We start from the raw sequence: 72,089 nt of genomic DNA, 5'->3' as shown, positions 1-72,089 counted from the left end.
TGGTCCATAAGTCCAGTACATGCCACCCCTGTGTTTGCATCAGTTATGCCCTGAGCTCGCTTTGAAAGTCTGCAGTGTTTCTTGCATTTCACAAACAATTCTCAAGCCCCCAAGTTATGACCCTATCCATGACTGCCTCAAAAAAACTGAGGCCCCTAATCTCCCTACTCAAAGAGTCCTTTTCAAATTTATACATGTCCGATAAAGACCTGTCTGTTGACGAGTCCCTAATGAGTTTCAAGGGCCGTCTTTTCTTCCGGCAGTTTATCCCCTCCAAAAATTGCCAAGTTTGATATAAAATTATACAACATATGCAAGAGCACTACTGGCTACACCTGCGATTTCTTCAATTATGAAGGCAGGGACCACCAACTTAATCCCCCAAATTGCCCAGAGAAAATAGGCACAAGTGGAAAAATTATTTTGGGAAAGAGGCATGGACACATTGGGGAACGGAGGGACTGGACATTTGAGAGGAGGGCACGGAGGTAGTCATCTACCTCGGCTCCGGGCAATGGCAACTGATCTTGCCAAAGAGGGGGATGTAATGCTTGACAGACCTGGAACCCTGGGGGCCGACCCCTGGTGGGGTGGCTGTTTCAGGAGTCCACCGAGCTACCTTCCTTACCCTTGAGGCCTTCACAGCCGGGCCATAGCTGTGGTTTTGCCATGCACTCCACTTGGAAAATTTTTTGCATCCAGGTGGACAGCACATGAGTGCCAACATGGCCCCCCAGCAGCGGCTCATGTTGGCATCTCCTGGCTCTGCCCCACAGAAGAGCCTTCCTTGGGACGAAACCTGGAGGTTATTGCATTTGCTGAAACAGGACATGGCACTGGAGAGGTCCAGCTTTAGGGGGACGAAAGGATGCCAGGTAGGGAGAGCAAGATGACATTAAGAGAGGGCGTGTCGGAAGCCAGACCGCACTCGAGCGCATGCCTCCTCTCCGCGATACCTGCAGGACCTTTGCGACGTACCCTGAAGCCTAACCTCTGGTACCGCTCCCATATTAGGGTAGCAGATCGTGTCTTCTGGTAGGCGCGGGCTACTCTCGGATACCTCAGCCTCGCCTTCTCAGTAACGGTCCTTTTGCAGTTTCACCTATAAAAATATTGTTACGACTTTTACTTTTTTAGATAGTCAAGTTTGATCGTCTTCTCGGCACTTACTGGGAATTTTTTATTCATGAGAAATAATTGCAAACCCTGATTCCCATTACCTGCACCTGTCGGTGAAGGGTAGACACACACTGGTCTATTTAGTGTAGCGTGCTTGTAGCATCGGGCATCTAAGGACATCACAGACCTGTTACTGATCAACCTCGCGTGGCTGAAAGTGGATTGTCCCTCTAAGAAGCTGGACATGGACCGCTTGGGTTTTGTAGCAAGTTAGCATGGGGGAGCCTTGTTTGTTATCGCTCCAGTAACTAAGAATGGCCATGCACCACCACCCACAGAATCGAGAAAGAGCTGTCAATCTGTCAATCCTTTCCGTGTCCGGGCCGAGTTAGGTTTCCTATGTTGAGTAAAATTAAGCTGCAGGCTCCACTCCTGGTGGTGCACTACCGTCAATTTCTTTAAGCTTCAGCTTTGCAACCACACTTCTCCAGAATCTGCTCGGTGGGTCATGGGAATAACGCTGCTGGTTCACCAGGCATCATTTATGGTCAGAACTACGACGACATCTGATTGTCTTCGAACCTTCGAATGTTGTTGTTTAATGAAAACATTCTTGGCAAATGCTTTCGCTCTGGTTCGTCTTGCGTCAGTTCAAGAATCTCACCTCTAGCAGCACAATATGAATGCCCCTGGCCATTTCTCACAACCATGACCCCACTTCCAAAAACCAACAAAATGGAAGAGGGGTCCTATTCCATTATTCCTATTTGAAGCATTCAGGCGACCAGCCTGCTTTAAACACTCACATTTTTGCAAAGTAAATGCTACAGGCCCACTAAGATACTCAGTGCAGAGAAATCGAGGAGTGTCAAGAGGCAGGGGTAAGCTCGCTTCGCAGTGGACTGCCAGCTCAAGCCCAAAATCCAAGTACAATTTTTTTAACTGCAACAACTTAAATTACGCTATTGGAGCTGGAACTCTATTTTTATTATAAAATTAAGAAACATAACAGTAATCTCCAAGAAAATATGGCTTTCTCATAGCCCAGAACATAACAAAAACCAAAATTTACAAAACACACATTTTACAGTCCATACAATTCTTTCCAGAAACGTGCTTCTTTGCTGGATGAGGAGAAAGCTCTTTTTTCTGCTTTTCTTGTCCACTCTTGCCTTTGATCTCTTTGCCTTTTGGTCTTGTTCCTGCTTTTTAACCCTTAGCTGCATGTGGACCTCAGAGATGCCCGAGATGCCAGCCACACATTCCCCGAAAAAAATATGTTCGTGTGTACCTGCTCTGTGTGTGTACCTGTGCTGTGTGTGTGTCTGTGTGTACCTGCGCTGTGTGTGTCCTTGCGCTGTGTGTGTACCTGCACTTTGTGCATGTCTGTGTCCTTGCACTGTGTGTGTTCTTGTGCTGTGTGTGTCTGAATGTATCTGTGCTGTGCATATGGCTGTGTGTACCTGCGCTGTGTGTGTGCCTGCACTGTGTGCGTGTCTGTATGTCCGTGTGCTGTGTGTGTCTAAATGTAACTGTGCAGTGTGCTGTGTGTGTTTTTACCTTCACTGTGTATGTACCTTCGCTGTGTGTCTGTGTGTACCTGTGCTGTGTCTAAGTGTGTGTGTACCTGCATTGTGTGTGCATCTCTGTGTGCCTGCGCTGTGTCTGTATACCTATACTGTGTGTGTCTGTGTTTACCTGCACTGTGTACTTGTGTTGTGTGTGTACCTGCACTGTGTGTGTATCAACACTGTGTGTTTGTGTACCTGCACTGTGTGTGTTCTTGCACTCTGTGTGCCTCAGTAACTGCGCTGCGTGTGTGTGGCTGTGTGTACCTGTGCTGTGTGTGTGTGTACCCATGCAGCATCTATGCCTGTGTGTACCTGGGCTTTGTCTGTGTCTGTGTGTAGCTATGCGGTGGGTGTGTCTGCGTAGTTGAGCTCTGTGTGTACCTACACTGTGTGTGTGTATCTGCACTGGGTATGTAACAGCATGGTGTATGTGTCTTTTTGTACCTGTGCGTGCCTGTCCTATGTGTGTGTACCTGTACTGTGTGTGTCTGTGTGTACCTTAACTGTGTGTGTACCTGCGCTGTGTGTTTTTCTGTGTACCTTAGCTGTGTGTGTACCTGCGCTATGTGTGTACCTGAACTGTATGTGTGTCTGTGTGTACCTGTGCTGCGTGTCTCTCTGTTTGTAACTGCGCTGTGTATCTGTCTGTGTACCTGCACTATGTGTGTTTAACTGCACTGTGCGAGTGTTTGTATGCACCTGTGCTGTGTATGTCTGTGTGTACCTACGCTGTGTGTGTATGTCCCTGCACTGTGTGTGTACCTGGGCTGTGTGTGTGTCTGTGTTTACCTACGCTGTGTGTGTGTTGTATGCCCCTGCACTGTGTATCTCCCTGTGCTGTGAGTGTACCTGCACTGTGTGTGTATCTGTATGTCCCTGCACTGTGTGTGTACCTGTACTGTGTGTGTGTGTCTTTGTGTACCTGCGCTGTGTGTTTGTGTGTACCTGCATGGTGTATGTGTCTGTGTGTACCTGAGCTGTGTGTGTACCTGTGCTGTGTGTCTCTGTGTTTGTAACTTCGCTGTGTATCTGTCTGTGTGTACCTGCACCGTGTGTGTTTAACTGTGCTGTGTGTGTGTGTGTCTGTATGTCCCTGTGGTGGTGTGCGTACCTGCACTTTGTGTGTGTATCCGTATACCTGCACTGTGTATCTCCTTGTGCTGTGTGTGTACCTGCACGGTGTGTGTATGTGTGTATGTGCACTGTGTTTGTTTGTATGTACCTATGCTGTGTGTGTCCCTGCGCTCTGTGTACCTGTGCTATGCATATACTTATGCTGTGTGTATGTCTGTGTACCTGCACTTTGTGCATGTCTGTGTGTCTGTCTATGTGTACCTGTGCTTTGTATGTGTACCTGTGCTGTTTGTGTATTTGTGCTGTGCGTGCATCTGTGTTGTGTGTGTGTACCTGTGCTGTGTGTGGGTGTACCTGGTTTGTGTGAGTGTTTGTGTGTACCTGTGCTGTGTATGTTTGTAGGAAGACAGGAAGAAGACAGCAGAGCTGTCCTTATCAGGACAATTACTCGGCTTGCAGGCAGGGCCCCTTCACCTCCCTGTTATCTTCCTGGAGTGGCGCTCACTGTGCTGCATAGCATGGTATACCACTATTGCATTTAGTGTGAACATCACCCTGTACCCATGCTGAGCATGGTGCTCTTGTGCCACATAGACGTGACATAAGCAGCCAGACGTTTTCTCTGTGGGCTTTTGGTTTTTCCTTGCAGGTGCATGGATCCCGTTGATGGCTTGTCCAACCAGCTTAGGTCTCTGGCTATTGAGGTTGCTGAGGTTAAGCAACAATGCTTAGGGGGTATGGGTTTAGCTAAAGAACCTAAACTGGACCTGCCAGATCGTTTTTTTGGTAAAAGGCAGAAGTTTTTTGCATTCAGAGAATCCTGCAAATTGTACTTTGAACTGCACCCTTTTTCCTCATGTGATGAGTCGCAGAAGGTAGGGATGGTGATCTCCAGGTTACAGGGAAACCCTTAGGCTTGGGTTTTTTCATTACCTCCCACCTCTGAGGTTTTGTGGATAAAATTTTTGGAGCTTTAGGGCTGATCTATGATGACCCCGATAGCGTATCTCTGGCAGAGGGTAAGATTAGAGGCTTAAGTCAGGGGAAATCACCCATTGAGGACTTCTGTGCTGAGTTTCGCCGTTGGTCTAATGATCTACAGAGGAATGACTCTGCATTGCGGAATAAATTTTGCTTTGTGCTTAGCGACAAGATAAATAACCTCATGGTTTCACATCCCGCACCTAGAACTCTTGACAAGGCCATGTCTCAAGACATATGGATTTATTGGCGGGTTAGAGAGTGGGCAAGTGAGCTATCCCTTGCCTCGTCCATAGAACCCATAGAGCTTGATGAACCTATGCATTTAGGCTCTTTATCTGGTGGATGCTGAGGTGGATGCTTCAGAGGTCAGGATTGGGGCTATTGTATCTCAAAGCACTGGCGAATTGAAGAATATTCACCCTTGAGCATTTTGTTCACTAAAGTTTTCCTTTATTAAACAAAATTATGACATTGGGGACAGAGTCATTGGCCATGACATTGGCCTTTGAGGAGTGGTGGCAACTTCTGGAAGGGGCTCAACATACAGTGACAGTTATCACTGACCACAAGAATCTGATATATTTAGAATCAGCGAATAGACTTAACCCTAGACAAGCATGGTGGTCATTGTTTTTTGCTCATTTTGATTTTGTGGTCACAAACTGGCCTGGTAGTCTTAATATCAGGGTTGATGCTTTCTCCAGATGTTTAATTCACGTAGTCCCTAATGTTCTTCTACCTTTGAGGTTTCAGGTACTTTCTGAAAAGCATACTTCTGTTTTGGCAGGTCATCCAGGCATCAACAATACTTGTAAGTTGATAAGTAGAGTTTTTTGGTGGCCGTCTTTGGGATGTGATGTTTTTTGTTTTGTTCCACATCTGAGGTATGTGCTAGAGCCAAATCGCCTTGTCATCTCCCTGCCGGGAAGTTGTTGCCTCTACCGGTACTAGAGAGACTCTGGACTAATCTGTCCATGGATTTCATTACTGACTTACCATCCTCAGAGGGAAACCTGGTTATCTGGGTGGTGGTTGAACGCTTCAGCAAGATGTGTCATTTTGTTGCTTTATCTGGTCTACCTAATGCTAAGAAACTGGTTAGGCTCTTCATAGCTCATGTGGTTAGGTTACACAGGGTACCATCTAATGTTGTCTCTTATCAAGGGGTGCAGCTTGTATCTGGGTTCTGGCGTTTTGTGTGTCGCTAGTTAGGTATACAGCTGTCTTTTTCTTCTGCTTACCATCCTGAGACAAATGGTCAGACGGATAGGTGTAACGAGAGTCTTGAACAGTATCCGTGATGCTTTGTGTCTGATAATCAAAAATGCTTGTCAGTGTATTTACCCCTTGCAGAATTTGCTCTGAACAACAGATTGTTAGAGTCTATGGGCACATCTCTTTTTTGCAATTAATTTGGTTCATTTGCTAAATTCATGTCGAAGGTACCCCAAGAGCATAAAGTCTCGTCCAGCCTCGAGCCAGTTTGAGAGAAAGTGCAGAGAAATCTTAAAAAATTGGTATGAAGCTATAGGAGGGTGGCGGATAACAGTCGGTCAGAGGGGGTTAGTTTTCAGGTGGGTGATTTGGTCTGGTTGTCTACAAGGAACATCAAGCTGTAACAACCATCTTTTAAGCTGGGTCCATGTTTTATTGGTCCTTTTAAGATCACTGAGAGCATTAACCCAGTGTCCTTTAGATTGGAGATTCCTAGATCACTAAAGATCACCGATGTGTTCCACAAATCTTTACTTAAAGAAGTGGCGAGTTTGGTACTTGGGTCATTACCTCCTTCGCCAGTGTTGGTAGATGGGAATCTGCGGTTTAAAATCAGTCCCATCATTGACTCTTGTTGAGTCAGGAACTCGCTTCAGTATCTGGTGCATTGGCAAGCGTACATTCATGAGAAGAGGACGTGGGTTCCAGAGGCTGAAGTCAACGCAGTCCACTTAGTTAAAAGATTTAATAAATGGAATCCTGGTAAACCATGCCCTAAGGGTCCAGAGGCCCCTCAGAGGGGAGGTACTGTTTCAGCTTGTTGGTCACAACAGTATCGTGGCATGGTGGCCGCGACACAGGAGCAGGCCTGTCGCCTTGTTATGCAATACAAGGGTTGATTGCACAATGTGCAAAGATTGCTAATTGCTGTCTCTCGATGATGTATGCTGATTATTAGTCATTCTTGAGAGAAGGTTGGGGGTGTGGTTCTCTAGTTGCTCTTTCAATCTACAGGTTTGGAGGGCTTTTGTATTCATACCCCTCCCTTAACTCCTTGCTGCTTATTTAATACTCTAGAGGAGAGGTTGGAGTTTGGTGTTCCTCTAGCATGGGTGAATTGCTTCTTTTTCAGATAAGTGCTACTAAATCCTTTCAGTTTCTTTTTGGTTACTTTTATTGTTTTGCATTGTGGTGTCAATTAATCTCTCCACGGGTTCCTATAGGGATAGTTAGGGCCCAGGAAGAAGACAGCAGGACTGTCCTTATCAGGACAATTACTCTGCTTGCAGGCAGGGACCCTTCACCTCCCTCTTAGGTAAGGGACAATGTGTCTATGTGTACCTGTGCTTTGTGTGTATACCTGCACTGTGTGTGTTCCTGTGAGTACCTGCGCTGTGTGCGTGTCTCTGTGTACCTGTACTATGTGTACCTGCGCTGTGTGTTTGTCTGTGTGTACCTGCACTGAGTGTACCTGTACTGCGTCTACCTGCGCTGTTTGTGTCTGTACACCTATGCTGTGTGTGTCTGTGTAGCTGCGCTGTGTGTGTCTGTACCTGTGTCTGTGCTGTATGTGTGTGTACCTGTCCTGTGTCTGTGTACCTGCGCTGTATATGTGTCTGCACTTTTTGTGTACCTGCTATGTGTGTGTCTGTGTACCTGCGCTGTGTGTGTACGTGCACTCTGTGTGTGTCTGTGTACCTGTACTGTGTGTGTCCTTGTGTATCTGCTATGTGTTTGTGCCTGTGCTATGTATGTGTAAATGCGCTGTGTGTGTACCTGCACTGTGTGTGTGTCTCCACGGTGTGTGTACCTGCTGTGTTTGTGTACCTGCACTGTGTGTGTCTGTGTGTACCTGAGCTATGTGTGTCTGTGTACCTGCGCTGTATGTAAGTCTGTGTGTACCTGCATTGTGTGTGTTTATCAGTGCTGTGTGTGTGTCTGTGTGTACCTGCACTGTGTATGTGTCTGTGTGTACCTGTGCTGTGTGTGTCTGTGTGTACCTGTACTATGTGTGTGTCTGTGTGTACCTGCACTGTGCGAGTGTTTGTGTGTACCTGCACTGTGTGTCTCTCAGGGATCTTCTAGCCTTGACTTGCCTCTGCACATTCTCCTCATCCTGCTACAACCCCAAATACTCCTCTAAGTACTCTTACATATAAATAGGGACCGCTCTGTGTCCCTACTTAATTGTAGTGACCCTTTTGTGGTCTCACTTAGTTAGAATAATCCCTCTGTTACTTTACTTAGTAATAGTTACCACTCTGTGATGCAACTTTACTTACAGTAACTTCTCAGTGACCCTATTTGGTAATAGTGTTACCTCTGTGGTTCCACTTGGTGATGTTGTTTTGTTTATGGCCATACTTTGGAAAAGTAATATACCTACTTTGGAAAAGTAATCTCCTTATGACCCCACTTTGTAATAGTAATGCCTTTGTGGCCCCAATTTGCAATAGTATCCACTCTGTGCCTGCGCTTGCTACCTGTGTCCCATCTGTAGTCTCATTTTGTGATAGTTACTTCATTCTGGCCCAACTTTGTAGTAACATCATTCCCGTTGCCCCACTTTGTAGTAGTATCCTCTCAATGGCCCAATGTATAATAGTTGCCCTTCTAGGTAATAGTGACTCCTCTGTGGTCCCATCTAAGTAATAATCACCTATTTGTGGCCCCATCTACGTAATAGTGCCCACTAACTTCCAGACATAATATTTATTTTTAGTGTCTAATTTTTTTTCAGCTTGTTTCATCACTTATCAATGTTTTAACATAATGTATGCAACTTATACATTACATGATTATTAGAGATGAGCGAACGTACTCGTCCGAGCTTGATGCTCGGGCGAATATTAGGGTGTTCGGGATGCTCGTTACTCTTAACGAGTACCACGCGGTGTTCGGGTTACTTTCACTTTCATCTCTGAGACGTTAGCGCGCTTTTCTGGCCCATAGAAAGACAGGGAAGGCATTACAATTTCCCCCTGCAACGTTCAAGCCCTATACCACCCCCCTGCAGTGAGTGGCTGGCGAAATTAGGTGTCACCCGAGTATTGAAATCTGCCCCTCCCGCGGCTCGCTACGGATGCATTCTGACATTAGTTCAGGGAAAGTGCTATCGTGTTGGAGCTGCTATAGGGAGAGTGTTAGGAGTTATTATAGGCTTCAAGAACCCCAACGGTCCTTCTAAAGGCCATAAATCTTCTCTATATGCGCTCAATGGGGCCGGCGGCAGCAGCGCCGACCCCATTGAGAACATATAGAAGACAAATCCTTCTTTTCTGCCACAGCTGTAACAGCTGTGACAGAGAAGAACGATGTTTGCCCATTGAATTCAATGGAGCGGCAATACAGCCGGCGTGCGCGGGGTGAATTGTCGGGAAGGGGTTAAATATATAACCCCCTTCCCTGCAATTCATCCAGAAATGTGTAAAAATAAAAATATATACCGGCGTATAAGGCGACGGGGCGTATAAGACGACCCACCAACTGTCACCTTATACGCCGGTAATACAGTGGAGCAAAGAATAAAAAGCATTACTCACTTCTTCAGATGATCTGCGGCGCTCCTGCAGGCTGTCACTCCCTCCTGGTGTTTGCAGGCTCTTGCTCCCTCCTGGTTCCCGGCAGACTATTGCTTTCTCTACGAAAGGCTTGAAATCCCCGCCTCCAGAACCACAGCCAATCACAGCCATTCAATGACATCATTGTCATTGGCTGTGATTGGCTGAAGGCACATGTGTTTCTGGAGGCAGGGATTTAAAGCCGGTATATATTCTTATTTTTACACATTTCTGGATGAATTGCAGGGGAGGGGTTATATATTTAACCTCTTCCCGACAATTCACCCCGCGCACGCCGGCAGCCCATTGCTTTCAATGGAGCGGCTGTATTGCCGCTCCATTGAATTCAATGGGCAAACATCGTTCTTCTCTGCTACAGCTGTTACAGCTATGGCAGGGGAGAACGATCTTTACACTGACAGTGCGGGGGGGGGGGGGGCCCACTCTTGCCGCTATTGTGGCTTAATAGTGGGACCTGGGAACTTGAGATGCAGCCCACCATGTAGCCCCTCGCCTGCCCTATCCGTCACTGTGTCGTTCCCATGACTTTGTAGAATTGCCCAGATTTTCACACATGAAAACCTTAGCGAGCATCGGCGAAATACAAAAATGCTCCGGTCGCCCATTGACTTCAATGGGGTTCGTTACTCGAAACGAACCCTCGAGCATCGCGGGAATTTCGTTCCGAGTAACGAGCACCTGAGCATTTTGGTGCTCGCTCATCTCTAATGATTATCCATACCTCATATATGACTGCATGTAATTCACAAATGATAATAGCGACCGCATGAAACTCCATATAGATTTCCTTTCTGCTGATATCATGTCAATTATTATTTTAGGATAAGTGCAAGAAAAAACTAATTCTGTTATAGTTTTTATTATACATAGTTTTGTTTTTTTTTATAATGCAGCTACAGATGCAAAAATAGCATAGCATGCTATTTATTCAAGGTGAATGAGAATAGTCATTATCAGCCATGATGTATTATTCTATCAACATAAGGAACTGGCCATCAGGTTAAAAATCTGTATCTTTAGAAATAATATTAGAAACATACTAAAGGTTATTACTAGAGATGAGCAAGCATGCTTGTCTGAGCTTGATGCTCATTCGAGCATTAGCATATTCGAAAGTACTCGTTACCCGACTGAGCACCATGCAGCGCTCCAAAGAAATTTCACCCCCTCCTTCCCACGTCTTCAATGGAGCCGCGACTGCTTCCGGCGGCTCCATTGAAGACAATGGTCTGCCGGCACCCCTGAATTGTTTTTCATGGAAGGGCTTTACATATAAGCCCTTCCCTGAAAAACAATAATTTTAGAGCAAAAAAATTAAAATAAAACTTACCTCTCCATCACTGCTGTGTCCCCTGCGGGGATGCAGAACACATGTGCCGCATGTGGCAGATGTTTCCTTCATCCCTGCTAGTAAAAAAATTCCCTGTTGCTGCACCTGCCACATCTGTGATAGATGCAGCAGAGGAATTCTTCAATTCTCTACCGCAGCTGTCACACATGACAGCTGTGGTAGAGGATCCTGCTGCCGGCACCCCGTCATTGGTTTTCTGGGCAGGGCTTTAAACATAAGCCCTTCCCTGAAAAAACAGTAAAAAGAAGTGCAGAAAACAAACAAAAAAAATACATACTTACTTCCCTTCAGCTGCCGGGGCTCAGCCGCGTCTTCTCTGCACTGTCCCTGGCTCTGTACTGCTGATCTATCAGCAGGGGAGGATTTTAAATCCCTGCCTGCTGAAAGAGCTGATTGTGATTGGCTGAGGTGCTTAGCCAATCACAGGCAGCTCTCACCGAATGAATGACAGACATTCGTATGTATATTTTTTTAAAATGCAAAAAGTTAAAACTAATTTAAGTTGTTTTTTCTTATGGACATTATGGGGGAAGCTTTTTTTGACCTTATCTGATGCAATGAATTTCTATAAATTTTCTGATTGTATAATTGCATTTTATCCTACTTAAAGAGAAAATCTATGGCCAATAGAAACTCACTCAGCAATAGCACCTAATAATTGAATTTTTTTTTAAACCCGCATCTATGGCAATCAATTCCTCACCTCTTTAAGTTGAAGCAATTCTTTTAAGTTACTTATGTAATTTGGATTCATTGTTCTATTAGTTGTTTTCAGTTCTGATTTGGTCATTATATTCCACAGCTTAGGAAAGGAAGGGTCATGTCTTTTGGTTTACCAATGAAGTGGAAAAAACTGAGCAAACTAAACATCAGAGAAATAAGGATAATGAAGCTGAGAGTATGATTATTAGCCGGAAATATAGAAATAGTCCGATTACACTGTGCAACAAATTTTTAAAACATTTTCTTAACAGAAAGTAATTGATATTTTTTTGTAAAATTAAAACATCATGATTACACTGGTAAAATTGAATATTAGCAGCACGTCTCATTTTCAAGTTACAAACCATTTTTTCTATTTAAGATGATAACAGTTTGGACGTGCCGTAATATTACTATTAGACTGTTTTTGATGAAAAATAATGCTTGGATCTTGACTTCCTTCTGTAAGAAACATTTCTTTCCCTCTGAAAGAGCCAGCAAAAGTCACCTAGCATATTCGGATTGTACTTCCCTTGTAACGATCTTCAATGACTGAGATGTCTTGTGAATGAAATACGCAGTGAATAAAACCCATTGATTTCAATGGGTTCGTTCACATGATTGTTTTTTTTGTATGATGTACAATTGTGTGAGTAGTATAACGCCTTCATGTTTCGTCAAAATGCCCCCTTTTAGGAAAGTGACAGATACCATGCCCCCTGTCCTTTTTTGACCCTTGTTATAGCTGTTCCCCTTCCAGAGACTTAATCCCAGTTCCATTAGACAATGTTATTATGTCACCCCCTTCAGTCCCTCCCAAATCAGCATATGATAGCCCTGGAAATCCCAGTGCTGTGATGTGTCAATCATAATACATTCTGTGGAACAGAGCATATTATGATTATGGGTGGCTTTATCTACAGCCTTTATAAGAGTGACATGAAGTTATCTATCTACGTGTCCGCTCACGTCCTACCCACCCCCCGAATTGCGTGCCCCAGCTCGGTGGTGGTATCTGCGGCGGTGTATGCTTCCTCCACTAAACCACCCTCCTCCTCCTCCTACGCAACCTCTGTCTCGCAATCAAGATGTGTCAGCAGCAGCACGTCGCCAGCAGTCGGTGTCACGTGGCGTGGCAGCACAGTGGTGGGCAAGCGTCAGCAGGCCGTGCTGAAACTACTCAGCTTAGGAGAGAAGAGGCACACGGCCCACGAACTGCTGCAGGGTCTGACAGAGCAGACCGACCGCTGGCTTGCGCCGCTGAGCCTCCAACCGGGCATGGCCGTGTGTGACAACGGCCGTAAGCTGGTGGCGGCTCTGCAGCTCGGCAGCCTCACGCACGTGCCATGCCTGGCCCATGTGTTTAATTTGGTGGTTCAGCGCTTTCTGAAAAGCTACCCCCACTTGTCATATCTGCTCAGAAAGGTGCGCCGGATCTGCGCACATTTCCGCAAATCACACACGCACGCTGCCACCCTGCGGACCCTGCAACATCGGTTTAATCTGCCAGTGCACCGACTGCTGTGCGACGTGCCCACACAGTGGAACTCTACGCTCCACATGTTGGCCAGACTCTATGAGCAGCGTAGAGCTATAGTGAAATACCAACTCCAACATGGGCGGCGCAGTGGGAGTCAGCCTCCTCAATTCTTTTCAGAAGAGTGGGCCTGGTTGGCAGACATCTGCCAGGTCCTTGGAAAATTTGAGGAGTCTACCCAGGTGGTGAGCGGCGATGCTGCAATCATTAGCGTCACCATTCCTCTGCTATGTATCTTGAGAAGTTCCCTGCAAAGCATAAAGGCAGACGCTTTGCGCTCGGAAACAGAGCCGGGGGAAGACAGTATGTCGCTGGATAGTCAGAGCACCCTCCTGTCTATATCTCAGCGCGTTCAGGAGGAGGAGGAGGAGCATGAGGAGGATGAGGAGGAGGGGGAAGAGACAGCTTGGCCCACTGCTGACGGTACCCATGCTGCTTGCCTGTCATCCTTTCAGCGTGTATGGCCTGAGGAGGAGGAAGAGGAGGAGGAGGAGGAGGAGGAGGAGGAGGAGGAGGAGGATCCTGAAAGTGATCTTCCTAGTGAAGACAGCCATGTGTTGCGTACAGGTACCCTGGCACACATGGCTGACTTCATGTTAGGATGCCTTTCTCGTGACCCTCGCGTTAAACGCATTCTGGCCACTACGGATTACTGGGTGTACACACTGCTCGATCCACGGTATAAGGAGAGCCTTTGCACTCTCATTCCCAAAGAGGAAAGGGGTTCCAGAATGATGCTATACCACAGGGCGCTGGTGGACAAACTGATGGTAAACTTCCCATCCGACAGTGCTAGTGGCAGAAGGCGCAGTTCCGAGGGCCAGGTAGCAGGGGAGGCGCAGAGATCAGGCAGCATGTACAGCGCAGGCAGGGGAACATTCTCCAAGGCCTTTGCCAGCTTTATGGCTCCCCAGCAAGACTGTGTTACCGCTCCCCAGTCAAGGCTGAGTCGGCGGGAGCACTGTAAAAGGATGGTGAGGGAGTACGTAGCCGATCGCACGATCGTCCTCCGTGACGCCTCTGCCCCCTACAACTACTGGGTGTCGAAGCTGGACACGTGGCCTGAACTCGCGCTGCATGCCCTGGAGGTGCGTCTTGTCAGAGAGTGTGTTTAGTGTGGCTGGGGGAATCATCACGGATAAGCATACCCACCTGTCAACCGACAGTGCCGACAGGCTTACACTCATCAAGATGAACAAAGCCTGGATTTCCCCAGACTTCTCTTCTCCACCAGCGGACAGCAGCGATACCTAAGCAATACGTAGGCTGCACCCGCAGATGGAAGCATCGTTCTCTCTCACCATCCAAAACGGGGACATTTCTGCTTCATCAATCTGTGTATAATATTCCTCCTCCTCCTCCTCCTGCTCCTCCTCCTGAAACCTCACGTAATCACGCCGAACGGGCAATTTTTCTTAGGGCCACAAGGCTCACTCATATAATTTTTCTAAACAATTTTTATACGTTTCAATGCTCTTAAAAGCGTTGAAACTTTAACTTGAACCAATTTTTCGTTAAACTGGGCTGCCTCCAGGCCTAGTTACCACTTAAGCCACATTAACCAAAGCGATTAATGGGTTTCACCTGCCCTCTTGGTTGGCCATGGCCAATTTTTTGGATGTACATTAGTACTGTTGATACAGCAATTTTTGTGGGCCCTCGCCTACAGTGTAATCAAATGAATTTTTAGCCCACCTGCATTACAGCTGACGTTACATCCGCTGTGTTGGGCAATGCAATGGGATATATTTATGTACCGCCGGTGGCTTCCTGGCACCCACCCATGCTGTGGGTCCACAGAGAATTATAAATGCATCTGTTTCCACATCTAAAGAACCCCAGTCTGACTGGGGCATGCAGTGTGGGCCGAAGCCCACCTGCATTAAGCACGACATTACTACCTCAGCTGTGTTGGGCAATGCAATGGGATATTTTTATGTACCGCCGGTGGGTTCTAGGGAGCCATCCATGCTGTCGGTCCGCAGGGACTTCACAATAGGGAGTTGTACCTGCCTGTGTCTATGAATTAAAAACCGCGGTCTGACTGGGGCATGCAGACACCTTGACAGAATGAATAGTGTGTGGCACATAGGTTCCCCATTGCTATGCCCACGTGCGCAGCTCCTGATGGCGGTGGCACAGGATTATATTTCTCATTGCTTCTGTACAGCATTGTGGGCTATCGCCCCGCCCCTTTTAAAGAGGGCCGCTGCCTAGCCGTGCCAACCCTCTGCAGTGTGTGCCTGCTTTTCCTCTGGCAGACGCACTTATAAATAGACATGAGTGTGGCGTGGCATGAGGGCAGCTGAAGGCTGGGCAGGGACAGTTTGGTGTGCGCTGTGGACACTGGGTCGTGGGGGGGGGGGTTGGTCAGCATGTAACCCAGGAGAAGTGGCAGCGGAGTGTCATGCAGGCAGTGATTGTGCTTTGTTGGAGGTAGTATGGTGCTTAGCTAAGGTATGCATTGCTAATGAGGGCTTTTCAGAAGTAAAAGTTGTTGGGGGGGGGGGCCCACTCTTGCCGGTATTGTGGCTTAATAGTGGGACCTGTGAACTTGAGATGCAGCCCAACATGTAGCCCCTCGCCTGCCCTATCCGTTGCTGTGTCGTTCCCATCACTTTCTTGAATTGCCCAGATTTTCACACATGAAAACCTTAGCGAGCATCGGCGAAATACAAAAATGCTCGGGTCGCCCATTGACTTCAATGGGGTTCGTTACTCGAAACGAACCCTCGAGCATCGCGAAAATTTCGTCCCGAGTAACGAGCACCCGAGCATTTTGGTGCTCGCTCATCTCTAATTATGAGCCTTTATCTACAGCCTTTCTAAGAGTGTCAGGAAGCTATTTAACCAGACCCCTACCTTTTTTGTTTTACAAGAACCTAGTATAAAGATCATGCAGCAGCCTGATACAAAGTTTTAAAAACCTTTATTGAACGCATACATGATTACATAAAACGCAGCGTAATAAAAAACATAGTTTATAGGATAAATACATAAATATAATTCATATAGCTACACAGGTAATAAATACATAGTTGTATTAAATATATTGTATAAAGTAAAGCACTTGTATAAAGTTAAATATGGCCCATAAGAGTCTTTTGATTTGCCATGTACAGCCATCAAGGTTTTTACAAGCAACAGTCCAGGAGTTTCACAGCCATCAAGGTTCTTTTTTCAATAGACAATGCATGTATGAAGTAAAGAGTCTTTTCTTACAATCTCAGCGCGGGCAAGGCTATGACCTAATAGTTCATTTTTAATTCATCCAATTGCTTCTGCATTCAGAGGTCAGCAATGGCCATAGAAGGTATATTAATATCTGCCAAAGTGTGCATGAAGGTGGTCCATCCCAGAGGTAGAGACTTTTTTCCATCACCGCAAGTTTGTGTCTTAAGGAGGCTCAAGTCCAGTATGCAGTATCCGGTGATTGCACTTTCCTTGTAGACGTCATAACTTTCCTGTTCAGCGTCAGTCTGTGTAGATATTCCGCCATATTCTTAAGGAGTTCCATTTCGTTACATCAACCGGTGTAACCAAATTGATCTGTAATAGATGCGATTATAAGGGCGCCCACCCACTGGCGTTTGCGATTTTCGTGCGTGAAAAACGCCGCGTTTTCGCAGCATTTTTCCCGCGTTTTTCGCGGCGTTTTTTGCCGCGTTTTCGCGGCGTTTTCGTGGCTTTTCCATTAATTTCCATTGACTTTCATGGGTGCATTAGGAGAAAAATAAGGACACATATGCAACTGACAGTTCCTATGTTAAAAAACGCAACGCAACGCAACGCAAAACGCCAGTGGACAGGAGTACATTCAATTCTAATTGCTCTGCAGGAAAAACGCAAAACGCAAAGAAAAAAAAATCGCCAGTGGGTGGGCGCCCTAACTGTATACAAAATCGGGTGAAATGCCAATATACCTAAAAGTGTTATGTTGTATGAGGTAGCACCACATTCTCATTTTTAAAGTGCGGTTAAATCGAGCCACTAAGGCGGCCTTCACCGTGTTAGACATAAAGAAACGGTGTATACTATAGGAATTACAAAGGATGTGTTGGAGGCCCTGTGTGTGCTATAGCACTTCTTTCTCCCCTGTCCTCCTGCACACACAGGACCTCCGACACATCCAAAACACCTTTGGAATTGTGTCACCCCTGACATCCTGTTGTACTATCCAGCCGAACTGACGAAGGGGTTCTTCCCCAAAACACGTATTCTATTGCTGGTTTTTAATTTGTGAAATAATAAAAAAGAAGTGCTTTCACCATCACATATTGGACCTTTATCTTCATCTTCTAGTAACTTAGAGGGTTGCTCCTCCATACCAAGATAAATAGCAGACACAGGAAAATCCTATATTAGGGCGCGATAGTATAGAATAATTCTTAAATAACACGTGAAACTTAAAGGAGTTGTCCGGCCACGCAGGGTGAAATGTTTTTATAATAATAATGCTTTCCTTTCACTAACCATTTTAAAACACAGCATACATGGGTTCAAAATGCCAGGAATATTACCTGTTCTGTCTTTCTTTTTTTTTGTAAACTGATGTTGCAAGCAGATTTCAAAGATGGCGCTGTTGTGCTGCAATTCTACAATGCCCTGCGCCTCCCCCCTCTATGTGCGCGATGATGGCAGAACGCATTGAACTCCTCCTTCAGATCAAACAGGGCCGGCTTAGAGACATCTGCTCAGCAGACGTATCACACAGTATAGGCTTAGATACAGCAGCTCAGCAGATGTATTACACAGGATCTGCTTATATACAGCAGCTTAGCAAATGTATCACACATGATCGGCTTAGATACATCTGCTGAGCTGCTCTATCTAAGCAAATCCTGTGTGATACGTCTGCTGAGCAAAAGTAGCTAAGCCGATCATGAGCTATGTCAGCTGAACAGATGTATCACACAGGATCTGCTTAGATACATCTGCTCAGCAGACGCATCACGCAGGATCTGCTTATATACAGCAGATCAGAAGACGTATCTAAGCCAATCATATGTGATACATCTGCTGAGCTGCTGTATCTAAGCAGATCTTGTGGAATATGTTTGCTGAGCAGACGTATCTAAGCTGAACATTAGTGATACGTCAGCTGAGCAGATCTATCACACAGGATCTGCTTAGATACATCTGCTCAGCAGACGTATCTAAGCCGATCATGTGTGATACGTCTGCTGAGCTGCTGTATCTAAGCAGATCCTGTGGATTACGTCTGCTGAGCAGAAGTATCTAAGCCAATCGTGTGATGTGTCAGCTGAGCAAATGTATCTCACAGGATCTGCTTAGGTACATCAGCTCAGCAGACAGTATCACAAATGATAGTTGCCAAAGTAGTAATAGTGACCCCCACAATTTGCCCTAGCAGTAATGCAGACCTCCAATAGTTGCCCCAGTAGTAATAGTGACCCCCCAATAGTTGCCCCAGTAGTAATACAGACCTCCAACACTTGCCCCAGTAGTAATTTTGACCCCCAATAGTTGCCCCAGTAGTAATAGTAAACATACCCATTGTGGCCCTAATCTTATGTCTGTATGCACAACAAGGCCCAAACCGAAAGGAGCAATCAGTGGCTTTCAGAACAGAAATTTTGCTTGAAGGTGTTTTAAGCCACATTGCACACTTGGAGAGCCCTTGTCCTGTGTTCAGAAACATACCCATTGTAGCCCCAATCTACTTACAGGACACATGGCTAAGCCTGTAATGGAGGGAACACCCATTGGATTTCAGGGCACAACTGAATGAATTCCAGGCCTCGTTGCCCATTTGTAGAGCCATTGAGTGGCCAAAACGATAAGGAATCCCACAAATGACCACATTTTGAAAACTAGACCCCTTAACGAATTCATCTAGAGGTGTACTGCATATTTTGACTTCACAGTTTTTGAATTAATCTAAGCAAAGCAGGAGGAAAAAAATTACGATTTTCATTTTTTTGGCAACGTTTTTTTTTTTGTTGTTTTTTTTTTTTTGGGGGGGGGGTATGACCTGGATTGATTTAATGGTGGATGTGAGTTAGATAGCTCAATTGCCCACCCTGCTATAGCAACTCACAGCACTATGAGAAACTTACAGTTTTCACTGTGAAAGTTCCAGAAAGGTTCCTGCTCACAGCCATGTCATGGAGGAAGCCTGTGAAGTCGGGTCCTAAGCCTCTGACCGACTTTTACTCAGCGTGCCGCAGCGAGGAGAAGAAAATGGAGGATGCAGCATGCAGCGCTGAGAGCAGAGAGAGGACGGGAGTGGCAGGACAGGAGGACCCTGCACTCAAGAGAAGTGGTAAGTGGGTAAAATCTGAAAAGTTCCATGATTGACAATGCCATAAGAAATTGGAAACAACTAATACAAACCTCAAAAAACAGTCCCTTTTCCGATAAAGATCTTAGAATTCTGGTCAGACAATTTAAATACACGCAACTGGCGATCAAAGGGAGTTAAGTTTATTTCAGATCTTGCTGATAGTCCAGAATTAAAATCTTTTAAATGTTAGCAGGGAAAATGTGGTCTCTCAGATACCGGCTTTCTCATGTATTCCCAAGTCTGAGTAAATGTAGGATATGGACGACCGCTCCTCTCCACAAACCTTTGTTGCCTCTGTATTTATACAGATTTATGTTAGACCCCCCTCCCTATAAATTAAAATGAAAGATTTCTACAAAATATTTTGTGGTGGGAGAGGCCATACGCATAATCTTCAAAAGAAAGCCCATTTATTGAATTGGGAGAGGGAATTGGGAAGATTTTTTCTCAATTACACAAAGGAATAGTGCTCACCGTTGGGCTAACAGGACCTCATCCTGCGCCTCATTACTGGAAGTGCATAGTAAAGTCCTTACAAGATGGTACAGATCTCCGGTCAGGTTAGCAGGTTTCTTCCCAGATATTTCGGAAAGGAGCTGGCGAGGCTGTGGGAAACGAGGCTCCTTATTATATATTTTCTGAAGCTGCCCCCATATTCAAAATGTATGGTGGGATTTCTTCTCTCTTATTAGTAAAATATTCGGAATAGATATTCCCCCAAAGCCAGAATAGCTATTCTCCTAATAGGGATAGATAGTATTCCCATCAAATGCAGAAAATTGATATTTCATGGTCTCCTTTTGATTTAGTTTGTACTTCTGCGATTTTTGTGTGATGCGATTTTAACATTAGAGAGTCCCATTGAAAAAAATGCAGCAATATCGTAGCGTTAAAAAAAAAAACCCCTAGTGGGTAAAAGCCCTCACAGTACGCCACTTTTTACACCCCATCCCTGCTGCTGAAGTCAGCCTGAGGCTTTGTAAGCTTGCTGAGGTGCAGCAGTCTGAAACACAAGGTGCTCAACTAGCTGCTCCTGTAACTGCAGGAAGGGGAGCGTTCCCAGGACCTCTTGTAAATTATGTATTACAGGCAGCAATCTGAATAATGCCACAGCCATATGTAAAATTGGCTTGTGGAGGCACGCAGTGGATCCCAGCTGTGAGCCCAGCCGTGACCCCGCATTCGACCGCGTAATGTACTGCGCATAACTGCGTACACACAGGCGGTCATGCACAGTACACCTTTTTTTGTTTGTATATTCTGCTCTGTTGCTTTGCAATGATGCAGGCAGCCGCAGCCCAAACTCAATGTAGTTGCATATGGGCTGTGGGTATATCCACGACCATAGAGCACAATGCTCTCTATGTTGTGGATATCCACAGTAAAATAGAACATGGTGCGTTCTGTTTTGTGCGAGTGGATTACGTAATTCTGATCTGCTAATGTGAGCGGAATTGTGTAATCCAATTTGATTGTTCCGTGGATTACCGTAGATCAAACGCATGCGGAATCTGCAATTTCTATTGGGCTGTGTTAGACCGGCCTAATGTAGATCGCTTCCTTTTTAGCATGTAAATGGGGACCGCTCAACGAGGCCACCAGCCACTGCTCCAGGCTCTCGGCGACCGTTGGTACCTGGGAGCAAGAAGATTTTACATTTCTTGGGCTCCCCATCTCCTGTACATGTGTCCAGCATTTTGCTTATGGGCGCATGTGCAGAAGCTGGGGAAAGCCTGTGTAGGAGGATCCCCTCAGGGTTCAAATGCAGAGGCCTCCAGTAAGAAGTTTTATCTCCTCTCACTGATCACAATTCCCTGTTTTGCCAGTAGAGATTGCCTTCCTGTATGGTGTCGCACACTTATCTATGGCTGACGTCCTTGGTATTGGTTCACATGTGCAGACTGTGTCTGTCAGCAGTCAACCCTCCCCCAATCTGCGTTGAGTTGAGTGGCTGCACATTAGTCTGTGCATGAACATTTAGCTTCTCCATATTGTAATCTGGCTTTCTGCATGCTACTATGGTATGTAGTGATTGAACATGTCCTACAGTTTATCAGGTGGTGCATATTTGGTTTATTTTTCTGTGAGTTAGTAGAAAAGAACAGTTCATAACAAATTACTGTTCTGTTGCCTTGTGAATCAGATAAGAAGGAACGATGCAAGGACATCCATCACAAGAAGAACTCTATTATTAGAAATTATATTTAGCTGCTGTTGACCTCTCTTTGTGAAGTGAGACAAACGGCTGAAGGAATTATGTGCTTTTAAACTAATAATTGATTGCTTTCACAGAGGGGCTGTGAGGAGCTGCTCTGGTGATGACAGTTGGGTTTGTGTGCAACTCCCAGTGTTAGCAGGGTGGTCAACTACTTGCCGGACTAACAAATAGGTCCAAATAATTGTATTTCCCAAAGAGAGGGACTGAAAGACTTTGGGAAGCCATTACTGGAGTTGGCTATGGGTGTACTAGCCCTGTATTAGAGTGTGCAATGAATAGAAAAACTGGCTTTTCTGAGGTCTTCTGAGTGGCCTGGAAGCAGAGTTCAGCAGAGTGAGTGAATTGTTGGGGTTAGAAGCTGGGATAGTCCTTGTAAGTCAAGTAATAGAGTGGTATTTTTTTTTATCCCACCGAGTATTAGATGCAACCTTTATTGGTTTAGTTATTGAAGAGAAAAATGAAGTTGTACTGTTTAAGTACAACTACATTATCTGAAAATATCTGAAGGGCTCAGTCACACGGGTGCCCATCTGCCCATGTTTCTGCCCGATAAGATGGCCGCACTGTGTGCGGACGACTCTCTGCATGAGCGGCTCCATTGCCGGCCATGTGTTCTTTCTGCCGGCCGGTGCGGAGAGTCGTCCGCACCTGCAGTGCAGCGGTTGTATCGGGCAGAAACACGGGCAGATCGGCGACCGTGTGACTGAGCCCTAAGGGAGAACCTCCCCCCTTACATGCCAAAAGTACCCGCAACTGCCAGAACTGTGAACTATTGTTTGCAGTTTAATCTCAGCCTTCAGAAAAAAGGAGCTAGTTAGGCAGATAATTTGATATTACTGGTGCAGCTTCTCTATGAGTGACACGCCAGAAGTCCACTTACAGCTCCTGACGTGTGTTCCCAGCAAGTACCGAGGAAGAGGCTTTTATGGCTTCGAAACATATATATGTGCTGGTTTTAAAATATGTAGAAAAGCAATGCAAAAATACCATTATGTACTCATATATGTCCATGGGTTGTGCCTTATACTCCCTTTTTAAACCTTTTGTGGTATATATAGTCTATATGTTCACCACAGAGGTGGAATCGGTCAGTTGGGGTTATATGCATCTGTTATACACGGAGCATTCCCTTATCAATAACCTAATCTGAACACTCATGTATAGGATATGGTCCTATATCCTTTTTTTTCGTATTCGGGTTGCTCCACCTTCTTTTCTCCATATCTTCCAGTTAATCCTGCCATCTTGTCCTTTCCTCTTGTAGACCAGTCTCCCAGGGTAATTGTTCCACCACTGTTAGGGAGTATAGAGCAATTTCCAAAGGATCCCAAGGCTGCATGATATGCAAGCATGCCTGGTACAGCTTCCAGACCACCTACAACAGAGTCTATATGTCGTGTTTCAGAGAAAGCTACTTGATCTTGAATTATGGCAGCCCTTACTCCAGGACCAGGTACTACTTCCCACCAATTCTCTTTCTCTTCAGTAGGCAATCCAGGTCATCTCTATAGAGAATTCACCCTGATGTTCTTCAGCCCCTGTTTATATGGTAATTTGATAGTTAGTTAATGCTGCCAACCAGTGATGTCCTGTAACATCACATTTAGCTGTTGGTAAAATATATGTCAGTAAATTGTTCTGTTCTTATTTCAAAAGTAGCTTCATGTCCAGGTAATTGTGCACCTTTTCAACAATGACCCTCTTAAGTGCTAAAAAATTTAACTTTGAACTGGATAATTTTGCTCACTGGGAGCAAGACTTTGACTGATGAAAGGTATGGGTCATAACCCAGCTGGGTTTTCCTGGGGCAACACGCCACCTAATCCTTCGGAGTTTGCATCCACACGGAGTACATTTCCGGGGCACTAGATCATCCAACACTCTTTCCATCAGCCTCTGGAACTTTTCTGGTGCACCTCTTATAGCTTGTGGTGTATAAGCGAATTGATAAAAGCCCAGCAAACATATGCAAGCTGTCTTTTTTATTGATTTTCAGGTGCTACTGGAACGTGGTAATACCCAGATTGCATATCCAACACAGTGAACCAGCAGTTACCATTCAGAGCATCTAAAGCTTTTTCAATTCTGGGCAGTGTATACTGATCAGGTATTGTTCTTTGGTTCAGAGGTATATAATCTACACACAGACAGATCGCTCCAGACCTTGTCCTTACCTTCACAATAGGAGATGCATAAGGACTTTGCTGTCCACAATGACTCCTTGGTCTTTATTCTGCTGTAGAGTTTGTCTAAGCCCATTAACATCTTTTGGGGCAACTCTTTGGCCCTCTCTCGGAATGGGGTAGTATTAGTCAGTTGGAAAGTATGTTAAGTACTCCTAGCACAACATTGTCCATATCAGTGGAAAACACTTCTGGTAAATCTGACAGGCTCTAATGCAATTTCTCAATCCAGACCTTTGATAATATTGGAACAAGCAGTATATCAGAATTGTGCCACGTGTATGATTTACTTTACTATAATAGAAGGTGAATGAATACCACTCACATGGTGCATGGTGGGTTAACCCTGGATAGGGAAATCCCACCTGCACCTCCGGTCCAAGTTGACACTAAAAAAAAATGTCTTTGTTCACAATCCAAGGAGATCAGAGAGGTGTCAGGAGCAAAGCAAAACTCCCTATGTAATCTTGGGGTTAGTGTGAATATCCACTCGATAGAAAAAAAAGTTCACTCCGCGCTCTTGTGGACTGAATAGTACTTTAAGTCTAAGGTAATAATTAAACCCATATCTAGGTTTCCATCCTTTATTTGTAGATCTGCCACGCGTATCGACACCATAGTATGTGCCTTTTTCAATGCTTGGCACATACTGTGGTGCCAATGCGCATGGCATATCTACAAATAAAGGATGGAAATCTAGATATGGGTTTAATTATTACCTTAGACTTAAAGTACTATTCAGTCCACAAGAGCGCAGAGTGAACTTTTTTCCTAACTATCGAGTGAATTTGATAAGATTGGGTCTCTCAAATCAAAGTTGAGGTTAGGAGCTGTATTTCTGACTTTAAGGGCTCCCACCCACTTGCGTTTTTAAAATTGCTGCAATATCGCAGTTGCCAACGTGCAATTTTTGTGCGATTGTGCTACGATTTTTCCCCCACTAAACTCGCATCGCTAAGCTCTATGTATTGTGGCTGTCCTGCGTTTTTTTATCGCAGCGTTTTTGACACTTTAAGCTAATTATAGAGCAAAGCATCGCAACACAGTCGAGCGAATGCGATTCTGCGATGTGCGATGCGTTTTTTCGCCAACCATTGACTTGCAAGGGCGAGAGAAAAATAGCACATCGCACTAATATAGGGCAGTCGCAAGCGATAAAAAAACGCGCCCGTGCTGCGAGAAAGAAACGCAAGTGCGCATAGCCACATTACAACTCATTCGTTTCAAAGTAGAAAGTTTTAGCGCTCTATCGCAGCGCTAAAAAACGCAAATCGCTAACGCAAGTGGGTGGGAGCCCTTACTCTGCACATTTCAGCATAGAGATTCACATTAAAGGGGTTGTCCCGCGAAATCAAGTGGAGTTAAGCACTTCTATATGGCCATATAAATGCACTTTGTAATATACATCGTGCATTAAATATTGGCCATACAGAAGTTATATACTTCCCCCCTCCGGTGTTGGCGTCCCTGTCTCCATGGCACCGACCAAAGCCTTCTTCTGCCTGGATTAGACGCGCTTGCGCAGTCTGCTTCTTCTGTCCCGCTGAAGGGGCCGCTCCGGCGTGCTCGCGCCGCACAGGTCTTCTGCGCATGTGCAGAAGACCTCTGCGGCGCGAGCACGCCAGAGCGGGACAGAAGAGGGCAGACTGCGCAAGCGCGTCTAATCCAGGCAGAAGAAGGCTTCGGTCGGCGCCATGGAGACGGGGATGTCAGCACCGGAGGGGGTAAGTATATAACTTCTGTATGGCCAATATTTAATGCACGATGTATATTACAAAGTGCATTTATATGGCCATACAGAAGTGCTTAACCCCACTTGCTTTCGCGGGACAACCCCTTTAAGTACAGGTTAGTAGTGGGCCACATTTTGGCATAGTCTAATTATGACAGGGTGAGGTGAGCATATTCTCCTGGTTACCAATGCAGATATCTCTACCTAAATCCTCCAATTCTTTCTCTCAGGAATCACTATCCAGCCATTCTTGCTAATCATTTCTTTGGGTGTTCAATGAGGACATAACTTCCCTCTTGAAGCAGATCAGGGGCAATGCTAGATACTACTCTCTTTCCATAATTCTAAACTCTCACCACCCAGTGAAACTTTCACAGGTTTCTCACCGATATGATATACTATTCCAATTCAATAGCCAGTAGCCAGTCACCCCCTGAACAGAGGTAAGCACAATGCACTGTATAGCAATTAGTGACCAGTATTACCGGAGCAGCATTAGAGTTCCCTGTTTTAGGGCAGACAAGAACTATAGTCTTCATAATAAAGACACTCTGGTCTTGTAATTTTAAAACAGCTATATACACTTGTAAGTTCCCATCCGCAGAATATTACTCTTAGTTCAGACCCCCCAATTCCATTCACCCAGTAGAATGAAGAGGTATGCTGCTCACATACTTCTGGTAGAACAAGTGATAGGTAACCCGAGACCTTGTATCTAACAGAAAATGAGTGGTATGACTATTGACAGTGACTTTAACAATGCACTTAGAGCCAATGAGAGTGTCTCTAGACTTTGGGCTTCCTTGCTTCCCTCTTGGACTCTGATTCTGTATAAGGAATGCAACACAATGTACTGTTCCCTCACCATCTTCCTGACACTGTTTGACTGAATGGTCTATCTTTCCACACTTGTAACATGCTCTAGGGTCCTTCTTCCACTGTGAGACAGTGGATGAAGCTGTAGACTGTTTAGATTCAGAAGGCCCAATTTGATAACTTTTGATTGAGCTAGATGGAAAATCCTCCTTATGGATGCTTTTCACCTATTTATGGACACAAAATTGAATGTCAGTCTCCTGTTTCTTCACTAACCTTATTAATTCGTGAAGGGGAAAGATTTTGTCAGATAGTAAAATTTTGAAAACTTGAGCAAGAGGGTGATGAGGCAATAATCCTCTCACTAGTTGTCTGGGTCTCATAGCAACTATGGCCAAAGTAGGTATAGGACAGGAAGAACTAAAACCTTTGCTGAGTAGGCATGTAAATGAGTTTTATCAATGCTTCCACCCAGAATAGAGCCTGCAAATGTAATGTAGAGTCTCTTCTGTAGAATAGATCTACAATGAATAGATGAATAGATTAACAATGAACAGCTCTACCAAGAATCACTATTCAGATTTCACCGGATCAATAAATGTACAGGAATACCAAATAAGGTTAGAAGAATAACTTTAAAGGCATATCAATGGCTGCAGTACATATACATAACATACCAGAAATAACATCAGTGTGCACACAAGTCAGAGGTCCTGAAAAAACTGTACACATATACCCGGGTGTAAGTATATAGAGAGGGTCCTATGCATAATACCTACAGACCAAAGAAGGAGATGATTAGAGATGAGCGAGCGTACTCGTCCGAGCTTGATACTCGTTCGAGTATTGGGGTGTTCGAGATGCTCGTTACTCGAGACGAGCACCACGCGGTGCTCGACTCCATTACATTTTGTTCCCTGAGAAATTTGCGCGCTTTTCTGGCCAATAGAAACACAGGGAAGGCATTACAACTTCCTCCTGTGACATTCCAGCCCTATCCCACCCCCCTGCAGTGAGTGGCTGGGGAGATCAGATGACACCCGAGTATTTAAATCTGCCCCGCCCGCGGCTCGCCACAGATGCACGCTGAGAGAGATCAGGGAAAGTGCTGTCTTGCTGTAGCTGCTATAGGGAGAGTGTTAGGTGTTATATTCATCTTCAAGAACCCCAATGGTCCTTCTTAGGGCCACATCTGACCGTGTGCAGTACTGTTGAGCCTGCTTTTAGCAGTGTTGCACAATTTTTTTTTTGTATATCGGGCGTGCAGACCATAGCGTCCTCAGTCTGCAGTCATTTTACAGAGTATAGGGGCAGTACTGGTGAGGCAGGGAAAGAGGTATACTGGCTATATAGGCAGGGGGCTTTTTACCAAAAAGTGGAAAAAAATACTATATTTGGCCTGCCTGTGGCTGTCTTCAGTTTACGCCGTGTCTGCTGGGGGGAGTAGTCGGTGATTAATACCCAGCCTTGCTCATAATTGTTTCCTGGCTGCACTGGGCTTTCAGTAACCACAGTCATCCTCCAACAGGGAAATCCAAATACAGTGTATATCAGAGGCAGTGGGCTTTTTCCCAAAAAGTGGAAAAATATACTATATTTGGCGTGGCAGTGACCGTCTTCAGTTTACGCCGTGTCTGCTGGGGGGAGTAGTCGGTGATTAATACCCAGCCTTGCTCATAATTGTTTCCTGGCTGCACTGGGCTTTCAGTAACCACAGTCATCCTCCAACAGGGAAATCCAAATACAGTGTATATCAGAGGCAGTGGGCTTTTTCCCAAAAAGTGGAAAAAAATACTATATTTGGCCTGGCAGTGACCGTCTTCAGTTTACGGCGTGTGTGCTGGGGGTAGTAGTCGCTGATTAATACCCAGCCTTGCACATAATTGTTTCCTGGCTCTGCTGTGTCCGTTACATGATCGCTGTCATCCCGCCAGAGGGAAAGAGTATACATATATACGCTGCATACGGTGTCTGTCTGGTTTTTCACCTCACCATTTAAAAAATTGAAGCAAAATACTTAAGGCCTACCACTGGCCTTTGGCCACTTGACTGGTTCTGCCCTGTGAATTCCAGTAGCTCAGTCATACGCACCTAGGTCTGACTACAGGCTTGCGCATAATTGTTTCCTGGCTCTGCTGTGCGTTCCGTAAGCGAAGTCAGCCTCCAACCACAGGCCAATAAGCAGCACATTTAATTACAGCGTTCTGTTTCTGCTCTACTCGTAATACACCATGCTGAGGGGTAGGGGTAGGCCTAGAGGACATGGACGGGGGCGAGGACACGGAGGCCCAAGTCAGGGTGTGGGCACAGGCCGAGCTCCTGGTCCAGGTGTATCGCAGCCGACTGCTGCGGGATTAGGAGAGAGGCAAGTTTCTGGGGTCCCCAGATTCATCTCACAATTAATGGGTCCACGCGGTAGACCTTTATTAGAAACTGAGCAGTGTGAGCAGGTCCTGTCGTGGATGGCAGAAAGTGCATCCAGCAATCTATCAACCACCCAGTCTTCTACGCCGTCCACAGCTGCAACTCTGAATCCTCTGGCTGCTGCTCCTCCTTCCTCCCAGCCTCCTCACTCCATGAAAATGACACATTCTGAGGAGCAGGCAGACTCCCAGGAACTGTTCTCGGGCCCCTGCCCAGATTGGGCAGCAATGGTTCCTCTCCCACCAGAGGAGTTTGTCGTGACCGATGCCCAACCTTTGGAAAGTTCCCGGGGTTCGGGGGATGAGGCTGGGAACTTCCGGCAACTCTCTCAAGAGCTTTCAGTGGGTGAGGAGGATGATGACGATGAGACACAGTTGTCTATCAGTCAGGTAGTAGTAATTTCAGTAAGTCCGAGGGAGGAGCGCACAGAGGATTCGGAGGAAGAGCAGCTGGATGATGAGGTGACTGACCCCACCTGGTTTGCTAAGCCTACTGAGGACAGGTCTTCAGAGGGGGAGGCAAGTGCAGTAGCAGGCAAGGTTGGAAGAGGCAGTGCGGTGGCCAGGGGTAGAGGCAGGGCCAGACCGAATAATCCACCAACTGTTTCCCAAAGCGCCCCCTCGTGCCATGCCACCCTACAGAGGCCGAGGTGCTCAAAGGTGTGGCAGTTTTTCACTGAGAGTGCAGAAGACCGACGAACTGTGGTGTGCAAGGTTTGTCGCGCCAAGATCAGCCAGGGAGCCACCACCACGAGCCTCACCACCACCAGCATGCGCAGGCATATGATGGCCAAGCACCCCACAAGGTGGGACGAAGGCCGTTCACCACCTCCGGTTTGCACCACTGCCTCTCCCCCTGTGCCCCAATCTGCCACTGAGATCCAACCCCCCTCTCAGAACACAGGCACGACCGTCTCCCGGCCTGCACCCACACGCTCACCTCCGCTGTCCTCGACCCCATCCAGCAATGTCTCTCAGCGCAGCATCCAGCCGTCGCTAGCGCAACGGTTTGAGCGCAAGCGCAAGTATGCTGCCACGCGCCCGCACGCTCAAGCGTTAAACGTGCACATAGCCAAATTGATCAGCCTGGAGATGCTGCCGTATAGGCTTGTGGAAACGGATGCTTTCAAAAACATGATGGCGGCGGTCCCGCGCTACTCGGTTCCCAGTCGCCATTACTTTTACCGATGTGCCGTCCCAGCCCTGCACAACCACGTCTCCCGCAACATTGTACGCGCCCTCACCAATGCGGTTACTGCCAAGGTCCACTTAACAACGGCAACGTGGACAAGCACAGGCGGGCAGGGCTACTATATCTCTTTGACGGCACATTGAGTGAATTTAGTGGAGGCTGGGACCGAGTCAGAGCCTGGGACCGCTCACGTCCTACCCACCCCCAGAATTGCGGGCCCCAGCTTGGTGCTGGTATCTGCGGCGGTGTATGCTTCCTCCACTAAACCACCCTCCTCCTCCTCCTACACTACCTCTGTCTCGCAATTAAGATGTGTCAGCAGCAGCATGTCGCCAGCAGTCGGTGTCGCGCGGCGTGGCAGCACAGCGGTGGCTAAGAGACAGCAGGCCGTGCTGAAACTACTCAGCTTAGGAGAGAAGAGGCACACGGCCCACGAACTGCTGCAGGGTCTGACAGCGCAGACCGACCGTTGGCTTTCGCCGCTGAGCCTCCAACCGGGCATGGTCGTGTGTGACAATGGCCGTAACCTGGTGGCGGCTCTGCAGCTCGGCAGCCTCACGCACGTGCCATGCCTGGCCCACATCTTTAATTTGGTGGTTCAGCGGTTTCTGAAAAGCTACCCACGCTTGTCCGACCTGCTTGGAAAGGTGCGCCGGTTCAGTGCACATTTCCACAAGTCCAACACGGACGCTGCCACCCTGCGGACCCTGCAACATCGGTTTAATCTGCCAGTGCACCGACTGCTGTGCGACGTGCCCACACGGTGAAACTCTACGCTCCACATGTTGGCCAGGCTCTATGAGCAGCGTAGAGCTATAGTGGAATACCAACTCCAACATGGGTGGCGTAGTGGGAGTCAGCTTCCTCAATTCTTTACAGAAGAGTGGGCCTGGTTGGCAGACATCTGCCAGGTCCTTGGAAACTTTGAGGAGTCTACCCAGATGGTGAGCGGCGATGCTGCAATCATTAGCGTCACCATTCCTCTGCTATGCCTCTTGAGAAGTTCCCTGCAAAGCATAAAGGCAGACGCTTTGCGCTTGGAAACGGAGGCGGGGGAAGACAGTATGTCGCTGGATAGTCAGAGCACCCTCATGTCTATATCTCAGCGCGTTTTGGAGGAGGAGGAGGAGGGGGAGGAGCATGATGAGGAGGGGGAAGAGACAGTCGGGCCCACTGCTGAGGGTACCCATGCTGCTTGCCTGTCATCCTTTCAGCGTGTATGGCCTGAGGAGGAGGAGGATCCTGAAAGTGATCTTCCTAGTGAGGACAGCCATGTGTTGCGTACAGGTACCCTGGCACACATGGCTGACTTCATGTTAGGATGCCTTTCTCGTGACCCACGCGTTACACGCATTCTGGCCACTACGGATTACTGGGTGTACACACTGCTCGACCCACGGTATAAGGAGAACCTTTTCACTCTCATACCCGAAGAGGAAAGGGGTTTGAGAGTGATGCTATACCACAGGACCCTGGCGGACAAACTGATGGTAAAATTCCCATCCGACAGCGCTAGTGGCAGAAGGCGCAGTTCCGAGGGCCAGGTAGCAGGGGAGGCGCGGAGATCAGGCAGCATGTACAGCGCAGGCAGGGGAACACTCTCCAAGGCCTTTGACAGCTTTATGGCTCCCCAGCAAGACTGTGTTACCGCTCCCCAGTCAAGGCTGAGTCGGCGGGAGCACTGTTAAAGGATGATGAGGGATTATGTAGCCAATCGCACGACCGTCCTCCGTGACGCCTCTGCTCCATACAACTAGTGGGTGTCGAAGCTGGACACGTGGCCTGAACTCGCGCTGTATGCCCTGGAGGTGCTTGCTTGCCCTGCGGCTAGCGTCTTGTCAGAGAGGGTGTTTAGTGCGGCTGGGGGAATCATCGCGGTAAGCGTACCCGCCTGTCAACCGACAGTGCCGACAGGCTTACACTCATAAAGATGAACAAAGCCTGGATTTCCCCAGACTTCTCTTCTTCACCAGCGGACAGCAGCGGTACCTAAACAATACGTAGGCTGCACCCGCAGATGGAAGCATCGTTCTCTATCACCATAAAAAACGGGGACCTTTTAGCTTCATCAATCTGTGTATTATATTCATCCTCCTGCTCCTGCTTCTCCTCCTGAAACCTGATGTAATCACGCCGAACGGGCAATTTTTCTTAGGCTCACAAGGCTCACTCATATTACTTTTGTAAACAATGTTTATATGTTTCAATTCTCATTAAAGCGTTGAAACTTGCACCTGAACCAATTTTTATTTTAACTGGGCTGCCTCCAGGCCTAGTTACAAATGAAGCCACAGTAACCAAAGCGATTAATGGGTTTCACCTGCCCTCTTGGTTGGGCATGGGCAATTTTTCTGAGGTACATTAGTACTGTTGGTACACCAATTTTTGGGGCCCTCGCCTACAGTGTAATCCTAGTAATTTTTATGGGCTTCGCCTGCACTCATGGTACAGCAAGGTGTGTGGGGTTGGCCTACACTTTTGCTACATAAATGTAACTGGGGCCTTGTCTATACTGCAACTACTGAAATGTGAAAGAGACTGTTATCTCCCTAAACTGCTGCAACGGGAATGTTACTGTGACCTGTCTTGACTGCTACTACTACTGAAATGGAACTAATACTGTGCTCCCCCTATACTGCTGTTAGTGATATGTTACTGGGGCCTGTCCCTGATGCTACCCCTGAAATGTTACTAATTCTGGGCTCTGCCTATACCGCTGCTAATGCTATGTCACTGGTATGTGGAAACGGAGGCTTCCCAAAGACATGATAGCGGCGAGGCCATTTCCCACCAATGCGGTTACTGTTAAGGTGCATATAACCACGGACATGTGTAGAGGACACGTAGTGCCTCAAAAACATCCTCCTCCTCCAACAATGAAAACATTCTTGGCAAATACCTTTGCATTAGTCCGTCTGGTGGCAGTCCAAGAATTTCACCTTTAACGACACAACAAGAGAGCCCCCCCACCATCCCCCCGCCACGGCCCACTTAATCCTGGCCACATTCCGAAAACCAACTAAATAAAACCGCGCTACTAGGTCCGCAGTCGCCACCACATTCCCACCAACGCGGTTACTGTTAAGGTACATATTACCAGTCTGACTGGGGCATGCACTGTGGGCCGAAGCCCACCTTTATTGTATCTGACGCTAGCTCTGCTGTCCAGGGCACTGCAATGGGATTTGTTTATGTACCACCGGTGGGTTCCAGGGAGCCACCCATGCTTTGGGTCCACACGGACTTCACATTAGGGATTTGTACCTGCCTGTGTCTATGTATTAAAAACCCCGGTCAGACTGGGGCATGCAGTGTGGGCCAAAGCCCACCTGCATTTAATCTGACGTTACCTCAGCTGTGCTGGGCAATGCAATGGGATTTATTTATGTAACGCCGGTGGCTTCCTGAGACCCACCCATGCTGTCGGTCCACACGGAGTTGTACCTGCCTGTGTCTACTTATAAAGAACCCCAGTCTGACTGGGGCATGCAGTGTGGGCCAAAGCCCAGCTGTATTTAATTTGACATTAGCTCTACTATCCGGGGCACTGCATTGGGACAAACTACAGGATCAATACAGCGCTAATGAGACGTGCACAGCTATGCTAGCATTGGAGTCCGCTGTAGGCACGCGATTGCTGACTTGGGTAGGGGGCAGAGCGCAGACGGCTATCCCCTTGCAGTATCGATTGAACTATGCGACACCTTGACAGAATGAATAGTGTGTGGCACATGGGTTCCCCATTGCTATGCCCACGTGTGCAGCTCCTGATGGAGGTGGCACAGGATTTGAGTTCTCATTGCTTCTGTACAGCATTGTGGGCTATCGCCCGCCCCTTTTAAAGAGGGTCGCTGCCTGGCCCTGCCAACCCTCTGCAGTGTGTGCCTCCGGTTCCTCCTCATGGCAGACGCACTTATAAATAGACATGAGGGTGGTGTGGCTATGAGGCCAGCGTGTGGCATGAGGGCAGCTGAAGGCTGCGCAGGGACACTTTGGTGTGCGCTGTGGACACTGGGTCGTGCAGGGGGAAGTGGCAGCAGAGTGTCATGCAGGCAGTGATTGTGCTTTGTTGGAGGTAGTGTGGTGCTTAGCTAAGGTATGCCTTGCTAATGAGGGTTTTTCAGAAGTAAAAATTGTTGGGGGGGGCCACTCTTGCCGCTATTGTGGGTTAATAGTGGGTCCTGGGAACTTGAGATGCAGCCCAACATGTAGCTCCTCACCTGCCCTATCCGTTTCTGTGTTGTTCCCATCACTTTCTTGAATTTCCCAGATTTTCACAAATGAAAACCTTAGCGAGCATCGGCGATATACAAAAATGCTCGGGTCACCCATTGACTTCAATGGGGTTCGTTACTCGAAACGAACCCTCAAGCATCGCGGGAAGTTCGACTCGAGTAACGAGCACCCGAGCATTTTGGTGCTCGCTCATCTCTAGAGATGATCCCAATGCTGGAGCCCCTGTGAATGACTGAATGCTATGTAATAACCCAGTGCAGCAACTCCCTCTGGCAGCACATGTGCTAAGAAATCCCTTGAGCTAAACTCCCGAGTCTCTGCTGCCAGCCAACAGGGGCAGGAACATGGGCCAACCATCAGATATCCCTAGGATGTTGGCAAGATCATTACTTTTCAGTTACTATACCCTAGGAAAATAGCTGCTCCCTACAACTTTTTATTGCTATAATTCATCTACTCTTTAGTAAATATTTCTCCCTTTGTATTGAATCTGCCAGTTCTAACCACCTGTTTCTATAACCATAAATACACCTCTCCAGGGGGGTAACTAAAGGCTCAGGGGACCTGATGCAAAAGGTGAGCTGCCCCCCCCCCCCCCCTCTATCTGTATCTGTACCCGTACCCATACCTCTCCTTTACTCTACCTACCTGTAACTTTACGGTGTCATTACTACTTAGTGAGTGCTGGGCAGGGTATCCCGAGTCACGAAGAATGGAAGATGTTCCTGCTACCAATCTTTCAAGCAAAACTTGGGTGAAGGCAGTGTGCAGATGAATAGTAAGTGCACAGTTGATAAACTTGTAAAAAATTTAGTTAGTGATCAGTTTTATTTTATTTCAGTTGTTCATATTTTGTAAATTCATTAATTGGTGGACCTTTTTTTAATGTTTTTTTTTCATACATGCTTTGAAAAGATATGCTTTGAATTTAAATCTGGTCTCACTAGTATAATATAACATTTAGGGAAGAATATGCAGCCCAAAAAGCTAATACTTGATGATAGTATAGCAAATATTTCTACAAGAACAGTATTTACCCCAGTAACACTCATATAAGCTGGGATAAAAGCCACCCAGACACTGCAGACAACCAGCATGCAGAATGTGATGTTTTTAGCTTCATTAAAACTATCTGGTAAATTTCTGGCCAAGAAAGCAACAATGAAGCAAGCAGCTGCAAGTAGTCCAATATAGCCCAGGAGCATGGAGAAGGCCAGCAATGACCCTTCATTACACTGAAATATAATTTTGTCTTGATATAATTGAATGTTCCTTTCTGGGAATGGAGGAGAAGTAGATAACCAAATGATACTAAGTAAAACTTGAAGAAATGAACAGAAGACCACACACTTTGCAATTTTCAAACCAATAAATTTGCTCCAGATGCTTCCAGGTTTGGTGGCTTTGAAGGCCATGTAGACTATGATGGTTTTAGCCAGAATAGAGGAGATAGCTACTGAGAAGATGACCCCAAATGAAGTCTGACGAAGCATACAGGTGACATGTGTAGGATATCCCAAGAAAAAAAATACACAGAGGAAACTTGACATGACAGAAACCAGGAGAATGAAGCTCAGAGTTTGGTTATTAGCTCTGACTACTGGAGTGTCTCGAAATAAAATGAAGATGCCCAAAATCATTGAGGATTTAGCAAAAAATAATGCAGAAATTATAGCAACTACAAGAACTGTTCTGTGATCTTTATAAAACAGAGCTTCAATTAATTTTGGTAAACATTGGCTCATATTATTTGGCCATTGATCTTCTGGACACCTTTGGCATGTTGAGCTGTCTGCAAAAAAGTGGAAATTTGTGATTATAGACACTCCGATTCAAAGAAATTGGAGAAAATGAAAATAAAAATGTAAGCAATAGTTCTTATGAAACACCAATTAGCATTAAATATGAAACTACTAGCCTAATATTGTACAGGTACACCTCTTGACATGAAAATATTTTAGCTCTGAGCCATCAAATATAGACAAACAGAATTGCAGACAGCACCACCTTGACCCAATAAGGGATGAACTGGTCAATTGCAGTCGCCACAGGGAAATGTGATCCAAGTAATTTCCTAAGTCATCCAAATATACAAAAGAAGGTATGGCAGCAAACCAGGTGCAGATAAATAATGAAGAGCTTTATTCCTCCTCAAGTCACAGATACATGACGTTTCGACATGAAGTCTTTTTCAAATGCAGTGTTAACAATGGTAATCAACAGAGTATATATGCAATCAAACAGCCAATCAGTAATCAACTCTTAATCACAAATTAGTACCTCATGTGGAAGGTTGAAATCAATGCATAGATTCATGTGGACTCTTCCGCAACCAGGCGTCCTCATAGAGAAAGTCATGTGATGTGGCGTCATGATATCTCAACGTGACACGCACAAGATCCCACAGTGTAACGTGACATAACAGTCACGTGGGCGCGCGTCATCGGATGCGCCGCACCTGCGCGTTAGAACAAGTGTTCCAAATGGGGCGCATGAATAGATCGCAATCGGTGCGAAAAAGGGCCTGCGTGTCAAAGTATGCGCTCTACAATGGGGCGCATTAATTCTACGCGTTGGATGCGAAAAAAGGTCGAAAAAAGGCAGAACAGTGTCATCAAGAGTCCATGCATTAATTGAACAATTACAAAAAATAAATACAGTACGGGAGGAACAAGGACAGTACACACAGAGCAGACATCCTAATATAGCAGCATATATATAAATGGCAAACATAACAGCTAAATTGAGCAGCACCTCAGAAGGAATGCATAATATACAGATATGAAAAAGCTACAAACTGCGGCCAAAATGCTGCATATGAATGAACACAAAAAAAATATAATTGCAAATGAAGGAAGTATGTCCCCATGTGTCACTCCAAGTTCACTCCAGTAGATTCCAATCACAGATATCCCAGACGGATGTATAATCCACCACTACAACAACAACAAAAAAATAAGAGAATGAGAAACAATACTCAAAAAGTGATGCAAACATAACTAAAGAAAATTAAAAAAATACGAAATATAAAAAATGCAAATATAAAACAGACAGGGTGAGGATCGGTGTCACTATAGAAACGGCGTGGTACCAAAATGCTCGAGTGCTCGTTACTCGAGTCGAACTTTCAGTGATGCTTGAGAGTTCGTTTCGAGTAACGAACCCCATTGAAGTCAATGAGTGTCTCGAGCATTTTTGTATATGACTGGTGCTCCGCTAAGGTTTTCATTTGTGAAAATCTTAGCAAATCACCAAAGTCATGTAAAAAACACAGAAATGGATAGGGCAGGGGAGGAGCAACATGCAGGGCTGCATTTCGGCATTTCGGGCTCCGAGGTCTCACTATTAAGCCACAATAGTGGCAAGAGTGAGACCCCCCCCCCACCCCCCACTGTCAGCATTAAGATCGTTCTCCTCTGCCACAGCTGTAACAGCTGTGGCAGAGAAGATCGATGTTAGCCCATTGAATTCAATGGAGCCGGCAATACAGCCGGCTCCATTGAAAGCAATAGGCTGCCGGCGAGCGCCGGATGAATTTTCGGGAAGGGCTTAAAAATATAAGCCCTTACCTGAAAATCATCCTAAAATGTGTAAAAATGAAAAAAAAAATTATGTCAGCATTAAGATCGTTCTCCTCTGCCTCAGCAGCTCATTCAGCAGGTGGGGATTTTAAATTCCCGGCTGCTGAATACTACAGAGAGCAGTTCAGGAGAACTGCCGCCGGCCGCGGTTGAACTCCGTCTGCCGGGAGCAGGTGAGTATATATATATTTTTTATTTTTACACATTTCTGGATGAATTGCAGGGAAGGGCTTATATATTTAAGCCCTTCCCGAAAATTCATCCCGCGCTCGCCGGCATCCCATTGCTTTCAATGGAGCCGGCTGTATTGCCGGCTCCATTGAATTCAATGGGCTAACATCGTTCTGCTGGGACAAGGTGAGTATATTTTTTTTTTACTTTTTACACATTTTAGGATGATTTTCAGGTAAGGGCTTATATTTTTAAGCCCTTCCCGAAAATTCATCCCGCACTAGCCGGCATCCCATTGCTTTCAATGCAGCCGGCTGTATTGCCGGCTCCATTGAATTCAATGGGCTAACATCGTTCTTCCGGGACAAGGTGAGTATATTTTTTTTTTACTTTTTACACATTTTAGGATGATTTTCAGGTAAGGGCTTATATTTTTAAGCCCTTCCCTGAAAATTCATCCTGCACTAGCCGGCAGCCCATTGCTTTCAATGCAGCCGGCTGTATTGCCGACTCCATTGAATTCAATGGTCAGTGCTCGTTTAATCCAGACGAGCACCGCGTGGTGCTCGTCTCGAGTAACGAGCATCTCGAGCACCCTAATACTCGAACGAGCATCAAGCTCGGACGAGTATGCTCGCTCATCTCTAATTATAATCAATATTGAGGCTTCTTGGTGTCAAAGTGTCCAAAGTATAAATCCAGCATTGTTCCTTTTTAAGGAGAATTTTCTCACAATCACCACTGCGTGAAAGAGGGGGCACACAGTTGATCACCTTAAACCGTAGTTGGCCGACCGTGTGTCCACTCTCCACAAAGTGGCGCGAGACAGGCAATGATAGGTTCTTCGTGCGGATAGAACTTTTGTGTCCATTAATTCTAGTACGAATTTCTAGAGTTGTTTCCCCCACGTATTGCAGTCCACATGGACAATTAAGAAGGTAAATCACGTAAGAAGAAGAACACGTAAAGAAACCTCTTATCGAGAAAGCTGCACCTGTTGATGAATGGTGAAATTTGTCACCTTTGTCATATTATTGCACCCTAGGCACGGGAAATTCCCAGAACAGCGGGGTGCTAATAAAGTTTGCTGTAATCCTGATTTCTTTTCATACATCGAGTGTACCAAAATATCACGCAAATTCTTACCCCTTTTATACGACATCATTGGGGGATTGGCGAACTCATCAATATTATTATCGGCCATGTGTAACAACGACTAATGTTTTCTGAGAATAGTAGATATTTGCATACTTACAAGACTGTATACAGACACAAAAGGGATCCGCTTTGGACCCTCCACCCTGGATCTAGAGGACAACAAATCAACACGTTGAACATTAGTCAATCTCTGTGTGGCCATTGTGATTACGTTATTAGGATAGCCTCTGGCTAAAAATTTAGTGCACATCTGTGACAAACGATTTTCTAACTTGTGGTCAATGGTAATATGTTTAACCCTAATCAACTGGCTCCACGGTAGAGACCGTAACATGGAGCGAGGGTGGAAGCTGTTGTATTCTAGTAGAATATTACGGTCCGTTTCTTTGACGTAAAGGTCCGTTTCCAACCTGACACCAACATTGGTTACCAAAACATCCAAAAATGCAATTTCTTCTCTCGAGTATTTCAAAGTGAATTGAAGTTCCGGCCAGATGCCATTTAATAGCAAGTGGAAGGCCATCAAATCACTCTCGTTACCTCGGCACACCAAGAATATGCCATCAATGTAGCGGTGCCAGGAGACGACCATGGGCCAGAACAAAGACGTATACACAAAGTCTTTCTCAAACCTGTTCATGTAAATATTAGCGTAGGTTGGTGCTACTTTTGATCCCATGGCGGTCCCCTGGCACTGTCTGTAATATTTGCCTGTGAAGAAAAAATATTTTTTTGACAGAATAAGTTCAAGCAATGATAGAATCACATGTTCGCATTTGAGTGGTATATCAGACGATGTTAGCTTATACCTCACTGCCTCTAATCCCTTTTTTTTTTTTTTTAATCAAATTTTTATTGAGTTTTTTCATAATGATTTCGATGTCATATATTACAGTCAATAAGTTGTTCTTACATTACAGGTAATTATAACAGCTGGTAGAGTAATTGCTGGAGGCTCCTCCCAGGGCACGCCCCGCCTGTTCTTCCCAGTCCATGTAAAAGGATGCATCAGGGAAAATTATATTCTTGTGGTTCACATAGCTGGGAACTAAAATTTGGTATGAGTCAGATATATCCAAGGTTGCCTCAAAGAGAGGGCCTCCCGCCTATTTACTGCTATGTCCTGGATGGTGCCACCCGGGAGGGGCCCCCAGCCACAGTATCGTCAATAAAGTTATAATCATATTTTGACCTGTAACCTAACAATATATCTTGTCGATACAACGCGTACACTAATGTGTCAGACAAGGAATAGATAGTTCGGGAAAGAGAAGGGGGGGGGGGTAATGGGTGGGAGGGGGGTGTGCTTTGTGATTCAGGTCGAGATATAAGGGGTGAACTATGGATACAACTTTCGTTCACGTGAGTCGCTCTCTCTCTTCCGCTCCGCCCCACGATCCGCAGGGGGGATGGGATCATGTCTCTGCAGTCAACGTCCGGGGTCCAGTCCACCCGCAGCTGCCGGTGACTTCCAGTGATATAAGGGGTTATCATCTTGCTTTCATGTTATGCGCTCTGCGGAGCTGATTCTAATATACCTACTGATCCTTCCTTGCTTCCCTCCAGGGATGCCATGTTAGGCTAAAGTCCTCGTGTGTGCCCCTAGCCCAACTTGTTAGCTCTTCCATACTGCATATCATGTCTACTTTTTCTCTCCACTGTGATATGGAGGGGGGACTTTGTTGAAGCCAGTTTAGGGGAATCACCGCTTTAGCAGCATGTAAAAGAAATGCTATTAGTTTGTTTCTGTACGGCTGGAAGTCGGGAGAAGGTTTCCAGAGGAAAACCATCTCCGGTAGAATTGTTATACTAGGTGAGAAAACTCTCAGGTCTTTTTCTATCTCTCTCCAGAAATGGGTGATTCTCGAGCATTCGAACCAAATGTGGAGATAAGAGCCTATTGCAGCATTGCATCTCCAACATTCATTGTTGGGTGCTAATTTGTAATCATGTAGCCATTAAGGGGGTTTTGTACCATCGGACTAATAATTTGTAATGACTTTCCTGCATTAAGACGCACGGGGACAGGCCGTATGCCAGTTTTAGGATTAGCTTGGTATCTGCCGTGGATAAACTGATCTTTAGCTCTTTTTCCCAGGACATTAGGAAGGTTGGTTTGGTAAATAAAGGTGGGGCTAGGAAATTCTTCCTAATCTTAGAGATTCTCCTAGCGCTGGGTTTGTCTTCTAGTAAAGCGTTTTCAAAGTTTGTCTTTGGCCTAACTGATTTGTGTTTAGTTAAGAATTCTTTTATAACTTTTCCTACATGTGCCAGCTGCAGGAATGATAACTTGGAATTGGGGACCAGCGAGGTTAGGATTTCCTATGGTGTTTTGTGAGCCTGGTTCTGCAGCTCTCCCACTCTGCTTCCCTGTAACTGTTTCCAGACACTCCGGGAGCCGGGATCTGAGGGGGTTTCTAGTAATCTGCATAAGCTTTGAATAGGTGTCAGTGGGGAAGGGGTGGGGGCCAGTGATTCTCTATTTTTATCCCAAATCTCACATGGTCCCTTGAGGAGGGGGTTGAATCCCTTAGCTCTATATAAGCTCCTTTTTGGGAACCATAGGTCTTCCATCAGAGATTCTCCGTGTGCGGCCGTCGCAAGATCATATAATATTGGATCTTTCGATGGACGTGTCAGGTCCATCAAGTATCCAATTTGGAGTAATAATAGTCCTGGACGTTTGGCAGATCCATCCCTCCCTCCGATCTCCTCCTGGTCATTAAGTTATACGCCAGTCTGGGCTTCCTCTGTCTCCACACAAAGCCCGAGAAAATTACTCGTAGGGATTTAAAGAAGGAGAGCGGCAGGTGTATTGGGATCATATGTAGTTTGTAAAGAACGATAGGTAGAACATATGATTTCAAAATATTTTTCCTTCCAAACCATGAAAGGAATGGTAGATCATATTTTCGTAGTAGGGTTTTGATTTGGGCATTTAGGAGGTATAGATTTTTTGCGAAGAGGTCTTCAGTTCTTTTCGTTAGCTCTATTCCTAGGTAGTCCACCACTGTCTCGGACCATGCGAACGGGGAGCCGTCTCTCAGGGATTTGCAGTTAGCTTACAGAATTGATATATTAAGAATCGTGGACTTCTCAAAGTTAACTTTAAAGTTTGATAGAGAGCTGAAGTCTCACAGAATTGAAACTAGTCTCGGTAGGCTCCTCTCCAGTTTAGTAATTACAAACATGACGTCGTCCACGAATGCCGCTGACGACAACGTGCCTGACTGGACTTTAAGGCCCTCCAATACTGGGTCTTGTCTTACCCATTGTAACAATGGTTCTATAGTGAGAATGAACAGTATTGGGGAGAGGGGGCAACCTTGGCGCGTCTTGTTTCTAATTTCAAATGGTGGAGAGAGCGAGTCATTTATTTTTAGTCTGGCGTGCGGATTTGAATATAACGTCAGTATTGCCGCGATGAAGGCAGGAGGGAAGTTAAAGCGAAGCAATGTTCTCTCCATGAAGGCCCAGTCTACCCTATCGAAGGCCTTCTCTGCATCAGTGCTTACAAAGGACATAGGGATTTTACGAGTTTGGGCATTGCTAGCTGCATGGAGTAGTTTGAGGCAGTTTCCTCTCCCCTCTCTGCCTCTGACAAAGCCAGCTTGTTCTGGATCTATCAATGTCGGGATAAACTCACCTACTCTTTTAGTTAAGAGTTTGCCCCAGATCTTAACATCCAAATTAATAAGTGAAATAGGCCTATAGCTACTACACTGTGTTGGGTCCTTACTCTCCTTCAGGATGAGAGTGATGTGCGCTTCTTGGGCTTGTCTAGGTAGAGCGGCTCCCTTTAGTAAAGCATTGCAGGTTTCGGTAAGTCTGGGGATTAATTGTGCTTTGAAGGTTTTATAATAGGTAAGTGAGAGACCGTCGGGTCCTGGACTTTTACCATATGCAAAGGAGTTCAAAACTTCCTCCACCTCTTTCCCTGTAATTGGTGTCAATAGGGACGCTGCCTCCATCTCACTCAGCTCCGGTATTTTTAGAGATCTCAAAAATGAGTCAATCTTTTCATTTAAGATCTGCTGGGTGGGGGGACTTGCTCTTTCTCTGAGGTTATATAGTTTTGAATAGAAGAGTTGAAATTCTCTGGCTATGTCTGGCGTAGAGGATACTCAAGACCCGGAATGTGTTTTTATAGTTAGGATAGCGTTCCTTGTCCTGATCTTTTTGAGGAGAAAGGTCATTAGTTTACTGCCTCGGTTGCCATGGGCGTAGGCTGCATGTTTAAGATAGATATGTTTTTTATTAAATTTCTCTGTTAAGCAGCATTTGAGGCGGTGCGTTAGGGAGGTTAGTTCCTCAAGGTTCTGTTTGGTCTGAGATTGTTTTGTTGTGTATTCAAGTTTGGCAATTTGGGCTAATAATTTGTCAATTTCTTTTTGTTTCTGCTTCTTTACCCTCAAGCCCAATGCTATCAGTAGACCCCTAACAAAAGCCTTATGGGCTTCCCACACCATGGGTGTACCTACACTTCCATCTGAGTTGCTCTTGAAGTACTCCTCTAGATGGTCCCCTATTTTCAGTCTCTCATCTATGGGGTCCAGGAGGGAGTCGTTCAGACGCCATCTCCATTCGCCTGGGGTAATACATGGCAAACTAATGTCTAGATGAATTGGGGCATGGTCCGAGAAAGTGATGGAGTCTCTAATCCCTTTTCATGAGTAATTGACGTGTACAAAGATGTCACGTCAAATGAGGCCAAGATTACATCGTCCATAATAACCATTTTACCCAAGATTGTTAGAAAGTCACTGGTGTCTTTGACATAAGAGGAGCCCGAAGTGGCAAACCTACGCAGTACCTTGTCCAAAAAGATAGATGTATGGTTAAATAATGATCCTCTCCCCGAGACGATCGGGTGTCCGGGAGGATTCACGAGAGATTTATGGATCTTTGGCAATGCATAGATGGTTGGCACAACCGGCGTGGTTACATACAGAAAATCATACAGGGCTTGATCTATGTTGCCCTCCATTACAGCGTCAAGCAATATATTCCGTAGAAGAGTCTGATACTGACTAGTGGGGTTGTTAGACAATCGTTCATAGACATCGGGGTCTGCTTACAAGGGATTGAAACGTATAAAAATTGTTTACAAAAATTATATGACTGAGCCTTGTGGGCCTAAGAAAAATTGCCCGTTCGGCGTGATTACGTCAGGTTTCAGGAGGAGGAGCAGGAGGAGGAGTATGAATATTATACACAGATTGATGAAGCTAAAAGGTCCACGTTTTTGATGGTGATAGAGAACAATGCTTCCATCCGCGGGTGCAGCCTACGTATTGTTTAGGTATCGCTGCTGTCCGCTGGTGGAGAAGAGAAGTCTTGGGAAATCCAGGCTTTGTTCATCTTGATGAGTGCAAGCCTGTCGGCACTGTCGGTTGACAGGCGGGAACGCTTATCCGTGATGATTCCCCCAGCCGCACTAAACAGCCTCTCTGACAAGACGCTAGCCGCAGGACAAGCAAGCACCTCCAGGGCATAGAGCGCGAGTTCAGGCCACGTGTCCAGCTTCGACACCCAGTAGTTGTAGGGGGCAGAGGCGTCACGGAGGACGGTCGTGCGATCGGCTACGTACTCCCTCACCATCCTTTTATAGTGCACCCGCCGACTCAGCCTTGACTAGGGAGCAGTGACACAGTCTTGCTGGGGAGCCAGAAAGCTGTCAAAGGCCTTAGAGAGTGTTCCCCTTCCTGTGCTGTACATGCTGCCTGATCTCCGCGCCTCCCCTGCTACCTGGCCCTCGGAACTGCGCCTTCTGCCACTAGCGCTGTCGGATGGGAATTTTACCATCAGCTTGTCCGCCAGGGTCCTGTGGTATAGCATCACTCTCGAACCCCTTTCCTCTTCGGGTATGAGAGTGCAAAGGTTCTCCTTATACCGTGGGTCGAGCAGTGTGTACACCCAGTAATCCGTAGTGGCCAGAATGCGTGTAACGCGAGAGTCACGAGAAAGGCATCCTAACATGAAGTCAGCCATGTGTGCCAGGGTACCTGTACGCAACACATGGCTGTCCTCACTAGGAATATCACTTCCAGGATCCTCCTCCTCCTCAGGCCATACACGCTGAAAGGATGACAGGCAAGCAGCATGGGTACCCTCAGCAGTGGGCCAAGCTGTCTCTTCCCCCTCCTCCTCATCCTCCTCATGCTCCTCCTCCTCCTCAACGCGCTGAGATATAGACAGGAGGGTGCTCTGACTATCCAGCGACATACTGTCTTCCTCCGACTCTGTTTCCGAGCGCAAAGCGTCTGCCTTTATGCTTTGCAGGGAACTTCTCAAGAGGCATAGCAGAGCAATGGTGATGCTAATGATTGCAGCATCGCCGCTCACCATCTGGGTAGACTCCTCAAAGTTTCCAAGGACCTGGCAGATGTCTGCCAACCAGGCCCACTCTTCTGTAAAGAATTGAGGAGGCTGACTCCCACTGAGCCGCCCATGTTGGAGTTGGTATTCCACTATAGCTCTACGCTGCTCATAGAGCCTGGCCAACATGTGGAGCGTAGAGTTCCACCGTGTGGGCACGTCGAACAGCAGTCGGTGCACTGGCAGATGAAACCGATGTTGCAGGGTGCGCAGGGTGGCAGCGTCCGTGTGGGACTTGCGGATATGTGTGCAGAGGCGGCGCACCTTTCCGAGCAGGTCTGACAAGCGTGGGTAGCTTTTCAGAAAGCGCTGAACCACCAAATTAAAGACGTGGGCCAGGCATGGCACATGCGTGAGGCTGCCGAGCTGCAGAGCCGCCACCAGGTTACGGCCGTTGTCACACACGACCATGCCCGGTTGAAGGCTCAGCGGCGAAAGCCCGCTGTCGGTCTGCTCTGTCAGACCCTGCAGCAGTTCGTGGGCCGTGTGCCTCTTATCTCCTAAGCTGAGTAGTTTCAGCACGGCCTGCTGACGCTTGCCCACCGCTGTGCTGCCACGCCGCGTGACACCGACTGCTGGCGACGTGCTGCTGCTGACACATCTTGATTGCGAGACAGAGGTTGCGGAGGAGGAGGAGGGTGGTTTAGTGGAGGAAGCATACACCGCCGCAGATACCACCACCGAACTGGGGCCCCAAATTCTGGGGGTGGGTAGGACGTGAGCGGTCCCAGGCTCTGACTCTGTCCCAGCCTCCACTAAATTCACCCAATGTGCCATCAGGGAGATATAGTGGCCCTGCCCGCCTGTGCTTGTCCACGTGTCCGTTGTTAAGTGGACCTTGGCAGTAACCGCGTTGGTGAGGGCGCGTACAATGTTGCGGGAGACGTGGTCGTGCAGGGCTGGGACGGCACATCGGGAAAAGTAGTGGCGACTGGGAACTGAGTAGCACGGGGCCGCCGCCGCCATCATACCTTTGAAAGCCTCCATTTCCACAAGCCTATACGGCAGCATCTCCAGGCTGATCAATTTGGCTATGTGCACGTTTAACGCTTGAGCGTGCGGGTGCGTGGCGGCGTACTTGCGCTTGCGCTCCAACACTTGCGCTAGCGACGGCTGGACGGTGCGCTGACAGACATTGGTGGATGGGGCCGAGGACAGCGGAGGTGAGGGTGTGGGTGCAGGCCGGGAGGCGGTAGTGCCTGTGTCCTGAGAGGGAGGTTGGATCTCAGTGGCAGGTTGGGGCACAGGGGGAGAGGCAGCGGTGCAAACTGGAGGCGGTGAACGGCCTTCGTCCCACCTTGTGGGGTGCTTGGCCATCATATGTCTGCGCATGCTGGTGGTGGTGAGGCTGGTGGTGGTGGCTCCCCGGCTGATCTTGGCGCGACACAGGTTGCACACCACTGTCCGTTGGTCGTCTGCACTCTCAGTGAAAAACTGCCAGACCTTTGAGCACCTCGGCCTCTGCAGGGTGGCATGGCGCGAGGGGGCGCTTTGGGAAACAGTTGGTGGATTATTCGGTCTGGCCCTGCCTCTACCCCTGGCCACCGCACTGCCTCTTCCAACCTTGCCTGCTGCTGCCCTTGCCTCCCCCTCTGAAGACCTGTCCTCAGTAGAAGTAGCAAACCAGGTGGGGTCAGTCACCTCATCGTCCTGCTGCTCTTCCTCCGAATCCTCTGTGCGCTCCTCCCTTGGACTTACTCCAATTACTACTGCCTGAGTGATAGACAACTGTGTCTCATCGTCATCGTCCTCCTCACCCACTGAAAGCTCTTGAGACAGTTGCCGGAAGTCCCCAGCCTCATTCCCCGAACCCCGGGAACTTTCGAAAGGTTGGGCATCGATCACGACAAACTCCTCCGGTGGGAGAGGAACCATTGCTGCCCAATCTGGGCAGGGGCCCGAGAACAGTTCCTGGGAGTCTGCCTGCTCCTCAGAATGTGTCATTGTAATGGAGTGAGGAGGCTGGGAGGAAGGAAGAGCAGCAGCCAGAGGATTCAGAATTGCAGCAGTGGACGGCGCAGAACTCTGGGTGGTCGATAGATTGCTGGATGCACTTTCTGCCATCCACGACACAACCTGCTCACACTGCTCATTTTCTATAAAGGTCTACCGCGTGGACCCATTAATTGTGAGATGAATGTGGGGACGCCAGAAACGTGCCTCTCTCCTAATCCCGCAGCAGTCGGCTGCGATACACCTGGATCAGGAGCTCGGCCTGTGCCCACACCCTGACTTGGGCCTCTGCGTCCTCGCCCGCGTCCACGTCCTCTAGGCCTACCCCTACCCCTCAGCATGGTGTATTACCAGTAGCGCAGAAACAGATAGCTGTAATTAAATGTGCCGCTTATTGGCCTGTGGTTGGAGGCTGACTTCGCTCATGGAACGCACAGCATAGCCAGGAAATAATTTTGCGCAAGCCTGCTGTAACACTTAGCTGGCTGCGTATGAATTAGGACAACTACCCCAGCAGAGACGCAGTACACTGAGGACGGTCACAGGCAGCCCAAATAGATTTTTTTTCCCAAATTTTTTTGGAAAAGCCCACTGCCTATATAGACTGTATATGTCTTCTGTCCCTGCCTCACCACTACTGGCCCTGGACTATGTAAAATTACTGCAGGACGCAATGCTCTGGACGCAATGCTCTGCACGGCCGATATATAAAAAAAAAAAAATGTGCAACACTGCAAAAAGCAGCCTCAACAGTACTGAACACGGTCAGATGTGGCCCTAAAAAGGACCGTTGGGGTTCTTGAAGCCTAAAATAACTCCTAACACTCTCCCTATAGCATCTCCAGCAAGACAGCACTTTCCCTGAACAATGTCAGAATGCATCTGTGGCGAGCCGCGGGAGGGGCCGATTTATATACTCTGGTGACACCTGATCTCGCCAGCCACTCACTGCAGGGGGGTGGTATAGGGCTTGAACGTCGCAGGGGGAAGTTGTAATGCCTTCCCTGTCTTTCTATTGGCCAGAAAAGCGCGCTAACGTCTCAGAGATGAAAGTGAAAGTAACTCGAACATCGCGTGGTGCTCGTTTCGAATAACGAGCATCTCGAACACGCTAATACTCGAACGAGTATCAAGCTCGGAAGAGTACGTTCGCTCATCTCTATCCACAAGTTAGAAAATCGTTTGTCACAGATGTGCACTAAATTTTTAGCCAGAGGCTATCCTAATAACGTAATCACAATGGCCACACAGAGATTGAATAATGTTCAACGTGTTGATTTGTTATCCTCTAGATCCAGGGTGGAGGGTCCAAAGCGGATCCCTTTTGTGTCTGTATACAGTCCTGTAAGTATACAAATATCTACTATTCTCAGAAAAGATTGGTCGTTGTTACACATGGCCGATAATAATATTGATGAGTTCGCCAATCCCCCAATGATGTCGTATAGAAGGGGTAAGAATTTGCGTGATATTTTGGTACACTCGATGTATGAAAAGAAATCAGGATTACAGCAAACTTTATTAGCACCTCACTGTTCTGGGAATTTCCCGTGCCTAGGGTGCTCTTGCTGCAATAATATGACAAAGGTGACAAATTTCACCATTCATCAACAGGTGCAGCTTTCTCGATACGAGGTTTCTTTACGTATTCTTCTTCTTACGTGATTTACCTTCTGAGTTGTCCATGTGGACTGCAATACGTGGGGGAAACAACTCTAGAAATTCGTACTAGAATTAATGGACACAAAAGTTCTATCTGCACGAAGAACCTATCATTGCCTGTCTTGTGCCACTTTGTGAAGAGTGGACACACGGTCGGCCAACTACGGTTTAGGGTGATCGACTGTGTGCCCCCTCTTTCACGCGGTGGTGATTGTGAGAAAACTCTCCTTAAAAAGGAACTCAATATTGATTATAATACCCCGCCATTTCTGTAGTGACACCGATCCTCACCCTGTCTGTTTTATATTTGCATTTTTTATATTTGGTATTTTTTTTATTTCTCTTAAGTTATGTTTGCATCACTTTTTGAGTATTGTTTCTCATTCTCTTATTTATTTTTTTGTTGTAGTGGTGGATTATACATCCGTCTGGGATATCTGTGATTGGAATCTACTGGAGTGAACTTGGAGTGACAAATGGGGACATACTTCCTTCATTTGCAATTATATTTTTTTGTGTTCATTCATATGCAGCGTTTTGGCCGCAGTTTGTAGCTTTTTCATATCTGTATATTATGCATTCCTTCTGAGGTGCTGCTCAATTTAGCTGTTATGTTTGCCATTTATATATATGCTGCTATATTAGGATGTCTGCTCTGTGTGTACTGTCCTTGTTCCTCCCGTACTGTATTTATTTTTTGTAATTGTTCGATTAATGCATGGACTCTTGATGACACTGTTCGGCCTTTTTTCGACCTTTTTTCACATCCAACGCGTAGAATTTATGCGCCTCATTGTGGAGCTCATACTTTGACACGCAGGCCCTTTTTCGCATCGATTGCGATCTATTCATGCGCCCCATTTGGAACACTTGTTCTAACGCACAGTCGCGGCGCATCCAATGACACGCGCCTACGTGACTGTTATGTCACGTTACACTGCGGGATCTCGTGCGTGTCACGTTGTGATATCATGACGCCACATCACATGACTTCCTCTATGAGGATGCCTGGTGCCAGAAGAGTCCACATGAATCTATGCATTGATTTCAACCTTCCACATGAGGTACTAATCTGTGATTAAGAGTTGATTACTGATTGGCTGTTTGATTGCATACATACTCTGTTGATTACCATTGTTAACACTGCATTTGAAAAAGACTTCAAGTCGAAACGTCATGTATCTGTGATTTGAGGAGGAATAAAGCTGTTCATTATTTATCTGCACCTGGTTTGCTGCCATACCTTATTTTGTAGCTCCGAGCCATCAAGGCATGGATATTTCAAGATGTTTAAAGTGCCCTGTACTAATTTTCTAACACAGGACTGTGAAACAAACTCAGAGATGCCGAATTGTGGACGGTTAGTTTTTACAAAATATTGTCCCTTTTCTCTCTTTGCCTGCAGAATGGTTGATAACATCCCTGCAACCGGTCTGGATCCCTTATCCAGTGATGCCAAGAGCAGCCAGGCTGCAACACCTCCTGGTGAGGGCTTGTCGCAGCCACCCCAACTTCTGCACCAGAGAAGTGCCAGGGCCAGGGCCAGGGTACGTGGCATCCAGCGCATTGTCGCCAAAGACCGAGAGGGGATCCCCAGATTAGTTGAATAGTTAACAACAAGGTTATTAACTACCTCCAAGCCAGGAGAAACTTAGACTGGGTTAAGGGATTTGGCCACATGGTCGAGACCACCTCACAACGACTGCCTGCACTGATGCAAATAGCCAATGATCCCCCTGCCTTTCACCAGCAATTTTCTGGCTTCTTGAGTGCCTACGCCGATTGGTGCCAATGGCCAGATAGGCAGCAGCAGTATGTTCGCCCCCACCCCCACATATGCCCCTAGGATGTGTTCTACCCCCTACCTCTCTTTTCAAGGCTGCCTGAGTATTTTAGGCCCAATGGAAGCCTGCACCGCATCAAGGGGATCCACAGCGCACCCTGCGCATACAAGACCCTGTCACTGGCCCGTCGGCAAAACAAGATCCAAGTGCCAGTTATGTTCACCCACCTGAGCCCCATGGGTCTACCTATATGCCCCTGTAAGATGTTCATAAATAGTTCCAGAAGTTTATGAGCTTGGTTTAACAAATGTTTGTGTGTTTGCTTTCAGAAGCCATTAGTTTTCAGTTTTTTTTGGTAAAGCAATACCTTTGTTTATCTTTACCAGGTGGTTTTGCAGCAAAAGTTTTTCTAGAAGCCCCATGCTGTAGTCAGGGAAAAGACTAGGGGAGGGCCTAATCACAACATTTTTATTCCCCCAGTCATTCTAAAAAAGGACAGACACATTTACAAAAAAAAACAAAAACAAGGAGGAATGCTGGAGCACTGGATGGGCTATTGATATACATTATTTTTAACATTAACATGCTGCAGAATTAAATCCCACACCACATGTCAACATTCACATGGGTTTTGTGTAGATTTTTCTCTCAGAGTGTAGAAGAGATTTTCAAAATCTCATTAGTTGTGCTGCTAATATAAAATCTGCTTCAATTTTTGAGGCATTGCATTAATTAAAAAAAATATGTATAAACGCCTATGCAGTGCTCGACTTTCAGGGTTAGGAAGTCTTAGCCGTAGGGCTTATGCCACAAGGGAGGGGACAGGTCCCAGAAGCGCTAGTAACTGGGAATACAGGTCCTAAAACAAAAGCAAAGAGAGCATCCAAACAACACAAACAATGAAAAAGAAGCACACAAAATGTTAACTGGGACAGAAACAATTTAATAATCAGCGGCTCAATACTACACATGCATATGCTAATCAAAGACAATTACGTTACATTGCACAGCATTACTGTATCCACTAACATTATTTTGCCAACCATCATTAGCAAGCAGCACAGTTTAAAATTGCAGTAACATACATCAAGGTAACAAGAACACATTCGTTGGCGGAAATGAACCTTTGGATGTTGGTATCACACAACGTCAACTCTCCTCAAACTAACTCCAGCAAAGCATCAAATCATCAAATGAGGCTATTGCCAGCCAAGTAAATGCCAGGAACTTTTCCGGGCGTCACCTGAGGTCATCAAATAGAGCCCGGAAAAGACCCAACTCCAAATGCTGTTCCAAAATGGGGTGAACCCACATGCACCTAGTGCTCCATGTTTCATTCTGACACTGCTTGGGGCGCTCACCAAAGCACCGCGATAGCAGACAATGGCAAAGCATCTCCCACGTTCTGAACAATATGTCAAAATATATGCCAAATGTGCAACAAAAGATGCTGAACTCACACCTTGCAACTTTCCAAAATCACACTTCCAAAGGATAGAATCATAGGTGTGTCACTTAAATGCCAATTGTGAGGGTGCAGGATCAGGGCCATTTACATTTCACACCTGAACATTTAGTAATTCTCTCGCACAAGAAAATCACACGAGAAAATCGCAGGCTCATGCGATGCGATGCAAGATTTGTTTGCGAAAAAGTCACGTTAGCTGTGATAAAATCGTGCATAGCAGCGATAGACATGCAATTTTCTCGTATTGAAGTCACTGTCGCCCATATGCAAGCAGCCTTACTTTTGCTTTTTTACATGTCATTTAATTACTAGAGATGAGCGAGCATACTCGTCCGAGCTTGATGCTCGTTTGAGTATTAGGGTGCTCGAGATGCTCGTTACTCGAGACGAGCACCACGCGGTACTCATCTCGATTAAACGAGCACTGACCATTGAATTCAATGGAGCCGGCAATACAGCCGGCTCCATTAAAAGCAATGGGCTACCGGCGAGCGCGGGATGAATTTTCGGAAAGGGCTTAAAAATATAAGCCCTTCCCTGAAATTCATCCAGAAATGTGTAAAAAGTAATTCAGCTGAGAGCTGCCCCTGATTGGTCCTTGCGTTGAGCCAATCAGAGGCAGCACTCATTCACCCATTCATGAATTCATGAATGGGTGAGTGAGAGCTGCCTCTTATTGGTGAGGCTGTGACCAATCAGAGGCAGCTCATTCAGCAGGCAGGGATTTTAAATCCCCACCTGCTGAATACTACAGAAAGCAGTTCAGAAGAACTGCCGGCCAGACGCGGCTGAACTCCGGCTGCAGCGGAAAGGTGAGTATACATTTTTTTTTTTTTTTATACATTTTAGGATGATTTTCAGGTAAGGGCTTATATTTTTAAGCCCTTCCCGAAAATTCATCCGGCGCTCGCCGGCAGCCTATTGCTTTCAATGGAGCCAGCTGTATTGCCGGCTCCATTGAATTCAATGGGCTAACATCGATCTTCTCTGCCACAGCTGTTACAGCTGTGGCAGAGGAGAACGATCTTAATGCTGACAGTGGGAGGGGGGGGGGTCTCACTCTTGCCACTATTGTGGCTTAATAGTGAGACCTCGGAGCCCGAAATGCCGAAATGCAGCCCTGCATGTTGCTCCTCGCCTGCCCTATCCATTTCTGTGTTTTTTACATGACTTTGGTGATTTGCTAAGATTTTCACAAATGAAAACCTTAGCGGAGCACCAGTCATATACAAAAATGCTCGAGTCGCCCATTGACTTCAATGGGGTTCGTTACTCGAAACGAACTCTCGAGCATCACTGAAAGTTCGACTTGAGTAACGAGCACTCGAGCATTTTGGTGCTCGCTCATCTCTATTAATTACCTTTAAGGGTGACCACCCACTACAGGTTTTTTTCACTGCGAAATTTGCAGTGTATTTTTTTCTGCAGGGGTCTCTGGGACTTGTAATGTTAAAATCGCGATCGCGCAAAATTGCGATTTCGCGGTAGATTGTGATTTTGCAAGATCGCGATTTTAACATTACAAGTCCCATGGACCCCTGCAGAAAAAAAAATGCTGCGAATTTCGCAGTGAAAAAAAAACTGTAGTGGGTAGTCACCCTAAAATGGCAATATTTATTAGTGCTCCCTGGGCACACACTCCTGCTGTTTTATTCGCCACTTTTAATTCCTTTTTTAAAAAAACTCCATTTCTTTAAAATTACTTTTACTGAAATCTAATCCTTTGATTAAGGTAATCCTCTAGGGTGTGATTACTCAAATGATAAGTTTGCACAAAAAAAAACAAATTTCCCTCCATCTTACCCTCAGACACCAGATCTCCATTTGTAAGTGCTCTTGTGCTCTTGCATGGATAGCAGCAAATTGTATCCCTAAACACGTGTTCTTTTCCTTTTAAAAGGGGTTATGCCAAGATGTACAACAGCTTTGAAAATGTGGAGTTCAAGATGGTCCGCTAAACACCCCAAGGTCTTTAGGAAGGTAAACGCTCTTATTGAGTGTTTCTCTTTTCAGGGAAATGAAGGAGGTGTTGAACAGGGGACCCAGCTGTATGACATTCAAATGCCCTAATGAACAGAAGATGCTATTGTAGTAACCCATTGAAAGAAAACAAGGTCACCTGTCTCATTACTTATTTCTCCCTTTGAACACTTGGCACATTCAAAGCAGCACTTGAAAGGTCCTCCCTTGATAATTCTTCTATAACCTGGTAGACAATCCTCAGAACATTTAGAGACTGGAATCTGGAATGGTATAATTAGTGATTTTTTTATTGTTTAATGCTTAATATCAGTGATTATAGAAACCTCTGTTCAAATTTGTTTAACCCTTTAGATACTGCAGTCAATATAGACTGTGGCATCTTAAAACCTTAACAGATGTATATGCTAAACCATTTTCTGGAAGTGACAACCTGATAAGAAATAATTATTTACAATTGCAGGTTCAAGTCCCTTAGGGCTTCTACCCACTAGCGTTTTTTGTTTGTTTTTTTTTAAACGCTGTGATATCACTGCATTTTATTTAACGGGATTTTCAAACATTAAAATTGCATCGCACAAAAATCGCAAAAGCTGAAACTGTCGTGGATTTATTTAGGGTCCACGCCGTGATCAATAGGAATGTTCGCACTCATCCAGATTAATGCTTAGAGATTGTGCACACAAAGAAGAAATCACACAGGCATAGATAAGCAAGCGTACGAGATCTTCCGACCCTGCTTTATTAGTGGGCGTGTAGCCTCTTTTATAGCATTGAACATATCTGCCCTTTATGAGCGTGCTAGAAATTGTATAGATAATACATATAGGCATATAATTGGATGAGCCTTTTAAGGTTCTTCCTGCATCCGGTCATCTGTGGTCATCGACGTCATCCATCATGTGGTTTCAGGCAGGATGTGAGCGACATCTTGAAGAGCTCGATAGAAGGGGTGGAGGTGTGATGAGCAAGTTGTCGTCAAATGACGCCTGCTATGCCCGGAGGTTACATACTTGCATTTCTGAGGTTTTAAGCATGTATCTCACTAACACTGTATATGCTGACAAGCGTATTACTAAAATCTGTGGTTTAAGGCTGTGGTTTTGTGCATCCTGTTATTCTGCTAATGTCCGTTAGGAATTGTGAAGCGGACACTTTTAGTGTGCAGATGTAGATTCAGTCTATATACATATATATACCATTTATATAGAAACATAGAAGTATAGATATATGTGTATGTCCACTACAACCCCCCCTTGAAACTGTCTGTTTCACTAACTGTCCCTCGTATTTGGGCTCAAAGGAGTGTTTTGTGAGAGCAATAACACAGTTTGTCAAGCTACCATGCTGCATCTGGAGTTATCGCAGTAAATGCAATCCTAACCTTGGCGCAGACCCAAAAAGTGCTTCATATGGGCTGAGGCCTATTCTGTCAGGTGTGTACCTTCCGGAAAAGAGTACCAGGGGGAGGCACTCGGTCCATGGTCTATTGAGCTTTGCCAAGGCCTTCTGGATCGTGGTTTCTAAGGTACCATTTAAACTTTCTGCTCTACCACTGCTTTGTGGATGGTACAGAGCATAAAAGGCGAATTCTACCCCCAACACTTTCATTATTTTCTGTCTGTGTAGACTTTAGGTTAGAAGAGGTTCAGCTTGGACTACATCATGTAAGGGGAGCACAACATAACTTGTGTAGAACCTGCCTTCTTGACCATACCTCGATCCATTCACAAAGAGTGCAAAATCAGGGTTAACTAATGAATGAATCCCCTGTCTCCTGGGCCATTAGCTAGTGCATAGTCATGTGTATCAATCTGAGAGGAAAAAACAACTATCAGGTGATTATTGCCACTTCCCCCCACGACAAAACTTGCGATTTTTGTGTGATGCAATTTTAACATTGGAGAGTTCCAAAAAATGTTGTGATATTGAAGCGCTAAAAAAAAACGCTAGTGGGTAGAATCCCTTAGTGAACAAAAATAAGGAAAATTACATTTTATACATTTCAATGAGCACCCACCCCTAAAAAAAACACTTTTTAAAATAAATAATACTACTTAAAAATGCTAAACAATAAAAAAAAATATATAATTTTTGACAATCACAATGACCCTTAAAAACAAGGTCAACATATAATTTATACTATATGGCACAAAAAAGGCAACAAAACAAAACAATGCTTCATTTGTATTTGTGCCCTATTCCTATTATATAGCAATGGTACTACATTTCAGAAACAAAAGAAAATTAACCAGCGCTCCGGTGTTACGGAAAAGAACAGATCATCCAGGTTAAAAATTTTTCGTACACATCTTCTGAATCCTATATGCCATCTTGGATTCAGGGGTGCTTAATCATTAGCACCCCTGCGAAGTAAGTAATATCCGTTATTACACGAACTCCTCTTATTAACCTGGATGATCTGTTCTTTTCCGTAACACCGGAGCGCTGGTTAATTTTCTTTTGTTTCTGATTTGTTCTTTATCCCGCGGTGTTTTCTTCACCGCTGGGAGTAACCAAGCTGCTCTCATCAAGATGTCTTTTGGGACCGGTGCAAGGAACTATCACCTACATTGTGGATTGATACGCTATCTCGGACATTGACGCACAGGCGCCTTCATAACGGGCCCGGCGTCACGGGGTGAGTCATCTTCAATTTTTTTACTATTTTTTTACCATATTTTCATTATATTGTTATATATACTCTCTCTTGACAACTATTCCCCATCCATTTATTGGAGCGCTATCCATTTTTTACTTCTTTTAATGGTACTACATTATTATATTTTATTTGATTGCTCCCAGCAAAATAAACCTTGTAGCTATGATACCTTTTAATAGCTAACTAAAATATGTGATGTTAAAGCGAGCTTTCAAACCTCCCAGGGTTCTTCCTCAGGCATAATGAAATAGACCCAAAGAGGTATATATATATATATATATATATATATATATATATATATATATACACACATACTTATGACAAGGTACAGACATGGATGTGATTAATTTGCACTTAAAAGAAAACCACATCATGATGAATAGATAAATAAATAAATACTTGAATAGTCCACTGATAAAGATGTGTCAGTTTTATGGTCCCTGGATTAGTGTTAGGGGGTCACCAGGCCAGAGTCTTATCTGTGTTTGGATTTCTCATACTTCCCAGTCACGCATGAATTCTCTTCAAGAATTTAGCCCTCTGTTAAGTTGTTATAAATTTGTTATACATTTGTACTCCAAAATTCTTCTATCGCTTTGTGATTTAAAATAGAAGAATTTGGTATTTATCTAAGTGCTAATTAATCATACCATGTCTGCGTCCTTTCATGTGAACATGTGTATATGCATTTATATAAATGTGTCTTAAGATCTGTTCCATTATGCCTGAGGAAGAACCTTGCATACGGTTGAACGCTCGCTATAACATTATGTATTTTTGTTAGCCATTAAAAGGTATCGTTTATACAAAATTACTTTGTTTCTCTTGCTGGGACCAATCACATTTTGCTCTACAGGCTAACACGGTGCCAAACTTTTTTCATTATGTTTTATTTTACTCATTTATTTAGTGCATATATGTTCCACAGTATTGTAAAGAGGTTGTCATTGCTTACATTTAGCCCTGTCCCGACTGTAACTCACAGTTTAAAAAATTTACCTATTAGTGTGCTTTTGAAAGTGGAGGTATCATGGAGTAACCAGAGTGTCCATGCAAGCATTCAGTGACAACAGCATCCATCATCCTATGTAATTTGCTCTTGTCACTGAGATCCTCCAATATAAGTAGCTGTAGCCATCATTGTAAATTCTGGTTTACTAATATGTGGCCTAGGTTATTATTTTAGTCTATGTCCACATCTGTGTCAGAGAGTCCATTAAGAACCTCTTTTGTATACTCTACTGTAAAGTTTTATGGTTTTTTCAAGAAGTGTAGTGCTGCATGCATCATTATTTTCCTCATCACTTTGTCCCGCATGTCGCAGGAACTTGATGAACCCCTTTAAAAATCAATAGAGTACATTGCATGCTGCTGTCTGTCATGGATCAATTTAACCACTCAGTTACGAAGCTTGTTTGCGCCTTAGTGACGGAGCCAAATATGGATTTTTTTTTCTAACACAAAGTTAGAAGTTAATGCAATTTAGAGGAGAAAAAATACAATTTCATAATTTTGCAAATATGTCTTTTTAAAGACATATTTTTTTCATGAAATGAGGATTTACACCCCAAAATTGATACATCTGTTTGTCCTGTGCTCAGAAACATACCCGTTGTGGCCCTAATTTTATGTCTGTATGCACAACAGGGCCCAAACTGAAAGGAGTAACCAGTGGCTTTCAGTACTGACATTTTGCTTGAAGGTGATTTATATCCGATAGCACACTTGTAGAGCTCTTGAGCTGTCAAAACGACACAGAACCCCCACAAATGACCCCATTTTGATAACTAGATCCTTTAACGAATTCATCTAGGGGTGTAATGCGTATTTTGACCTCACAGTATTTGAAAAAAACATTTTCATTTTTTGGTAATCATGTAATTTTAAAAACATTTTTTTGTTCAGCACACATATGATTGAAGACTTTCACCCCAAAATGGATACTACCGTTTGTCCTATGTTCAGAAACATACCCATTGTGGCCCTAATCTTATATCTGTATGCACAATGGGGCCAAACCAAAAGGAGCAACCGGTGGCTTTCAGAACAGAAAATTAGCTTGAAGGCGTTTTAGGCCCCACTGCACACTTGGAGAGCCCTTGAGCGGCCAAAACGACAGAGAACCCCCACAAATGACCTCATTTTGAAAACTAGACCCCTGAACAAATTCATATAGGGGTGTACTGCATATTTTGACACCACAGTCTTTGAATGAATCTAAATAAAACAAAAAATTACAATTTTCATTTTTTTGGCAATTCTGTCATTTTAAAAATATTTTTTTTGTACAACACACATATGATACCCCTGTTTGTCTTGTGTTCAGAAATAAGACCATTGTGGCCCTAGTCTTATGTATGTATGCGCAACAGGGCCCAAACCGAAAGGAGCATTGAACTTTTTCTGTTTGTAACTTTTACGTGATCAACATTATCTATTGGATAATAGTGATCACGTGACCAGGGACCGTGCACTGCAGCCCTCAGTCACTGTTCCAGGTTATTGGCTACTTTTAGTAGCCAGGGGCAAGGAGATTTTAAATTTCCCGGTCCCTCCACAGCTTCAGCACTTGTGTAAGCCATTTTGTCAACTGGCGCATGCGACGAAGTTGGGGAAAGGTCCGTAGATAAAGATTCCGTCAGGGGACATTGCCAAAGGCCTTAGGTAAGTAATTTCACCTCCCCGCATGAATAGTATTCATGACCGGAGGTGAAATTTTAACTTTTTTTTAACTTTTACATTATCACCGTTATCCATTGGATAACAGTGATCACGTGACCAGGGGCCAAGTACCACCCCTTCCCCCCTGTGAAATCTCCAGGCTTTCGACTATGTTTGGCAGCCAGGAGCAGGGTAATTCTAAATTACCCGGGCAATCCACGGCTTTGCACTTGCGTCTGACACTTTGATATGTGAGGGGAAATTAAACTTTTTATGCTTTTTTTTTTTACACTTTTTAAAACTTTTTTTTAACGTTAGATGATCATTGTTATCCTGTTACATGATCATTGTTATCATGTTGGATAACAGCAATCCTGTGACCCGGAACCACATACGGTGGCTCATGGTGATATCTCTTTGCTCCCGGCTACACATGCTAGCCGGGAGCAGGGGGATTCCAAATCTTCCAGGGCGCGAGCCCTTCTATGTATGTGCCCGATGTTTTTATTAGACGTGCATGCGCAGAAGATGACATAGGTTCCTGGAAAGACCATATTGCTGCGGGACATCGCGGAGGACAGAGGTGAGAATTTTCACCTCCCCTCATGGATTGGATCCATGAGGGGAGGTGAAACTTTAACTTTATTTTACTTTTTCTTAACTTTTCAATCATTGCCGTTATCCATTGGATAGAGGCCATCACGGACCCGGAGACTGGACACCGCGGCCCCCGGTGACATCTGCTGCTTCCCGGCTACCTTAAGTAGCCAGGAGTGGGAAGATTTCAAATGTCCCGTGATGATCCGATCTCCTGCGCATGCTTTGCCATTTTGCCTTTGACGCGCATGTGCAGAAGACGTCTGAAGGTCCTTTTCAGACCAGACGTTGCAGAGAATGGAGGTGTATAGTTTCAGGTCCCCTCATGGATAGTGCTAATTGCATGACCAGGGGTGGGGCTTCCCACAGCCCCCCATGACAGCTTCAGGTTGTTGGCTACCTCCAGGAGCCGACAGCACAGAGCTGTCACATTCTCAGCCCACGTGACTTGAATCCTCAGCGGAAACATGTTTTTACATCCCTGAGGATTAAAGCTCACTTAGCTAGGACGTAAAAAGGCAATGGGGCTGTCACTAAGCGGTTAAAGTAGAAATCACAGTGCGAATGTGAACAAGGCCTTACTTTATACTTTTATTGCACAAAGCGTAACTTGACTGCAATAACAAAAGTTATTGTTTTCTTATTCTAGCACAACTAAAGCTGTTCGAAATTTGTTAGAAGGGCAAATAAACTTTACTATTTCTGTTATTTGCCTTTCAATTATCTACAATTCCAACTACTACTCTTTTAAACTTTTTTGTATTGTCTATTCTGAGTTCCATGATTTAGTATTTTTTAAATAAAGACACTAACACTTACCTTACCATTCTTCCAAAATGTTGATGTCTTTTTTTGGTAGATAACCAGCTGTTTTGCTTCTTTTGATGATTTATGGAACTCTCCAAAATTTATTATTGTATATTTTAAAGGTGTTTGAAAAGCAAAATTTCTAATAAGATAATACATGGCCATTTCTCCTTTCTCATTAAAATAGACTTCGTCTCCCACTGGATCTTGAAAATGAATTTTTCTTAAAAAGTACTGAAAAAAGAGATCACATCCAATATCTCTTATATGTGAATCATTATTATACAGTGGGAGCAGTGAGTTAGGGACCTATTGTTCAGATTCTCATTGGAATCTGAACAATAATTGTTTAATGTAAATGTCGGCAGCAACTGAATAAAGAATGATGATTTGTTTGTGTTGTTCAGTTTCTGCAGACAAAAATCAAACAATCATCGACCTGTGTAAACAGGCAGTCTTTAATCTATAAATGACTGCCTTTTTCCAGTGAATGGAGGGGAGTGAGCCAGAAATCACTCTACCTGCCTGCTTCCATTCACTGAGCAATCCTTTCTCCTATGTGAAAGTGCAAGAGGAGAACTGCCGGGTACTGAATTACCTTAAAATCATCCCGTTTCCAAGGACCCAAACTCAATTTTCATCTACTACAATCTTTGTGACATTATTAAAATAAGTGTCTGCAGTCACAATTTAAAAGGCTACTTTTCAATCTAGGATATTGAATAACTTGAATAAAGTCCACTGAAGGGTTCACACATAAAAGAGTTATATAATTTCATTGGTATCCTTAAAGGGGTTGTCCCGCGATAGCAAGTGGGGTTAAGCACTTCTGTATGGCCATATTAATGCACTTTGTAATATACATCGTGCATTAAATATGAGCCATACAGAAGTTATTCACTTACCTGCTCCGTTGCTGGCGTCCTCGTCGCCATGCTGCCGTCTAACTTCAGCGTCTAATTGCCCGATTAGACGCGCTTGCGCAGATGGGTCTTTACCCTTCGGCTCTGTTCGGCAGCAGCGGTGTTCTGGCTTCGCCCCCTTGTACGCATCATCGCGTAGCTCCGCCCCCGTCACATGTGCCAATTCCAGCCAATCAGGAGGCTGGAATCGGCACATGTGACGGGGGCGGAGCTACGCGATGACGCGTACAAGGGGGCGGAGCCAGAACGCCGCTGCTGCCGAACAGAGCCGAAGGGTAAAGACCCATCTGCGGAAGCGCGTCTAATCGGGCAATTAGACGCTGAAGTTAGACGGCACCATGGCGACGGGGACGCCAGCAACGGAGCAGGTAAGTGAATAACTTCTGTATGGCTCATATTTAATGCACGATGTACATTACAAAGTGCATTAATATGGCCATACAGAAGTGTATAACCCCACTTGCTGCCGCGGGACAACCCCTTTAAGCTAAATATGCCTTATGTATGGCTTAGCCCTAGAATTGATATATTTAACCCCTTAGTAACCAAGCCTGTTTGCACCTTAATGACCAAGCCAAATTTTGGAAGTCTGACTTGTGTCGCTTTAACATAGAATAAGAGCTCACACCCACTTGCGTTTTTTTTTTTAACACTGCGATGTCGCTGCCTTTTTTAACACGATTGCCAATGGGACTTTCTAATGTTAAAAACGCATTGCAAGTTTGTGCTTTGCAATTTTGTTCGATGCGTTTTTAACACTAGAAAGTCCCATTGACAATCGCGTTAAAAAAACGCTGCAATATCGCAACGTTAAAAAAGCGCACGAGCGTGTGAGTCCTTACTCTGTAAAGGTTTTGCATATCCAAATAATTTTGACAATGTTTTTTGCCACATATTAACTTCATTTACGTAGTACGAATAGACTGATAGAATGTGTGTAAAAGTGCCAAAATTGGGAAAATTTGGAAAAAAGTTTAATTTTTTCACATTTTCAACTGGAATATCTGAAATGTCTACAAACATACTTCTCAAATTTATGATGAAGGATATATTTCTATCTGTTTGCCTTAATCTGGACCCACATTTGAAAACCTTTTTTTTTTTTAACCATTTAGGAGACATAAATTTAACATTAATTTTTAACATTTTGAGTAACATTTTATTTTCCCACACTAAGCCAAGACTGCAAAGGCTCATAGGAGTCAGAATAATAGATACCCCCACAAATGACCCCACATTTCTTTTCAGGAGTTAATGCAATTTAGAGGATACAAAATAAAATTTTACATTTTTGCAAATATGCAATTTTATTATTTTTTTTAAATCAATTTTTATTAGATTTTATAATTAATTACATACATTTGAAAGATTGCATATATATAGACAGTAAAGAAAAAGACAATATCAACTTAACTGACTTAACTACTAAGGCAAGACAGGTTGCGTAGTTGCATTCTCTGAGGATGTATTTCTGGCTAGAACAGTAACCGTCTGGACATCCCTAATATAGTCTTGCAATCAACTAACTTACTTAATATTAAGAGATTCTTTACAACCATTGTTGTTCGCGTTCTTGTTTAACTCAAAATACTGCAAGTTGGGTACAGACATCGTTTAACTTTCATCACACATGGTACAAAGACAAGGGAGCAGGGGGGGTGGGGGAGTTGGGGTGGGGGGCACGGGTAGGCGGACATATAGGGGATGTGGGGGAAGGAGGTTTGAGTTTGAGTTTGGGGGGGGAGGGACAGGTTCGCGACATTATATTTTGTTAAGGCGCTTGCTCTGCGCTTCCCATCACTCTCACCTGTTCTCCACCCGAGGTTCTCACCATGTTTGTATCTGTACACGGATGCCTTAGCATCTATTCCTCACCTCCAGAGGAGACTCAGGTCAATGCTTTCCAGGGGATCCACTTTTCCACAAACCTGTCGTGTTTATTGGTTGCCCAGCTCTCAAGTTCTTCTAGATTGCAGATTAAATCAACTTTTTCTTTCCATTGATCTAGAGTAGGAGGGGTTTTCTGGAGCCAGAGGAGAGGGATCAGGGCCTTAGCTGCATCTATCAGTAGTGCTGTTAGTTTATTTTTGAATGGGTGGAAAATAGCTGATGGTCTCCAGAGGAAGATGATATCCGCTGTGAGAACGAAGTTAGGTAAGATGTTTTGAAGGGTTCCCTCGACTTCTTTCCAATAGGGGGTAATAATTGGGCATTCCCACCAAATATGTATGTAGGAGCCAACATTAGCGTCGCATCTCCAGCATTTATTGTGGGGTGCCAATTTATACGCATGTAGCCACTGTGGGGTCCTGTACCATCGTACTAGTAGTTTATAATGGCTTTCCTGAGTTAGCACACAGGGAGAGAGGCCAAATGCTGTCTTCATAATGACTTTCATTTCCTCTGGAGTGAGGGTAATATTCAGTTCTCTTTCCCATGATAGGAGAAAGGCTGTTTTAGTGAGAGTGACTGGGGCAATGAAGCATTTCTTTATTTTGGCTAATTTCCTCTGGCTCATCTCCCTCTCCTACAGGGTTTTCTCAAAACTAGTCTTAGGTCTAGTTGATTTGAATGCTCTCTGGAATTTCTCTATAGTCTTCGTGATGTGGGCTTTCTGTACAATAGAGAGGGGGTGTTGAGGAAGGAGGGCCTCTAGTATCTCGGAGGGTTTTTTGTGGGCATGTGCTTGTAGGTCTCCTACTGTTGTCCCCTTGAATTTTTTCCATAGATTAAGTGACATCGGGTCTGAGGGAATGTTTACTAATTTACATAGAGCGCGTAAAGGCATTGCCGGAGATGGGCTAGGTGCCAGAGAGTTCCTGAGTCTTTCCCAGGTCTCGCAGGGTCCCCGGAGAAGGGGCTCACGGCCCCGTCCCCTGGACTTAAATCTGGGGGGGAACCAGAGGTCTTCTATTAAAGTGTTTCCATAGACTCCTTCTGCCAGTACTGCTAAAATCGGGTCTCTTCTGGGTTGACTAAGTTCCATCCAGTAACTTAATTGTGCTGCATTGTAGTAGTCCTCCATGCAAGGTAAATCCATTCCTCCCTCCCAACGCCTCCTTATCATCAGGCTATGGGCTAACCGTGGCCGTTTGTGTTTCCAGACATAGTCTGAGAAAGCTTTCTTGATGGCTTTAAAGAAGGAGCTCGGAAGGAAGACTGGAAGCATGCGAATTTTGTAGAGGATTGTCGAAAGAACGTAAGATTTAAGGATGTTCTTTCTGCCAAACCAGGACACGAAGGGCAAGTCATATGTGTGAAGCATTTCGTTAATCTTAGGTATTAGGGGGCAGAAGTTGTGTATGTAAAGATCCTCAGCCCTTCTGGAGAGTTTTATGCCTAGGTAGTCAATATGAGAGTTGGACCATTTAAAGGGGGAGCTGGATTGTATTGATGTGCTTTGGGGTTCCGGAATCGAGACATTTAGGATTGTGGATTTAGAATAATTCACTTTAAAATTTGATAAAGCCCCAAATTCCTCCAGAAGTGAGACCAGTCCCAGGATCCCTTTTTCTAGTTCCGTGACGATAAACATGATATCGTCTGCGAACGCAGCGGTTGCGATAGAATAGGGGCCTATTTCGAGACCTCTAATGTTTGGGTCCTGTCTCACCCTCTGGAGGAAAGGTTCCAGTGCAAGAATAAATAGTGTTGGGGAAAGTGGCCAACCTTGGCGCGTTCCGTTGCGTATGTTAAATGGGGGGGACAGGATATCATTAACTTTCAGTCTTGCATGTGGATTGGAGTATAATGAGAAAATAGAAGCAATGAAAGGGATGGGGAAATTAAACCGTCTAAGAACTGCCTCTAGATACATCCAGCTCACCCTGTCAAATGCCTTTTCGGCATCAGTCCCCAAAAAGGCTAACGGAATCTTTCGGGATTGGGCATATCTTGCTATATGTAGCAATCGGTGGCAGTTGTCCCTTCCCTCTCTTCCTTTCACAAATCCCGCCTGTTCCCTGTCCACTAATGTGGGGATTAAATCTTCTAATCGTTTGGCGAGCAATTTTGCCCAAATCTTCACATCTACATTTATGAGCGATATAGGTCTGTAACTGCCGCATCATTCAGGATCTTTTCCTTCCTTATGCAGCAGCGTGACGTGTGCTTCAAGAGACTGCTTGGGTAGGGATTTTCCTTGTAATAGTGAGTTACATAAGTCCCGTAATCGGGGAACAAGAATCTTTTTGAATGATTTATAGTAGGCCAGAGATAAGCCGTCTGGTCCTGGGCTCTTTCCAGTGGGGAAAGAGTCCAAAACGCCTTCTATTTCAGCACTAGTGACTGGGGTCAATAGGTTGTCAGCTTCTGAGTCGTCCAGTTTAGGCAAGTTTAAAGCATTTAAGTAGTGATCTATCTCACTCTTTGATTTTTGCGGGACAGGATTTCCTCCTCGGCCATCCAAGTTATATAGATCAGAATAATATTTCTGAAATTCATCTGCTATTTCCGCGGTAGAGGAGGTCATCCCACCTGTTTGTGTCTTTATGGACGATATATGATTTCTCCCTCGTGCCTTTTTAATTAGCGCCGTCATGAACTTGCTTCCTTTGTTGCCATGGGCAAAAACTGTGTGTTTGAGATGCAAGCGTCTTTTATTAAATCTAGATTCTAGACTGTTTTTTAATTCCCTTCTGAGTGAGGTCAGTTCCTCTAGAATGTTTTTTGTTTGGGAGATTTTTGCTTTTTGTTCTAATTTTGCGATTTGGTTGAGTTTGTTATCTATTTCTTTTTGTTGTTGTTTTTTCATTCTTGTCCCCAATGCTATTAATAACGCCCTTATTAAGGCCTTGTGGGTTTCCCAAATAATCGACGTTTCTGTATCGGCCTCGGAATTCAACTGAAAGAACTCTTCCAGCAGCCCAGACAGTCGAGTTCTTTCTTCCGCCGAGTCCAGGAGTGACTTGTTTAGACGCCATCTCCATTCTTTTGGCTCTATCTTGTGGGGATCAATATCGATGTGAAGAGGTGCATGGTCGGAAATAGTTAGTGTATCTATATATGCTTTTCCCACCCGTGGAAGAAGGGAGTGTGAGACGAATAAATAATCAAGCCTCTGGAAGGAGGAGTGTACAGATGAAAAATACGTGAAGTCTTTTGTAGAAGGATATAAGCATCTCCAAGCATCTGTGACCCCTAGGTCCTGGAGTGCTCGGAGTAACGCCCTGAGTTTCCCCTGCGAGACCTGGGATCGGCCCGTTGACGCGTCTAACAGTGGATTTAGGGTCAGGTTCCAATCCCCTCCCACTAAGATCTGTCCCTCTGCAAATTGCTTCAGTATGTCTAATTGTTTCAGTAGCCATGGGACCTGATCTGAATTAGGGGCATATAGGTTTGCGAAGGTTAATTTTTTGTTGTTGAATGTACCTTTTACATAGAGGACCCTACCCTCTCCGTCTGCGTATTGGGCTTCACATTTGAATAGAGTGGATCGGTGGAATAAAATGGAGACCCCTTTCGATGCTGACGTAGGGTGTGCATTATGAAACTCCTGCGAAAAAAGTTTTCCCGGGAGTGACACATGTTTGTCCCTTTTAAAGTGAGTCTCCTGTAGGAAAAGGACTTTAGTACCATACCTTTTAAGTAGATGCAGAAGATTATGTCTCTTGAGAGGTGAGTTTAAACCTCGGGTGTTGAACGTAGTGATGCGGGTAGCTTCCATTTCGGTCCCTGTGAGATTTGCGCAGATAAAAGGTTTTCTGGTTCCTTTCTAGGATGTTGAGAACAAAATCAAGTTTAGATATCACTATATGCAAGGTATTCGTTCGGTGAGCCCGACGAACGCCCTGTGGGGAAATAGGTAAGGAGCTGTGGCGGGGGGTGGGTAGGCAGGGAGGGATTAGGGAAACACAGAGAGGATGTGAACAAGAGGAGAGGATGTGTCAGTGGGGGGTAACAATTCCAAAAACAGTGGAATAAACAATGGTGCTTTTCCCTGTAGTCTCCCACAGAGGTGAAGGGCGAAACTGGTGGTCCCTCGTCACCCCTGGAGGACCCGGGGGCACGTATATGTAAGTAATCAAGTAACAAGATAAAGGAACGGGAGGGATGAGAAAGGATACAGCAACAGGTACTATGTATCCGTTCTCACTAAGGACTTTGGCCCGATCGGTGCAGGCACTGTGGGGGCCCAGTCTAACTGATCTCTCTCTCTAAAGGAGTGAGATTAACTGTGATCTGGTGGTCATTGGTCACGGCACATGCCTGGCGCAGCCATGTTTTAAAGCTATATATTTAAGTATTAGGTGCAGCCATTAACCATCTGCTGCGAGCAACGACACACCATTTCAATGTACTACTGGGGGAAATATTTGGATGGTCAAGATTGATTTAACAAGAGAAAATATAGCGTCCAAGTTTCAAGTGTCACTCAGCATGGCCTCGTCTCTGCTCTTCTTCTTTTTGCCTCTCGGCGATTTCTGGTTTCTGACCAGCTGCCAAGACTCCGCCATGGGGAGTTGTGTGAAGTCCGGTAAGTCCGGTAAAGGCAGCCAGCATGGTAGGTCAATTGGTTCAATTCCCAGGTGTTGCCAGCTATTCTGTAAGTCTTCGGGTGATCTGATATTGAAGCGTCTGCCTTTCTAGCTGAAGCCTAAGCCGAAGGGGAATAGCCACGCATATTTAATGTTTTTCTGTTTTAGGGCCTCTAGTAGGGGGCGCAGTGCCCTTCTTTTCATCAATGTGGATGGAGCCAGGTCTTGATATATTTGAATGGATGTTTCTCCGTATTGTATGTCCTGGTTTTTTTTGCCGCTTTAAGGACAGCCAAGGTGTCTGGGAAAGATAATAATTTGCAGACTACGTCCCTAGGTGGTTCTGTGTTGGAGGGTGTCGGTCTTAGTGTTCTATGGATCCGTTCTATTGTAATAGAGGACGCTCTGTCTGGGCCAAGTAATGAGGATAAGATTTCTAGTGCGATTTTGTCTAGGGCTTCTGTGGCCCATGATTCAGGTAGTCCTTTTATACGCACATTATTACGTCTATTGCGGTTTTCTAAATCTTCTTGTAAAATGAGAATCTTGTTCATCTGATCATGTTGTTCTTTTATTGCTTGGGACAGTTCGCATGAATGGGTTGTAATAGCGGCTGTAGTAGATTCCAGGTCGTCTAATCTCCTCCCCATACTTTTGACCTCTTCTTTTATTTCGCTGAGGTCAGCCATCACGGGACGTAGGGCTGAGGAGAGTAATTCTTTCATAAATCTCCTTGAGACTCCTTCTCTCTCTTCCCCATCTGATGAATCTTCTGGCTCTCTGTCGGCTGTATTTGTTGCTGCATTTTGTTGGCTCTGTGTCAGTTTTCCTGGGGCATGAGGTGAGCGAGCAGGTCGGTCTTTTAGGAACCTTTGTAAATCTGATTGCCCTCTGGCCGGACGAGGGGTGTTTTGGTGGTCTCCCCCTTTTTCTTTATTAATCTTGACCATTTTTTAGTAAAGATCGCTGCTAATGTGGGCCCCGAATTGTGCCGATGTAACGGGACTCTGAGTTCAGAGGGCCATTACTCTCCGCGGTCGGGCTCTGCCCCAGAAAGTGGGTTTTTCATGTAAGAGTCCTCTGAGTATTGGTGAAAAAATTGTTTGGTTGTAGAGCTTACTCAATAAGTTCCATAAAAATTGATGCAGTGCTCCTCCATGCACTTTCCGGCTAGGTGAAGCTTATGAAAGAGAGTTGCTGAATAGTAGAACTGAGTTTGTCAGTTCCGGGAAAAATTTGAGCTATGCTCTTTCAGAGTCTTCCACCTTTTGGCTGTCTAGACACCTTTATATTGGTTAAAGTTTGTGCTTGGGAGTTGTTGAATGATAGAGCTGAATTTGTCAGATCAAGAAAAAATTAAAGCTATGCTCTTTTAAAGTCATCCACCTCCTGGTGGTTTATAGCCTTTCAAATGGATAAAGCTTGTACAGGAAGCAGCTGGATAGTAGAGTTGAGTTTACCAGTTCCAGAAAACAGTAAAGCTATACTCTTTCAAAGTCCTCCACCTTCTGGTGGTTTATAGCCTTTCAAAATTGGGTAGAGCTTATATAAGAAGCAGCTGGGTAGTAGAGCTGAGTTTGTCAACTCCAGTAAAAATTAGAGCTATGCTCTTGCAGAATCATCTGCCTCTTGGTGGTTTCAGCCAGGAGGGGTGTTATTATGAGTAAGTCCCTTTTATGATGGACCCTTTTCTTCTCTTCTCCTGTGGCTTAGGGGACCATTGGGGGGGAGGAAAAACGGCGGCAACCCTGGGCGGGAAACGAGGGAGCCCAGTAACAATGCAAAGATGGAGTTCCCGCCAGTGGAGAGGGAGAGGAGGGGGGGGGTGCTTTATGAGTATTGCAGCGTCCGCGCTTATTCCCCCAGCATGAAGTGTGGATGGGTTCCGGGGGGGTCCCCCCGGTACTCACTGGTCAGCGGTGCACTTACTTCACCTCTCCCTCCAGCCGGGTGCCGCAACTTGTATCCGTGGGGCCGTCCTGGTCGGGTCGCGGTTCCCACGTTTAGTGCCTGCCGGACCTCCAATAGAAACGGTTGAGGGTGCCCCAGAGAGTTCTCCCACTTCTCTCCTCCCACGGTTGGCCCCTGCTATATTCTCGTCGGTGCTTGTCAGCAGTAGTGGGGGGGGGGGGGATGGGTGCAGCGCTCGCGCCGTGCGTTCCCGCTCTCGAGTTCTCCGCGGCTGGGGGGAGGAGACTGGTGATGGTGCCGGGATCCCCGATATCTCCGGTGGTGAGATCAATGGTCCCTCTGTCTTTACAGACCTGTCATCCGCTCCCTCGGCTCGCACCTGAGGTGGACTCAGGATACTGTAGGGTTGTGCAGGCTTTTAACAAATTCAGCTCTGCTGCTCCACTGTCCTGCAGCCTGTGCCTGTTCAGTGTGCTGCTTGATTCAGCAGCTAGCTGCCTCAATGTGGTTAGTGTCTCCACTCTCTCCCCTCTGGGGGTCTCTGGGCCACGTTCCCCCTAGGGTCTCTCTGTGCTGCTCCTTGTCCTTTCTGACCCTCTCCTTGTTGTTTGCAGTCTCTGGTCTCCCCAGCACCCTCTGTTCCCTCCCAGAGTCTCTCACCTCCCCTCTAGTGTTGCCTCCTTTCCTGCTGGTCTTCTGGTTGTTTTGCCCTGGCTCCTGCTGTCCCTCTGCTTGGTCCTGTTGCTCTCTGCTGTGGGTTTCAGCCGCCGGATTTTTCCAAATATGCAATTTTAAAGACAGTTTTTTCTTTCTATAGTGCACATATAAATGAGGATTTGAAACCCAAAATGGATACCCCTGTTTCTTCTGTGTTCAGAAACATTGTGGCCCTAATCTTCTGTCCGTATGCACAATAGTGCCAAAACCAAAAGGAGCAGCCAATGGCTTTCAGAACAGACATTTTACTTGAAGGTGATTTAGGCCCCACTGCACACTTGTAGAGCCCTTGAGTGGCCAAAACGATGGAGAACCCCCAGGAATGACCCCATTTTAAAAACTAGCCCCCTTACCAAATTTACTTAGTGGTAAACTGCATAATTTGACCCCACAGTTTTTGAATTAATCTATGCAAAGCAGAAGGAGAAATTATGATTTTTATTTTTTGGCAATTGTGTTGTTTTAGAAACAGTTTTTTTTTTTTGGACAGCACACATATGAATGAAGAATTTAACCCCAAAATAGATATCCCTGTTTGTCCTATATTCATAAACATACCCATAGTGGTCCTAATCTTATGTCTGTATGCAGTATGGGGCCCAAACCGAAAAGAGCATTAAACTTCAACTGTCTTTTAACTTTTAAGTGATCGCCATTATCCATTGGACAATGGCGATCACGTGACCAGGGACCGCATTCGGTGGTTCACGATGACAGCTACCTGCTCGCAGTGGATATCGGTGATTGAGTGATCGGTAGGGGGCTTCCCGCAGCACCCCATAACAGCTCCAGTTTGTCGGCTACCTCCGTCAGCCATCAGCATTGAGCTGTCACGTCCACAGTCCACAGGTGTTTAATTCTCAGTGGAAGCATGTTTTTAAGACCTTGGAGACCATAGCCCAGCCAGCCGGGATGTAAAAACACTATGGGGCGGTCACTAAGGGGTTAGTAAAGACCAC

At 45.4% G+C, this 72,089-nt stretch overlaps 1 protein-coding gene across 1 annotated transcript; it reads right to left on the bottom strand.

The window, feature by feature from the left end:
• Positions 1 to 35,137: 35,137 nt before the first annotated feature.
• LOC136573250 (vomeronasal type-2 receptor 26-like) lies at positions 35,138 to 55,859 on the bottom strand. Its single transcript, XM_066574549.1, has 3 exons — positions 55,821 to 55,859; positions 54,516 to 54,639; positions 35,138 to 36,033 (listed from the first exon to the last, which is right to left on the bottom strand). Exons 1-3 carry the CDS (start codon positions 55,857 to 55,859, stop codon positions 35,138 to 35,140), a joined length of 1,059 nt encoding a protein of 352 aa, XP_066430646.1.
• Between the last annotated feature and the right edge of the window lie 16,230 nt (positions 55,860 to 72,089).

This window comes from Eleutherodactylus coqui, chromosome 7, assembly GCF_035609145.1.
Source record: "Eleutherodactylus coqui strain aEleCoq1 chromosome 7, aEleCoq1.hap1, whole genome shotgun sequence".
Taxonomy (NCBI): domain Eukaryota; kingdom Metazoa; phylum Chordata; class Amphibia; order Anura; family Eleutherodactylidae; genus Eleutherodactylus; species Eleutherodactylus coqui.
Note: the sequence above shows the minus strand (reverse complement) of the source record. Positions and strands in the feature narration are given on the sequence as shown.

Coding starts and splice junctions, on each gene's coding strand:
- LOC136573250 (XM_066574549.1), bottom strand. CDS start 55,859: ATGGACCGAGTGCCTCCCCCTGGTACTCTTTTCCGGAAG. Junction 54,640..55,820: donor CTGGTACTCTTTTCCGGAAG/GTACACACCTGA, acceptor ATACCATTCCAG/ATTCCAGTCTCTAAATGTTC. Junction 36,034..54,515: donor AGAAATAAGTAATGAGACAG/GTGACCTTGTTT, acceptor ACTTTTTTGCAG/ACAGCTCAACATGCCAAAGG.